At 43.4% G+C, this 52,882-nt stretch overlaps 1 protein-coding gene across 2 annotated transcripts; it reads right to left on the bottom strand.

Annotated features, from left to right (window-relative positions):
* Positions 1-10,781: 10,781 nt before the first annotated feature.
* MCRIP2 (MAPK regulated corepressor interacting protein 2) lies at positions 10,782-29,089 on the bottom strand. Of its 2 annotated transcripts, none has more exons than XM_073636614.1 (5): positions 28,911-29,089; positions 28,344-28,446; positions 19,518-19,642; positions 17,977-18,072; positions 10,782-15,205 (listed from the first exon to the last, which is right to left on the bottom strand). In XM_073636614.1, the coding sequence occupies exons 1-5, from the start codon at positions 28,960-28,962 to the stop codon at positions 15,135-15,137; spliced, it is 447 nt and encodes a 148-aa protein (XP_073492715.1). In that variant the 5' UTR covers positions 28,963-29,089; the 3' UTR covers positions 10,782-15,134. The 2 variants fall into 2 exon arrangements, with proteins under 2 accessions (XP_073492715.1, XP_073492716.1); XM_073636615.1 differs by having other exon boundaries at positions 19,518-19,639.
* Positions 29,090-52,882: the final 23,793 nt, after the last annotated feature.

The raw sequence follows: 52,882 nt of genomic DNA, 5'->3' as shown, positions 1-52,882 counted from the left end.
GATTTTGCTGCGACTTCGCAGCCACAATTTCAGGGAATAACAAATATATATAACGTGTAGCGCTATGTGTATAAACAAAAAAACTTAAGTTGGAGCCATCTTTCAATGGCCAAAAAATGAAGTGAACATGAAAAATACTTCAAGAATGAGATAAAAGTGACTCTATACAAAAAGTGCACTATATAATACAAAATGATATGTAAAACATAATAATATCAACAATACACCAGTAAAATGTGAAGACAGGGCCAAATTATAATTAGATGGGAAATCAACCCAAAGAAAAGTCTGTAAATAATTAAAATTGTGTTCCTGGTGAAAATCAAAAACCACCACCAACAGTCTCTGAGGATTAACTGATGAAAACAACAACGGAATGTCACTGGTGGGTGAGGAGGTAAAACACCAAATGAAATGTGACGTCTTGAATAGGTAACAGGACCATCACCAAATCATCTGCGGAGGCTTACCGGAAGTAGGGGACTTGAAAAGACATACGTCTTACAAGTCTCAAAACGCTTGTTTAGCCGCCAGGGCTGGCAGGATAAAACATCGGGTATCCACAACTTCAATTCAAGGAGGGGGGAAGATCTCAACAGCTCGAACCGTCCAGACGTATCCACAGACCCACCGGATGTTTATTTAAAAACCATGAGAGGAAAAAAACTCACATGGCATAATATCGTTTAAAAAGCATACATTTAATGGAACAAATAAAAAAACACTCACATGGTATATGATCATAAACAGCTCAAATAATGTCAAAATCACCCCAGATGAAGGCTTGGTAGCCGAAACATGTTGGGTGGATTCCCTATGATCACCGCGTTTGACATTATTTGAGCTGTTTATGATCATATACCATGTGAGTGTTTTTTTATTTGTTCCATTAAATGTATGCTTTTTAAACGATATTATGCCATGTGAGTTTTTTTCCTCTCATGGTTTTTAAATAAACATCCGGTGGGTCTGTGGATACGTCTGGACGGTTCGAGCTGTTGAGATCTTCCCCCCTCCTTGAATTGAAGTTGTGGATACCCGATGTTTTATCCTGCCAGCCCTGGCGGCTAAACAAGCGTTTTGAGACTTGTAAGACGTATGTCTTTTCAAGTCCCCTACTTCCGGTAAGCCTCCGCAGATGATTTGGTGATGGTCCTGTTACCTATTCAAGACGTCACATTTCATTTGGTGTTTTACCTCCTCACCCATCAGTGACATTCCGTTGTTGTTTTCATCAATTAATCCTCAGAGACTGTTGGTGGTGGTTTTTGATTTTCACCAGGAACACAATTTTAATTATTTACAGACTTTTCTTTGGGTTGATTTCCCATCTAATTATAATTTGGCCCTGTCTTCACATTTTACTGGTGTATTGTTGATATTATTATGTTTTACATATCATTTTGTATTATATAGTGCACTTTTTGTATAGAGTCACTTTTATCTCATTCTTGAAGTATTTTTCATGTTCACTTCATTTTTTGGCCATTGAAAGATGGCTCCAACTTAAGTTTTTTTGTTTATACACATAGCGCTACACGTTATATATATTTGTTGATCCAATTACTTCTGTCTTTGTCTTAGAGGTGTGTTAGCTGCTTATTGTGTAATTACCTTTATAACATCACTGGAGTAGCGCTGTACCCACCCCCTATTTTGATTACAATTTCAGGGAATGCCTGTGTAATCTTGAGGTCTATGGACCTCAACTTGCATCAAAGTCGGACCAAAGTAGTACAGGAGAAACAAAGGAGAACTAAGGTGGGACTTTATATGAGGTATGTGCGGCAACAGAAAAATGCAAATCCACTTTGCACTACAAGTGCACTTGGAAGTGCAGTCGCTGTAGATCTGAGGGGGACATGCAAGGAAAATAAAAAACAGCATTTTTGCTTACATCTGATTTGATGATAAAATCAGCAGAGCTTCCCCTCATTTCAGATCTACAGCGACTGCACGTCCAAGTGCACTTGTAGTGCAAAGTGGATTTACCTTTCGTAAATAACCCCCATGTTTATTGCTACAAAATAATTGCATAACTAAGAAAATCCATTCATAGGTTTGTGTCCATAATGACAACATGTAACAAACATAGTATGTAGAAAATTGGCAACAACAATAAATGATACAATGATTGTGTAAACGCTTCAGCCCCGGAAGATTTTACCCCCTTCCTGACCAGAGCACTTTTTGCGAGATGGCACTGCGTCGCTTTAACTGACAATTGCGCGGCCGTGCGACGTTACACCAAAACAAATTGACGTCCCTTTTTTCCCACAACTACAGCTTTCTTTTGGTAGTATTTGATCACCTCTGCGGTTTTTATTTTTTGCGCTATAATACAACAAATTTGAAAAAACAATATTTTTTACTTTTTGCTATAATAAATATCCCCCAAAAATATATTAAAAAAATGTTTTCCTCAATTTAGGCCGATATGTATTCTTCTACATACTTTTGGTAAAAAAAAAACACAATAAGCGTATATTAGTTGGTTTGTGCAAAATGTATAGTGTCTACAAAATAGGGGATAGATTTATGGCATTTTTATTAACTTTTTTTTATTAGTAATGGCAGCGATCTGAGATTGTTATTGTGACTGCGACATTATTGCGGAAACATCGGACACTTTTGACACTATTTTGGGACCACTGTCATTTATACAGTGATCAGTGCTATAAAAATGCACTGATTACTGTATAAATGACACTGGCAGGGAAGGGGTTAAACACTAGGGGGCGATCAAGGGGTTAAGTGTGTCCTAGGGAGTGATTCTAACTGGGGGGGGGAATGGGCTACCAATGACATGACAGCAATCACTGCTCCTGGTGACAGGGAGCAGTACATCCCTGTCATGTGTCTAGGGAGAACAGGGAAATGTCCCGTGGCTCCGTGACCCGATCGCGGGACCCACGGGCACAGTCATGCTGTACATGCGTGTGCGCCCACTAGCCCCGCCAATTAAAGGGGACGTACAGGTACGCCATTTGCCCACCGCTGCCATTGTGCCAACGTATATCGGTGTGCAGCGGTTGGCAAGTGGTTAATAAACATATGACCGCTGCATCAAGATAATACATTGTAGGGTAAATATATAACAGCCATCCTAGCTGACACGGACCACCGCAGAGACACTATAAAGATAAAATCTGTAAATATAAAACTGGTCTAAACCATCCAATGAAGATGAGATGCACCCAATAAGGCCTACGCGTTTTTTGGATTTATTCCACCCCTCAGGGGCAAATGCATTAAATATATACAGTATCTCACAAAAGTGAGTACACCCCTCACATTTTTGTAAATATTTTATTATATCTTTTCATGTGACAACACTGAAGAAATGACACTTTGTTACAATGTAAAGTAGTGAGTGTACAGCTTGTATAACAGTGTAAATTTGCTGTCCCCTCAAAATAACTCAACACACAGCCATTAATGTCTAAACCGCTGGCAACAAAAGTGAGTACACCCCTAAGTGAAAATGTCCAAATTGGGCCCAAAGTGTCAATATTTTGTGTGGTCACCATTATTTTCCAGCACTGCCTTAAAGTGGATGTAAACCCAATGTCATCCTTTCTAAACTACTGCCATAGGGGTTATCTATAAGGATATACATGCCTCCTGCATGTATCTTTACCTGTCAAATGTCTCCCCTCTGTCTGTTATGAGACCCAAAAAACTGCAGATTCTGTGGGTGGGTCTATTGTCTGGAGCTCGGTGGGTGGAGTCGTGATGTCAGTAGACTCCCCGCCCACCTCTATACTCCCCTTGTCAATATGCATTTTCTCCTGTGTATTTCTAAGGCCCCTTTCACACTGGGGAGGTGGGGGCGTCGGCGGTACAACAGCGCTATTTTTAGCGCTGCTGTACCGTCGTTCTTGCAGCTGTATTCGGCCGCTAGCGGTGCGGTTTTAACCCCCGCTGGCGGCCGAAAAAGGGTTAAAATCACTCGTGCAGCGCAGCTATAGCCGCGGTATTGCCGCGCTGTCCCATTGATTTCAATGGGCAGGAGCGGTTTAGGAGCGGTGAATACAACGCTCCTTCACCGCTCCAAAGAAGCGGTTTGCAGGACTTTTTTCACCGTCCTGCCAGCGCACCGCTTCAGTGTGAAAGCCCTCGGGCTTTCACACTGAACAAACAGCGGAGGCTGTTTAGGGGCGGTTTGCAGGCGGTATTTTTAGCGCAATACCGCCTGCAAACCGCCCCAGTGTGAAAGGGGTCTAACACTGAACTTCTGCTATGATCTCTAACATCCAGTGAAAAGACAGGAAAGTAACCACATGACTTCAGTATGCCAAATCATGCTGAGGTGTGGAACAGCCAATCCTTGCAGAGCTGCTGAAGAAAGGAGTGGGGGAGGGAATTAAAAAATAATGCATGTCTTAGGCTCGTGCACGAGATGTAAATCACCTGTCACTCACAGCAAGGGGGAGGATTTGACAAAGTTTTTCTCTGTTTGTCAAGATTTATCTCTCTGAACAATAAAAGAGGATTGCTCAGAGCTGGATTAACTCTTTGTGGCAAGACTGGGCTCAAATGATAGGAAATCTTATACTCTACATCAGGGGTATGCAATTAGCGGACCTCCAGCTGTTGCAAAACTACAAGTCCCATCATGCCTCTGCCTCTGGGTGTCATGCTTGTGGCTGTCGGAGTCTTGCTATGCCTCATGGGACTTGTAGTTCTGGAACAGCTGGAGGTCCGCTAATTGCATATCCCTGGTCTACATTATGACATAAAAAAAATTAAAAATTTTGGGTTTACATCCACTTTAACCCTCTTGGGCATGGAGTTCACCAGAGCTTCACAGGTTCCCACTGGAGTCCTCTTCCACTCCTCCATGACGACATCACAGAGCTGGTGGATGTTAGAGACCTTGCGCTCCTCCACCTTCCATTTGAGGATGCCCCACAGATGCTCAATAGAGTTTAGGTCTGGAGACATGCTTGGCCAGTCCATCTCCTTTACCCTCAGCTTCTTTAGCAAGGCAGTGGTCGTCCTGGAGGTGTGTTTTGGGTCGTTATCATGTTGGAATACTGCCCTGCGGCCCAGTCTCTGAAGGGAGGGGATCATGCTCTGCTTCAGTATGTCACAGTACATGTTGGCATTCATGGTTCCCTCAATGAACTGTAGCTCCCCAGTGCCAGCAGCACTCATGCAGCCCCAGACCATCACACTCCCACCGCCATGATTGACTGTAGGCAAGACACACTTGTCTTTGTACTCCTCACCTGGTTGCCGCCACACACGTTTGACACCATCTGAACCAAATAAGTTTATCTTGGTCTCATCAGACTACTGGACATTTGTTCCAGTAATCCATGTCCTTAGTCTGCTTGTCTTCAGCAAACTGTTTGTGGACTTTCTTGTGCATCATCTTTAGAAGAGGCTTCCTTCTGAGACGACAGCCATGCAGACCAATTTGATGCAGTGTGCGGTGTATGGTCTGAGCACTGACAGGCTGACCCCCCACTCCTTCAACCTCTGCAGCAATGCTGGCAGCTAGACATGTGCACACTGAAATATTTCGTTTCGGAATTTCGTTTTCGTCCGAAAAATAAATTTATTTAGTTACTCCCGAAATTCGTTTTTATCTATTACGTTTTTCGTTAAAAACTGCATTCGTCCGAAAATTAATATTAATTAAGGTCGAATCTGTCACTGAAGGCTTATGGTGTCTGTCGAATGTTTCGCTGCTTTGTCGAATCTTCATCGTTCATGTTGAATGTATATGGTTCAAACAGAAAATGGACTGGTGATAGTGATGACTGATCAGACAGGTAACAAGATAGAATCTCAATATATAATATAGAATCTATAATAATAAATCCCCCCCACAACATGGGCAGCCTCTGAAGCTATCACAACACTAGCAACACTAGTATCACTATCAAGTTCACAACACTAACACAATAGCGGCAGATTATTATGAAAAAGTTAAGTTGAACTGTAGCTTGCTTCACTATTGTTCTGCTGCTGTGCTTATGCTTAATTGCTAAATAATTCAGGTTCTCTGACAAACAGACCAGCTAAGATTGACTGTCTTCTGAAATGATTCAGTGTGTGTGTCTCTCTCTGCTAGCAAATCATAAGTGAAAGTAAGTTGGCTGTACGTGTGTACTTAGTTCTAGCTATTTTACTGCCCCTCCTCTTTGGTTACAAATAGCCAATAACATTTATCATCATCATTATTTTTATTTTACTTCCCCCACCCAATTCCAGCAGCGATCTTTTCTCTCTATGTCAAATCTTTTCTCTCTATGTAGAATAATCTTGGACTAATAGAGTTAAGGTTAGGCACATTCAACCACAGGTTCGATAGACACTGATTTTTATTGTCAGCGTCATGTCGAATCTCCTATCTATATTGAACTGTTGTCACAACGAAAACGAAAATAAAGCATTTGTTTATGTCGAATCTTTCGCTTTTTGGATTCTGCACAAACGATAACGAAAATACCTGAAATTCGGACAAAAATGCATTCAGACGAAAACGAATGCACATGTCTACTGGCAGCTTTCATTCGTCTATTTCCCAGACAAGCTCTGGATATGACACTGAGCACGTGCACTCGACTTCTTTGGTCGACCATGGCGAGGCCTGTTCTGAGTGGAACCTGTCCTGTTAAACCCCTGTATGGTCTTGGCCACCGTGCTGCAGCTCAGTTTCAGGGTCTTGGCAATCTTCTAAGGCCTCATTCACACGAAGTGGACTCCGTTTCCACGGAGCCCGCCTCGGTCCGCCGGCTCAGCTGGAGATCTCTCCATTGATCTCCGCTGAGCCGGCGGATGACAGGTCCCTCTCTGCTCACTGAGCGGGGAGGGGCTTGTCAGGCGCCGCTGCTGCCTATGGAGGGATTGGATGAAAACGGACAGCCAGTCCGTTTTCATCAGATCTCACCCGATCCGATAGTGACGGATCTGGACGTAGGGCCATCCGTCTGCTTTCAGCGGATCGGACCGGGTCAGATGTCAGCGGACAGGTCTCCGCTGACATCCGTCACTCCATAGGCTAACATGGAGCGCCCGTTCAGGTCCGCCGTCAAAACTGACAGGCGGACCTGAACGGTCCGATCGTGTGAAAGGGGCCTTATAGTCTAGGCTATCTTTATGTAGAGCAAAAATTCTTTTTTTCCAGATCCTCAGACAGTTCTTTGCCATGAGGTGCCATGTTGAACTTCCATTGACCAGTATGAGAGAGTGAGTGAGTGAGAGCGATAACACCAAATTTAACTCACCTGCTCCCCATTCACACCTGAGACCTTGTAACACTAACGAGTCACATGACACAGGGGAGGGAAAATGGCTAATTGGGCCCCATTTGGACATTTTCACTTAGGGGTGTACTCACTTTTGTTGCCAGTGGTTTAGACATTAATGGCTGTGTGTTGAATTGTTTTTCAGGGGACAGAAAATTTACACTGTTATACAAGCTGTACACTCACTACTTTACATTGTTGCAAAGTGTCATTTCTTCAGTGTTGTCGCATGAAAAGATAGAATTCAAATATTTACAAAAATGTGAGGGGTGTACTCACTTTTGTGAGATACTGTATGAGCTAAATATGAAGTGATGAGATTGCAACAAAAGTGCCGCTCAAGTCGTCTGTCTCGGGAGCTGAGGTACTGGGACCCAAGGAGTGGAGCAGGAGCACAAAAGGAACCTCTACAGGAGGGAAATGTCCAGAGATGATGTGTGTAGGCTCCAATACTGGCACAAGAAGCCATGATACAGATGGGTATGTGCAGTGTGCACGGTGTATGATGCCATCTTCATTGGATGGTTTAGACCAGTTTTATATTTACAGATTTTATCTTTTTTTTTTTTTTTTAACAGAAAAGACAGATTTTATCCTTATACTGTCTCTGCGGTGGTCCGTGTCAGCTAGGATGACTGTTATTTAACCTGCAATGTATTATCTTGATGCAGCGGTCATATGTTCATTACTCAATGGGGGTTATTTACTAAAGGCAAATCCACTTTGCACTACAAGTGCAGTCCCTGTAGATCTGAGGGGGACATGCAAGGAAAATAAAAAACAGCATTTTTGCTTGCACATGATTGGATGATAAAATCAGCAGAGCTTCCCCTCATTTCAGATCTTCCCCTCAGATTTTAAGCGACTGCACTTCCAAGTGCACTTGTAGTGCAAAGTGGGTTTGCCTTTTGTAAATAAACCCCAATTAATCATTTATTGTTGTTGCCAATTTTCGACATACTATGTTTGTTACATGTTGTCATTATGGACACAAACCTATGAATGAACTTTCTTACATGTTATGCAATTATTATGTAGCAATAAACATTGTGTGTTTTTTATATTGACTGCTTTTGCACATACCTCATATAAAGTCCCACCTTAGTTCTCCTTTGTATCTCATGTATTACTTTGGTCCGACTTTGGTGCGAGTTGAGGTCCATAGACCTCAAAGTTTTCAGGCATTCCCTGAAATCGTGGCTGCAAAATCGCGTGACGTTCAAGTCCCGGCAGTGTGAAAGGGGCCCAATAAATGCAAGAACTGTCAGCAGATCAATGGCTTAACGACAAGTTCTGGATATGTTAGGATCAATACACTAAGTATGTGGGCTAAGCTACGTGGACAATACTGAGGGATTTAACCTCTTTCTGGTGATTACCCTCATTAGGCCGGAGCTATACATTTTAAGTAGGTCCATTATGCTAGTGATTAATTACTAGGGGCCCTGAGTAATTCAGAGAGCGGACATCAACCATACATTCTCCCCTGCACACTAATGTGTTTATTTCCTCACTGCACTGGTATTTTACTAATAGTGCTTAGAATGCAGGCCTTGGGTAGGTTAGATAAATGGACTTTCTTCCTAGAACTTTTTTCCCCCATTTATGAAAACGTGTTGAGCTTTGCTTGCTTTCGAGTCTCGAAGCACCAGAGGGCATTTTGTAAAACACAGCAATGCTTTATAATTCACTTTTTTCCCCCCCTAAGGCCCCTTTCACACTTGTGTGACCTGAAAGTCAGGTGACTTTTCCGCGACTTGAAGCAATGCCTGTGTAATCTTGAGGTCTATGGACCTCAAGTTGCATCAAAGTCGGACCAAAGTAGTGCAGGGACTACTTTGAAGTCACACAGATATGAACGGTACACATTGGAAATCATGGGGTACGACTTGTCATGTGACTTTGCAGTCCCAAGTTGCACAAGTGTGAAAGGGGCCTAAAAGTATGGCCACATGGCAACTTTTCAGCGATTTCAAAGATATTTGATTGAGAATCAAACATGTGATCAAAGTAGTTGCCTGGAGCTCCCCTTTAAGGTGGTTAATTGAACTCCTAAGCATTAGCTTAGCTGCTTGACTTCAGGCAAGTATGGCTGCAGTAAGGCAGGCCATAGATGGTGCGATTTTCTTTCCTGCAACTAGAGTTGCCACCTCATCCCTTTAAAACCGAACACATATTAATTACACAGGTTCTGTGGCTGATTGAGGTGATAATTAAACTCACTTGACGCCTTATCTTCATTAAATCAGCCTCAGAACCTGTGTCATTCATATGTGTTCGGGTTTAAAGGGATGAGGTGGCAACCTATAGTTGCAGGGAAGAAAATTGCTAGAATCCCTCCTGCTAAACTATTGTGTTCTTCTGGGGGCGGGGGGCACGGGTTTGCCACCCATTCTGGGAGAACACAGTGATCATTGCTAGTTGCTATAGCCGCTGGCAATAGGCGCATCCTAAAAATCCGGCATGCTGGTTGTACCCAAGTTGATCGATGGATGGTTTAAATCTCAGACGGTCTCTGCTGAACCAACTGAGATTCAAACCATCTTTGGCCAGCTTTAGGCCCTACTGCTACTTTAATAATTGGCCTCCATGAGCAGGAACAGCAAATTCAATCACTTTTGATCAGGCTGGAAACAAGACACCAAGTGATCTAACATGGAAATTAAATATTTTGATCAACTGCAGAAGAAAAGATCAAAACTGCCTCGCTGTCATAGATTTTTCTATTTTTGCTTATTTTTTCTTTCAATACTTTGTTTCAATGAATAGCTCGGATTGATCACTTAAAATAAAGCGGAACTTCACCCAAAAGGGGAAGTTCTGCTTGATTGCATAAACCCCCCACTGCTACATTTGGCACTTTTTGAAGGGGAGCGGGTACCTGGTCTTGACAGGTACCCGCTCCCACTTCCGTTCAGATGCACCACGACGATCTGAACTGGAAGTTGCCCCTTCCCCTGCAGCCTTCTGGGATACTGGAGCTCCTCCTGTAGTTGGCTGATTGAACTCCTAAGCAGTAGACTGCTTCAGGCAACCATTTTGATCACGTTTGATTCTCAATCAATCAAATATGGTTGAAATTGCTGAAAAGTGGCCAGTTTAAGAGTAGCAATTAAATAAATAGCTCCATATGGAATAAGCCACAAAAGTAGCAGTTTTCAGTGATCAGTTGAATGTGAATGGAGCTTTGTGAAATCATGTGAGGTTAAATGCTACTACATGAAAAGATCTTACTCCCTCTGTTGGATTTATATTATGGATGACAGAGAAATATGGAGGGGAGACCATGAGTGCTGTGAGAAGTCTGTGAGCATTTCAGGCCACCAACATCACTTTTTGGTTTATGTGTTCTCAGGTCAGTCCTGTCTATATATTTATCTCCTGGTAGAAGAAGAGATAATCTGGGAATGGTGAGGGCCTCACTACAGGGCGATTTTAATCCCTTGATACTAATCTTCATAGTTTCACTAAACCCACAACAGTAAAATCCATAAATACAAAGAAACCAAAACAAATCGGTTCAGAAATGAAGTTCTGTGTAATAAAATGAAAGGACATGGGGAAAAAGTATTGAATCCACTAACTGAAATGTATTTAATACTTGGTACAAAATCCTTTGTTGGTAATGAAAGCTTCAAGACGCTTCCTGTATGGAGAAACGAGTCGCATGTGTTGCTCAGATCTTCAAATCTTGTCTTCAAACCTTGAAGGTTCTGTGGACCTCTTTTATAAACTCTAATCTTTAGTTCTTTCCATATAGATTCTATTGGATTCAAGTCAGGTGATTGGCTGGGCCATTCTAACAGCTTTATTTTCTTTCTTTGAAACCAATTGAGAGTTTCCTTGGCTTTGTGATTGGGATGATTGTCTTGCTGAAATGTCCACCCTCGTTTCATCTTCATCATTCTGGTAGATGGCAGCAGATTTTTATCAAGAATGTCTTGGTACATTTTTCCATTCATCCTTCCTTCAATGATATGAAGTTTGCCAGTACCGTATGCTGAAAAAAGCCCCGCCAACACCATGATGTTCCCACCTCCAAACGTCACTGTTGGTATGGGGGTGTTTTTAGGGTGAAGTGACCCCCAAACATGGTGGGTATTATGGCATCCAAAGAGTTCCATTTTGGTCTCCTCTGACCAGACTATATTCTCCCAGTGTCTCACAGGCTTGTCTAAATGTTGTGGAGCAAATGTTAACCAAGCTTCAACATGTTTTTTCTTCAGCAATAGAGCGTGCATACAGGCCACGGTGAGGAGTGCATTACTTGTTTTCTTTGAAACAATTGTACCTGCTAATTTCAGGTACAATTTTTCATTTTCATTTTATTTATTTCCATAAAAAGATCCACCGAAATCCTCATCCCCAGGCCCATGATGCTCTTAATCTGGCCCTGCCCAAGCCAGGTAATACTTAAAATCTAGCCTGTTAGTGGGTCCTGAGGACAGGAGTTGAGAACCACTGGACTAGAGCTACACGGGAGAGTTTTAGTAGCTCAGCTGTACTACTAAAAAAATGTGATCACTTATATATAAAATAAAAAAACATTATCAATACCTTTTTTTTTTTAATCTATGCACAAATATTTCGCCTTTCATTTCTATTTTAAACTGAATGGGTTGTTTTACAGGGTGATCATTTACAATCACTTTAACGCTTGCAAGGAGGGGGGGTGGAGGGGGATGGGTTTGGCAGCCCAACTGCAAGGGAGAATTTTTCCCTTTCCTGGAGTTCAGCTTTAAATTGGTTGTATACCCCCATTTGTATTTTTTACCTACAGGTAAGCCTATAATAAGGCTTACCCATAGGTAAAATTAACATCTCCTAAACCTGTACAGTTTAGGAGATATTTACTTTGCATGCAGCCGCTGACATCAGCAGGGCATGTGCACTAAAGGTCTGGCAGACGCTGCTGGACCTTGCCAGGAAGAAGACTCCCGCACGCATGCGCGGGAGTAACATCATCGTGGCGCCGGAGCCACAAACCCAGAAGAGATGCCAAGGGCAAACTGTCAGCTCCTTCGACGTGGACCAAGCTGCAATACGGGGGCTGCGATCTAAGGTAAGTATTTCATAATGAACTAGTATGCAGTGCATACTAGCTCATTATGCCTTTGCCTTACAGGGTTTTTTTTTTTCTTTTTGTGGGTATACAACCGCTTTAAGCAATCTGTAAGCAGCTTGTGTAGTATACTCTGTAGGGAGCCATTTGATCCGTCTGTTTAGTGATCAATTGCTATGCCTAATGATTACTCACTTGCTATTTTATCTGTGTATCTCAGGTGAATTCCAGCAAGTAGGTAAATCTTCTTACCAAAAGATTTAAAATGACCTGTGTAGCTTAACCCCCTGACTGTGGTTATCCAAACGCACAGCCATTAGAGTGGTTGAGCGTTTGAGATTTTTTTTTTTTTTTTTTTTAATAATAATGATGAACATTCCAGACAAACTGACTTTATTTTAGAAAAATAGACATTTCCCACTCTGTACAGATCCCTTGCATACAAAAAAAAAAAAAAAAATCCAGAAGAAAACAGGGAGGACAAGGAGTGGAGACCATTCCTTGACGTGACACATTCACAGCGCATCACACAGACCCGGCCTCATCATAATGATGACACAACCAGCACCATGCAGGTCTATTCAATACTGCAATGCAAAAATAATGCGCAAAGTGCAGCAGCCCAGAGTGACCATACGGTCTAAAGCGAATCTATAACTTTTCTCTCATCCTGTCTGCAAAGCAGGTAGCACAAGCCAAATCCCTTAGATTTTTTCACTCTGTGGCCAGGGAGGCCCAAACCCTGCACCCCCCGTTCAGAGTGCTCAGCTTTTACTCTAACGCAAAACTTCACCATGGCTCCCGAAATTCATCTATCCAATGTGGGTACCTTAGTGAGCCAATACAGGGTTCCCTCAAAGGACTGGCACATGTTAGAGTTCCAAAACTAGGCACTCGTGGTACCCAGTTTGCAGGGATGGAGTACACTATGGTGGGCAAAGTGACAGGCTCACTTTACTCAGACTACCATAAACAGAAGCACCACTTTCTGCACTACATCAATGCATACACCCCAGTAGTGTCCAATGAAGGCTAGAGCAGGCATTTTGTCACACCGATGCATCTTGTGCTTTAGGCACTGAAAATAATCACCTTGTGTATCTGTGATTTGCACATTTTGTAGGCTGTAGTGTATAAAAGTACACCTGTCACAAGAGAAATGTGTGCCACCATTACCGACTTTCTCCTGAACATACAAGTAGCCTGGCATCAGTACATTTGAGCCAAACACCTAAAACAAGGCAACAAACGAATGTCAGAAATCAGAATTTCCGTAGAGATAGTTTTGTTTTAGATCAATGACTTTAACTCAAGACACCAGCCAGCCATTTTGCTTTTTCCCCCCTACGAAAACCTTATCAAAGCAGCAGTTTACATATTTCTTTCATGGCAGTTTTCCTTAAAGCTAAGTTCCACCCAAAAATGGAACTTCCGCTTTAAGGGAAGGTGACCCCTTGACAAGCCACATTTGGCATGTCATTTTTTTTTTTTTTGGGCGGGGGGGCAGAAACTCTTTAGAGGGATCCAGCTCCCACTTCCTCCCGGGTCACCGCAGCATCAGAAGTAAGTTCACCTCTCCCCTCCCAATCATCTGGGACACTTCACAGGTTCCAGATGATTACCCGGCCAGTCGCAGCATGGCTCGCACATGCCCAGCTGTGAAGCCACAGCCGGGCACCCACAGAGACAATGCCGGCGCATTCCTCCACCCCAAACTCACTCATCCATCCAGGTCTTTATGGACCTTGCTTTGTGCACTGGTGCGCAGTCATGTTGGAACAGGAAGGGGCCATCCCCAAACTGTTCCCACAAAGGTGAGAGTATGAAATTGTCTTGGTATGCTGACGCCTTAAGAGTACCCTTCACTGGAACTAAGAGGCCAAGCCCAACCCCTGAAAAACAACCCCACACCATAATCCCCACTCTGCCAAATGATTTGGACCAGTGCACAAAGCAAGGTCCATAAAGACATGGATGAGGGAGTTTGGGATGGAGGAACTTGACTGGCCTGCAAAGTCCTGACCTCAACCCGATAGAACACCAAATGCACTTCTGGAAGAATGGTCAAACCTTCCCATAGACATTCCTAAACCTTGTGGATAGCCTTCCCAGAAGAGTTGAAGCTGTTATAGCTGCAAAGGGTGTGCCAACTCAATATTGAACCCTATTGACTAAGACTGGGATGCTATTAAAGTTCATGTGCGTGTAAAGGCAGGCATCCCAATACTTTTGGTAATATAGTGCATTAAATTACTTTTGTAAAAGGTGGACTTAGTCTTTAAGTAGCAAAAGCACAGGGAAGATGAATGCCCTGGAAGTGGTTAAACAGAAGTCAGCTCCCCTCTCTTCTACAACTTTACTTGCTGTATTCGTGAAGAAAAACACTTAATGCCTTGTCTGTGCAAAATGACTCCCAGCCTGCTTTCTAAGGCCTATAGCACCCCTAGGAAGGTATCCAGTACCTGTAGCCTCATGGATGTTGCCCATAGCAAAATTAGACTCCCTTTATGTTCAGACCTGCACTTGGAAAAGGAGTCTAATTGCTATGGGCAACGATGACATTTTCCTTTTTGACATTGTTCTAAACAAGACCCTCTGTGCTTTTTTTTCAAGCAAGGTTGAGACTTCTATATCCTTGAAAAAGACAACTATAGGGACAGCATCGAGTCTTCACATCGTCCAGCTTGCGGGGCTCCACTATGGAAAGTGGTCCGCAGTCTATCAATGGCTGTGGTGTCACCGATGGAGGCAGACTTGTGCATGTTCTCTCTTTAAATAAAAATAGATCAATCTTGGGAAATCTCTGTCTTTCAGGCACAGTTCTCAATGTTTGCCAGGAACCGTTCTGCCCACCACTCTTCCAGGTCAATAGGGACAAAATCTGCAGGGAGATTAAAAAAGGAGAGACATCAGTTATTTTTCTTATTTTGAGTTTCTAAGTGACTGCACTTGCCGTGCAAAGTGGATTTGCCTTTCTTAAATAACCCCCAAATATGTAAATTTTAGTACACACATACACTAAAATTTGCCAGTTTTTCCCCATAAGAGTGACGTTACCCTTTAAGTAGTAAAAACCTAGTGGGTTTCATGCTTTCTCCACCCCTGTATTACTTTTTTTTTTTTGTCATGGAGCACCAGGGGTGACTGCCCCGGTTAAGAGATCTCTGGTGTTCCAATTCATTAAGACCCACAGTCCACACATCTGCATCCTCCAGGAAAACCACTTGGTGGGTAGTAGAACCTCCGCCCTAAAAAAGCCCTGGATTGGATACCACTACCACTCCACACACTCAAACTTCACAAGGGGCATCAGTATCCTGGTGCATAAGTTCTTCCCCTTTAGGCAGAGGGTGGAGGAGCTCCCGAATTCCCTGAGTGAGGCAGTGGTAGTTGTGATCCCAAAGCCAGGCAAAGACCCATCCCTGTGCTCCTCATACCGTCCCATCTCATTGATAAATGTTGATGCGAAACTCCTAGCCAAAGTGTTAGCCAATAGACTCAATATGGTCATAACTGCGTTAGTGCATCCGGATCAAACAGGGTTCATGCTGGGGAGGGGAACAGACATCAACATTAGAAGGCTTTTTACACACATGGACAGGGCACAACCAGAGTCGGCAGGAGTGGTGGCCTCACTGGACGCCAAAAAAGCCTTTGACTGCATAGAGTGGGAGTTCCTTTGGGGGGGTCCTCTTGAAGTTCGGATTTGGACCGAAATTCATGATATGCTTGCGGATACGCTATATCCCAGCCCAAGAGCAAGGGATCGCACGAATGGCACACTCTGATACCTTTACCCTGGGCAGGGGCACCCATCAGGGTTACCCACTATCGCCGGGACTGTTTGCCCTGGCGGTAGAACCCCTGGCCATTGCTCTGAGGACTGAAACAGGGTTGAAGGGCATAGTGGTCGGTACGATAGAAGAAAAGGTGTCCCTATACGCCGACGACACCCTACTTTATCTTGCAAATGCCTCACAAACGCTGCGGAGGGCACTAGACCTTTTTGAGGACTTTGGATTAAGATTAGCAACACCACACACAAATTTAGAGAGAAGAACGTGCAACCTCTCCTCTCCCTTCTTACAGTCAAATGCACAAGCCTGGCGCACCCTCCCTCTTACTCCAGTGGGTAGAGTCAACCTACTCAAAAATGGTATTCCTCCCTACATTTTTATATATTTTTTTTCAGAACACCCCACCCCACATACCTAGATCCTTCTTTAGGCGCTTGGAGGGAGTACTGACTTCATTCATCTGGGCCGGGAAGCCACCCAGGGTGGCAAAATGGATACTATACCTTCCCCTATCGGGAGGAGGTCTGGCTCTCCCAAACTTCCTGCTGTACTACTGGGCAGCCGTCCTGGTCACCGAACGCTGGTGGTTCTCCCAGCCCAGACAGAATCCGGTGGTGAGACTAGAAGCGGCTATCTTGGGGTCATATGCGGCCTTGAGCAATTTAGTATATAGGGCAATGAAAGCTCCCCACCCCTTGACGGTCCCCATGAAGACAACTATTAGAGCATGGCGGGAGGCCAGAGTTATCTATGCCAAACCAAACTGCATCTCTCTGCACACCCCGCTGTGGGGCAATCCTACACTGCCCCCCCACCTTTGTGATATACCAGTCCCCTCACAGTGGGCCAAACGAGGGATCACCACCCTCAAACATATAATGGTAAACGGGACAATCATGTTCTTCCGGGAAATGAAACACCAGTACTTCCCAATTCCTTTGACTTTAAATATTGGCAACTGAGACATGTGATGAGGGCTCATTCCCAGACACAGTAACTCTGGAACCAGACTCAGTTGAACGACTGCTAACTACGAGTGTGATGGGAAAACCCCTCTCCACTCTGTATCTATACCCAACAGTAGCCCATGATGTTAAACCCACCCGATCAATGGACAAATGGAAGGAGGACATCCCAGCTTTGGGGGAGGACAAAAGGGAAGACTGCATTTCCACCTACATCCCCTTTATGATAGCAGCCAAAGACAGGTTTATTCAGCTCAAATTTATACATAGGGCCTACTTCACCCCACGCAGAGTGGCCAGAATGTCCCGGCATCTGAACTCGACCTGCCCCAGATGCGGGACCGAGGAAGGGACATTCTGGCATATGGTTTGGGCCTGTTCCAGGCTCAGAGCATATTGGGAAGGGGTAGCGGAGAAGCTTAGCGACATGGGGTGAACTAGAGTACCATCGGAAGCCATGGTACTCCTGCTGAGCTACTTAGGTGAGGTGAAGGGGGACAGATACACTAAGCTCTGCATTACGTTCTCGCTGTTTTATGCCAGGAGGGAGATAATGCTCCACTGGAAGTCGGCCAAACCCCCTACCCTCAAATCCTAGCAAAGGGCGGTGGATTCAGTGTTACCACTGTATAAACTCACATACCAGAGTAGGCAGTGCCCGTCTAAATTCGACAAGGTGTGGTCAGCATGGGTGGATGCGCATGGGTGAGGGGCCAGAGGGGAACCAGGTGATGAATTGGTTGGGGGCCATTCAACACCCCCTAGTTCAGTGCCAGTGGTTATACCGCAGTGATGGGTTTAATGTCACACCAGAGAAGCCAACAAGATAGATGTCATTACATACATTGACCCAACCCCCTCCTCTTATATTCATGATCATATGGTCTTACTCTTAGGAGATGAATCTGTAGTCTGATCTTGATATTGTTGAGGTGCACATCCATTTAGTTCTGGTTTCTCCAACTGATGCTGTACCTCTTGCCAAGCTGTTGATGACAAATAAAAAAGGGATGGCTATAGGAGCTTACTAGGAACAGCATGGACTGGTATAGACAGGATAAATCTGAGAAATATTGAGGATGACATCGCCTTCTAAAATGTCAGATCAATGGTTGTCAGAGGTGAAGGTAAATAAAAGGGTTCTTCACTGGCCCTCTGACTTCAGTACTTGTTTGAAGAATGACAGCAAACAAGATGCAGAGAAAGACACCTGACTTTGAAACCCCACCCAGAACAAAAGTATACAGATGAGGAAGAAGTTAGCAAAGTACCAAATCGCATAACTCAGCACAACCAGCACTTTCAGAAAATCGTCAGCAGCATCAGCCCAAGTCTTTTATGACCTTTTAAGGAGGCTGCATTCACACCTGAGCGTAGCGTCTTTGAGCATTTTTCCGCTGTGTTTTGTTCACAATTTTTTTTTTTTTTTTTTTAATACAGCGTTTGAGCTTTGCATTTTTTTTTTTTTGTTCTCCTTCCATCTCAGTTATGTCTGTCTGTATACATAGCTCCATCGCTCTCATTTTTTGCGTTTCCCGAGATAAGGAAAGCTCGCAGCAATGTAAACAAGCCTTGGAGCTACTCTGACACAAGTTCCACAGGCTCTTCCGGAAGTATTGTATAATACACACAGGTGACGTATTCGTACTTATGTAGAGGAACAAGACTGGCAACTCCCATGGTATTGTTATAAAAGGCAATGTATTGTAACCAGAGGCTCAAGCAGGTGGATCGGGTTATAAAACCCAAGTCAAAAATGTAATAACTTGCAGCTCACCAGTCTTTCATTGTGGGGGCTGCATTAGTTCACCCACCCACTATTATTCACATCTGGCGAGCCAGCCAGGAACACACTTTCTGTCCTACTATTACAATTTTTTTCTCACTCTACTGTATTTATGGATAAGCTGTGTTGCTGGCTCCCGATTTGGCCAACAGAACACCTCCCTCTTTACTTAAAGTGCATCTTCCCCCTAAAGCGCATGTTGGGTTTCCCTGCCTCTGGGTTTTCCTATGCCATTGCCTGGCTCTTCTTTAAAAATCCTAACATTCTGTCTGTGTCTGGCCACTAGTCAGGAAAGGTTTATCACTATATTAGTCCCGAGTCATCAATGCAGACTGTTCAAGTCCTTGCTTTAGCATGACAGCCAAGCAATTAGTATTTTCAGAAGAGATCAGCAATGGCAGCTGCTCCCCCCCCCATTAAGAGGTTCTTTTAGAACATATACTCAACAAGGTGTCAAACCAGGGGCAAGGGCTGGAATTCCCCTTTAAGCCAGAGCCAGTCTAAGGATTGGATTTCACGGTGCATTTTCCAGAATGGCTCAGAGCTTTTTTTTCCCCTTCAGCTTAAGGTGCACGATCGTTCACACATGGATTTACAGTAATACCAGCTTAGGTGGAGGGGGGGGGGGGGGGGTCATACACTTACCCTGGTAAACAAAACGAACGTTCTCCTCGTGTGCCGGTGTGTACACCTCCTCCTCTGCAGGGGGGCTGACAGATGGGGTGTGTTTACCGTTCACCCGATTAAACACCAGTTTGGGAGCACAACTGCTGTGGACAAGTAGAAAGTGAACATGTTAAAAGAAGACCTGTACTGTCTTGTGTGAAAATATAACTACATTTTACGTTGTCTGTTATATTTACTCTTTAACAGAAATGCAACCTACATGGTATTGTGCCTTGTTGTACTCCTTATGGCAGCAATAAAAAACATTACATCAGAAGACCTATAGACAAAGTCTTCTCCATGATTTCTAATGGCAGAGCAGCTTAGATCTTTAAATATAACTGATCTACAAATTTGTCCTCGATTTGGAAAGTGGGAGGGCAGCTAAAAATTAAGTCAGCTGATCTAAACCAGACTCAGATTAATTTGTCTTCTATGCTGATCTAGCTTGGTCGCTGTAAGAAATAGGAGATGCCTGCTTAGATTCCAACAAGCCTTGTAGAGTATCCCAGAAACTGTGAAACCTGGGGTGATCCATCATAGAAAATCTGAAGCAGTTTCTGTGGTGCAAAGCTACCCCCACCTCACATCCCCCATGATTGGCCTGTGCAGTCTTCAATTTTACTTCTAGACCCGGGGCCGCCAATCTTTCTAAACAAAGGGCCAGTTTATTGGCCTTTAGGGGGGCTGGCATCAGTGGGTGTAAACGTCACCACATTTGATATTACGGAGAAGAATAGAGCTACATTTTTGGTATCATTGGGAGGAATAGTGCCCCATTGTTGATATCATTAGGAGGAATAGTGTCTTGTATCAGTGGGAGAATAGTGCCCCAAGGGCCAGATAAAAGCCAAGTAAAGGGCCACAAAGTTTGGAGACCACTGTTCTAAACCATTGGCTCCCAATCTTGGTGCTCAAGGATTTCCTTCACCTTGCACATTTGCTTTAAATCAATGGCTTGGCATTTATGACAGCCATTTTATCAAAGGGAAATTCCAAAAACATGGATTATTGGGGGTACTTTAAGAGATTGAGAACCATTGTTCTAGACTGGGGGGGGGGGGGGGTCCTCTAAACTAACAAAACAAAAAAGGGCCAGTTAACTGTCCTTCAAAAAAGGAAAAATTCCCCCACCGTTGGTGTCAGTGAAAGGAAAAGTATACAAATGCAAGGAAAAGTGCCCTAAGGGCTAGATAATATTTCACAATTTTTCCATTCAGTTGCATTTTAGTGCTGCTGATCTCCTGCAGCCTTTTTATAGCCAATTCAAGTACTCTAGAGATGGCTGCAAGGCATTTCCTGGTTCCTGGGGCAGGGGCTAGAACATCGGGGGGGGGGGGGGGGGGGGGGGGGGGGGGTGTTATGCTGATGGGTGAAAACAGCTGACCATGTATACTCTGGACCAGTTTTGCAAAAGATGACAACAGCGGACCATGCCTTTACAATGTGTACCAACACGGCCAATTTTGTCGCCATCAAGGGAGTGTGTGAAATGGTGATGACACAGAGGCAATTTGGAGACAGAGGTCACTTCATAACAGAAGTATCTGAATAAAGCAGTAGGTATTGTCACTTCCTCTTGGTGTGCCTAGGTTTGACTTGCCAAAAGTTATTACAAATTTACTATAAAAGGAATCCTGCAGTCAGTAAGGAGGCTGCCGGTGCTGACCTCTTCCTGAACATACTACTTCCCTGGTTATTGTGATCCTTTGGCTTCAGTACTGCTTTAAGTTACAGATCTGGAGTTTTGACTTCCAACAACCCCCCCACCAATTTGTCTGCTTTTTTTTCAGATCATGGTGTAGTTGAAAATATTTAGGACAGTAACCGGGCAACTAGCATTTTCTGAAGCAGGTCAGCAATAGCAGCCGCCACATTTGTCTCAGTACAAAGGAACTATACCAGATCAGGCACTGTGCCACATAAATTACATGAAGCTTTAGACAAGAAGGCCTTTAATGGCAGATCAAAGCAGACGTCAAGGATACCCTTGATTTAGCATTCAGAAGAAGAACGTCTCATCTGCTGCCCAAATATGATTTCCAGATCAGAGCAGATATTATGCAAACCTACCAGCCTGGTCTTCAGAACCTCTTTTTGATCAACAGGGGTATAAATTTCACCAGTTTTTTGGTCTAGAGTGATACGATATCCTCCTCAAGGAAGATTCATGTTGTACTGTGAGGCCTTGTTCACACGGGCGTACTGAAAGTAGAAGTCCACCCCAACACTTAAATCTGTAAACCTACTAGCATCCACGATCTAATAGTAACCTATCTAACCCTGTAAAGAAGAAAATCGCTATACATAACTTTTTTGAAGCCACTCTGCTCCAGCAGAGGAAGCTCTGCAGAGGACACAGCCGACAACGGTTGGGAAATTAATGAGAAGTGACATCACCCATAGACTTACTACGGTATAGGGCTTCTGTTGTCGGCTTACTCCTCTGCACCCACTTACACAGCAAAGCCGCCGCTGACAACTCAGCGTGGGACCAGAGCGGCTTCAGAAAAGCTATATATTGCAATTTCTTCTTTTCAGGGCTAGATAGGGTGGACTTGTACTTTAAGCCTATGAATGGTGAAATTGCATCTCTCTCTCCTTCATGCAAAAGACATCACAGACAGTGTGGGATTACCGTAAAAGTTTGGGTTTCCTGCTGTGACTAGCACTTACTCATAACCTCATGCTGGAGGTAATGCAAAAGATGCCTGTCAATCGCAATCCTACGTATGTGAACACTGATCTCCATATGCCACTATACTCTATCGCTTACGAATCTGGATCATACCGCTCCAAACTCATAGGACCCCTTTCGTAATTGCACTCAAAACGCAATGCGTGTGGATCGTATCAGTGTGAACCACCTCAATAGGATCATATAATATCTAGCCCGTCATGCAAGATTGTGCGTTTAAAAACGCATCCAGAATTGCATGTGTGTGAACCAGGCCTAAGAGTACACCTGTACAAAAGGGCTGCATTTGCCCGCATGGGATGCGCAGGTGTTCCATGTAGTCCTATTCATGGGGGCAGCACAGTGGCTACGTGGTTAGCACATCCGCTGGGCAGCACTAGGGCCATAGGTTTGAATCCAAGGCACCCTACAGGCACCCCAGTATTATCTGCAGTCCTATAACTCTAAATTTTGAGAGCCTCAACAGTGGAAGCACATTTATTATAATGTCTAGGTAGAGGGCAGGTGAGCCTTTAAGGTGACGCACTCTAAAATGCAGAGTTAGGACTGCAGATAATACTGGGGTGAAGTGGCTGTGCAGCTTATGCATTTATTTGCAAAATGTGTGCAAACGAAACCCCTGTTTTTAACACATACAATTGGACAGGATAATTTGGTTGGTTGCAGAATGGCTGGTAAGTTGAGTTGGGAACTTCTTTTGGTTTTGTTTGACATGAGTCGCCCTTCCATGTGCTCCTTGCTGCAAAGGCCAGTTATTGGTGGGGGCTGTGGCAATTTGTTTGTACAGTTTGACTTCAGTATGCATGTGTCCCCAAACTCACACTGTTTGCGTTTGGGGACACGCTCACACTTACATGGATGTCAAATTGAGAGCAGCCGCTATGTCTGCGCAGTCTTCTTGTCTCAATTGACATGAATGGGACTGCCTGCATTCAGATGCCCAAAATACCTGTCCATCCCATGCATGCAAACACAGCCCTTCACGCAGGTGTACGCCTGTGTAAAAGGAGGCCATATAGTATACAGGGACATGTACACTTCATTCATAAGCCCTACTCCATAAAAGTTTCCCTACACTGCACTGATGACCAACTAGCCTGAATCAGCTGTATACAGTTTGGACTACTGCAAAACAAAGAAGAGAGGGTGCAGCAGCCTTGCGCATTACCCAAGTGGTATTCCTAAAGATACCACTTGGGTAATGTGCAAGGCTGGTGCACCCTCTTGTTTTGCAGTGTCTCTACTGGGTTCTGGGTTCTGGGTCCCCCCCTGCAGCAGAGCCTGTGCTTGTATTGAAAATATCAAGGACTTGTGATCCATCTTCCACCATTGAGCACGGTTAATCAATCTGCTTTTTATACAGTTTGGAATGGATCGCTCTAGAATATAAAAAGTTAGTCATACACTAATAGAGTTTCCTTCAAAAACATTTTTTTGGAACTTTCGTTCTTTGGGATCAAAATGGACAATGTTTTTCGTGTGCAGTGACAAGACGATGTGAAGGAGAAGGGTAGAAAGGTTTTCTCAAAACAAAGACGTTTCTAACCATTCATTCCAAAAAGTGATTGCTAAAGGCAAAAGGCACTTTCAAAGTATTTTTCAATGGCGTTCCCTTTTTACAATCAAGCATGGACTTATTTCAAAACACTGATGAATTCTCTATTAATGCAGACCCAGCATGATGCACTGGCCTGATGTAGTTGGGAGTAGATGCCCATAACATCCAGCATTCTGCTGCTATTTTTATAAAATTAGAAAGTGAAAGGACACATTGGATTAGCTGCTATGGCCAACACCTCCACTGTACCTTCTACATGCTGTAACCATAATCACCAACTAAGAAAGTAAGCAGACATACAGTAGAAGGCCAGAGGTCACTAAAGACAGACTTTAGTCTCTCTACTGGTTTCCTTCCAATCTAATCTAATCTATAGTAGTATAAACTACATACAGTACAACTGGATTACGCAATGGTAGGAAAACATATTTGGAGTCATAGATTATATATTAAATAAAAAATGATGTGTGCCAGGACTACAAATCTATGATAAAGGTGAACAATTGGATTTTATGTGTGTTAAAGGGAGAAGTCCTTGTTGGGTTTTACCATTCACCACCCTAGATTAATGCTGTGTCATGGTCTAGGCGTGTATTAAAAAAAAAAAAAAACCCACACCCAAATGGGATACTTTAAACACTAAAGCTGTGTACACACGAGCGGAACATCCGACAGAAAAAGTCTGATGGAAGCTATTCATCGTCTATTCCGATCGAGTGTATGCCTCAGACTTTTTTTTTCTTGAAAATTCGGTTGGACCTAGAAATGGAACATGTTCTAAATATTTCCAACGGAACCAATTCCTATCGGGAAAACCGCTCATCTGTATGCTGTTCTGACGGACCAAAAACGACACATGCTCTGAAGAAAGTACGAGACGGAAGCTATTGAACTTACTTTTTCTAGTCCTGTCGTACATCACCACGTTCTGGACAGTTGGACTTTGGTTTGACCGTGTGTAGGCAAGACCGCTTAAAGGGAATTCCGTCAGAGTTCCTTCGGAGTTTATTCCGACGGCAAAACCGGTTGCGTGTACGCGGCATAAGGCACTCGTACACACGATGCGAAAATCGTAAGGAAAAATTCATAAGACCAGCTATCTGCGGATTGTTAGTACGGTGCTTCCAACAGCCGATTTGACTTTTTCCATCAGACAAAAGCTGGATGTGCAGACTAACTTTTTTGTCGGCTGATTTTTGGATGCTCAGTGCAGAAATCGTCACACAAAAGTCAAAAGTACAACCACGCATGCTCGGAATCGAGGAACGATCGGGAAGAGTTCAGTCTTGTAAACTAGCGTTCGTAATCTAGAATTAACATTCGTGACGCGGCAATTGATGAAATGTCGAAATGCAGCGCACAGTCTCATCTTCTTTAATACGATAATAATGAAGCTGCTTTGCTGGTGATACTGATGCAGTTATGCCAAACCTATTTTAAAAGGCATTTGTTTTGTGTGATCTGAAAATCGCGAATCAACGCTCACCAAACTTCTACTAACATGAAATTAGCAGAAGGGGCCCAAAGGGTGGTGCTTGAGAAATAAACTTCCTCTTTATACTCTCATAGTACATCACTACATTTGTGTTTGTCAAACGACAATTTGCGGATAGTTAGTATGCTAGACAAAATCCTGCACACGCGCTTTTGACAAAGATCAGACGCTCGGTCGTCCAACAATCGGACCGTGTGTACGAGGCCTAACTTGCACGGCCAGTTTAACACAGGAACTATGTCCTCCTGATCAAAAGGAGGTCAAAGGGTCATTTGGTGGGGGCAAGCTCTACTCAAGGACACATTTGTACTACAAGTGCACTTGGAAGTTCAGTTGCTGTAGATCTAAGGGGGAAGATCTAAAAGGAGGGGAAGCTCTGCTGATTTTATCATCCAATCATGTGCAAGCAAAAATGCTGTTTTTTTATTTTTCTTGCATGCATGTCCCCCTCAGATCTACAGCAACTGTACTTCCAAGTGCACAGTGGATTTGCCTTTAGAAAAAAAAAAAAAAAAAAAAAAAAAAACAACACACAACACACACCACACACATAAGCTGTAGTGTCGTATAAACTGGCCCAAAGCTAGAGTTTGAAATAAACACAAAGTAGCAAGGCTGTAAGATCTACTATACCACCCGTCTTATTTATTAAGGTAGGATTTCCATGTACTGAACTCCCATCTAAGGCTGGATTCACACCTATGCATTTTTAGTGCTTTTTGCATATTTGCACTACAGTCCATTTAACATGGTTTCCTATGGAACACGTTCTGTAGTGCAGATCTGCAAAATGCAAAAAGCACTAAAACTGCATAGGTGTGAATCCAGCCTAAGAGGCAGGTCCACACCACAGCACGCTGCAACACAATGCACGCATTTTCATGAGTTGTGTTAGGCGGACACTTTAAAGTGTATAGGCTGAAATGTAGCCTGTAATTTCCAGTTGCGGTAGGGGTTAATACAGTTAAAGGGCTGTCAGAAGCCCTCATCAAGAAAGCTTAACTATGCCCCATCCTTTCCTGCCAGATCCGCCATTCATAGAAGGTGTACTTCAGCTTCAATGAATGACAGAATCTATGAATGGATGACTGATAGCTCCACCCCCTTCCTTCATTCATTACTGCAACATGCCATTGTGAATAAATTCTAAAAGAAAGTTGTCCTGAGGGAGATACTGGGGCTACTACCAGCCACTTAATACTAATAGCCTGCCTGCCTCTGGCTTCCATACATTCAGAGTCACCGATCTGAAACAAGCATTTTATGCATGTGCGTTATGTTGCTTTTTTTTGCGCGTTGGTACACATTTTCTGATCATCTCTTGTGAAGTGACAGCTGCCTGGAAGGGTCAAACTACAATTTAATTTTTTTTCTATCTTTATTTAGTTACATTGCATGTACATGCATTCCGATGTGTTGTGTTAAATGCAGACAGGTTGTAATTAAATGCAATGCCCATGTAACATTGCGGTGTAAATGAGGCACACTATTCTCTGTGCCCTTGCGGTGACCTGCTTTGAGCCAGTGCAAAAAAAAAAAAAAAAAATGCACGCGGTGTGAACGAGCCCTGACTCATCTGGAAAAAGAGCCAAGCACAAATATTTCAGATTGACCTGGAACGATCCCAGAAGCCCCGTGTACGCTATTCATACAGCGCCAACAAGTTACACAACGCTGTACAGTCACATAAGTCCCTGCCCTCAGGAGCTTACAAACTAAAGTCGCCATCTCATGCACATGCTAGGGCCAATTTGGACAGGGGCCAGTTAACTTACCGGCATGTCTTTGGAGTGTGGGAGGAAACTGAACTGAGGACCCCAGTGCTGCAAGGCAGATGTGCTAGTGCTTTCATTAGATGCCATCCATTAGTTGCATTTACTTATTACACTTCATTGGCTCCCTTACCTTGATTCAGTACACAAAAAGAGTATAATCAGAGGTCCTATGATGCCAACACCAACCAAAATCGGTCTCTTCTGTCCTCCCAAGACCTTCTGCTCTCTAGTTTTCTTGTCACCTCTCATGCTCACCTCCAGGACTTCTCCTGAGCCTTTCCCCATCCTCTGGAACTCCTTACCCCAATCTGTCCGACTTTCTGCACTCCTACTCAATCTCTGGAAACCCTCCTCTTCAGAGAAGCCTATCCTGCCCCCACCTAATTACGGTGGTTTTATCTCCCCCCCCCCTCCCCCCCAAATCAACTCATCCCCCACAGTTATTACCTTTTCTACCACTTGACCATCCCCTCTAGATTGTAAGCTCTAACAAACAGAGCCCTCTGATTCCTCCTGTATTGAACTGTACTGTCTGTCCTCATGTTGTAGAGCACTGCGCAAACTGTTGGCGCTATATAAATCCTGTACAATAATTATTATTATTATTAATACCTCCCAACTTTTTGAGATGGTTATAAAAAAAAAAAAACAAACAAAAACAAAAAAAAAACCCAAGATTAGTTAAACCCACAAGTGCTTTTTTTACCACCACTTTTCCTTTATATTGGCTTTTGGAATTTACAAATGCAGCAATTTAGAAATCAGATGGAAGGTTTAGCACTGGGAAACACTTTGATAGATAAAAAGTGCATTTTATATACACATCTATATAGATCAGTCCAAAATGAGGGACAAATGAGGAGGACAGAGGGACATTGCTCCAAATAAGGGACAGTCCCTTCGAAATCAGAGGACAGTTGGGAGCTATGATATTAATAATAATCCACATGCAGTCATTCATCTGCCCAGTGCATTAAGTTACACAAGGGCGTCATGGAGCAAGTATAAAGGGAACACTCTGAAATTTTGGCTCTGCTGCCAAGCAGACATGTGACATCAGTCAACAAGGGCAGCAAAGGGTTACGAGGATCCGGCCCCTGCCTCTCCGCCTTCGCCTGGCCACACCCCTCCCTTCACATGTGACAGGGACAGTGTGCACATGGTAACCTCTATACAAGGTCAAGCAGCGGCATTGCCTTTCACCCCGGTCAGAGATCCTGCCATGGAGAGTCGGTGCACCCCCACCTTCCCCAACCGATACACCCCCACCAGCACTGACCTTGGAAGGGGGTCCCAGCCGTTGGATGATGAAGAAGTGTTGATCAGCAGCTGCTGCTTGATTTTCAGCTCCTGCAGCTTAGTGTCAATCTGCTGCTTGGGACCTGCAAGGAGAAACACATACAGATCAGGATTAGGAATGCCCGGCACACTATATTATATTATCTTATGTGCACACAACAGTTATAATAAAATTTGTGATGTACATCTGCCTGTTGTCCCTGGAACCCTTCATTCCTTGCACAATAAAAAATTAAAATAAAATAATAAATCCCCTAAAGTCAGTCCTCCCTGAATACCAGGGGGTGTTTATGGTAACATTAACCAATCAGAAGCCAGGACCAGGAACGCCGGGGTGGCAGCCCTCCAGTGTCGCACAGACTTAGCCATGCATCGTCCTTGGAAATTGTTTTGCATCAATAAAGATCACGTAGAGACAGCAGATCACACCAATGGCACTCTTGTATCTGGAGGTCCCCATGTCTGCTGAGTATGCCCACTACACACATAGAGGAGCATGCAGAGGACAGAGCACAGGCAGGCACCCCCCCAATCATCACACACTCACCTGTTCTCCTCTGGGTGGTCAGCTTGCTGGGTCCTCTGGTGATGGTGTACATGTCGGGGAGGGAGGGGGCTGTAGGGTGAGATGCCCCCCTGGTACTTGTATGATCAGCAGGCAGACTCTGACTTTTGACTGCTGCAGCTGCTGCTTTAAGAAGGCATGTGCAGGAGGACACGCCCCCTCCGGGGATCTTAAAGGGACCGCCGCACTACAGTGCTTATCTAACTTTGGTTGTGCAATAACAGAGCGTCTGGCTGCAATACTGTACTGGGAATGCTGTCCGGGCAGGAGAAGGTTATACAACCCTCTCTAGAGGCATCAGCCTGATAGATTAAGGTTATTCAGTAGAGAGGACTACAATTCCCAGCATGCTCTGCTAGGACAGCAACAGGTGCCACTGCTTGTAGAACTACATGTCCCAGCATGCCCTGTGTAAAGATAGACAGATACAAATATTAAACAAAGAAAATGATTGAATTTAATTGGATTGTCCAACACAAACATTGCAAGCAATTGCATGTTCCACCCAATCAGTGCCATCAATATTTGGAAGATACAATTTGATCATCAGATCGATTTATTGGACTCACCAAACTGATATACAAACCGATCAGAGAGGCTTCTTAAAAGCTCGTCATACATTATGCAATCTGATTGCACAATCTCCTTAAAGCTGGGCAATTTCTGTACACTCTTCCATAGGCCTCATTCACACCACATGCATTCAAGTGCGTTTTTTTTCTGCATCAAAGACGCATGGAAAGTAGGTTATATGGTTAGGCCCCATTCGCAACTGGGAGACGCAATGCGCCACTTTTTTAGTGCTTTTTTTTACCGCATTTGTTGCGCAACAGCATAGGAAAGCCCTTTCACTTGAATGGGCTTCCCTATGCGCGCCAAACGCGCCAAGGTAGCTCAAGTACCGTTTTTTTTGCCACAGAGCCAAGCGCGTTTTGCGTTCCGCATTTTTTTTTGCACGCACACATCAAAACTACTACCCACATTTGGGGTGCCATTAATGCCGCGTACACACGGTCGGACTTTTCGTCTACAAAAGTCCAACGGACGCTGACGGACTAAAGCTGGCTGGTAATCCGATCGTGTGTGGGCTTCTCCAGACTTTCAACGGACTTTTTCAGCCTCAAATCCGACGGACTTTAGATTTGAAACATGCTTCAAATCTTTCCGACGGACTCGAGTCCGGTCGAAAAATCCGCTCGTCTGTATGCTAGTCTGACGGACAAAAACCCACGCTAGGGCAGCTATTGGCTACTGGCTATCAACTTCCTTATTTTAGTCCGGTGTACGTCATCACGTAAGAATTCGACGGACTTTTGTGTGATCGTGTGTAGGCAAGTCTGTTCGTTAGAAAGTCCGCCGCAAGTCCGTCGAAAGTCCGTCGAAAGTCTGTCGGACAGGCTGTCGGACTTTTGTAGCTGAAAAGTCCGACCAAGTGTACGCCCCATAAGAAATAATGGCACCCCAATAATGCCTCCGACCTCCCACATATGCACCTACTTTTAATGTGAGTCAGTGGTGTAACTAGAAACCATGAAGGGCCCCCCTGACCCCCAGCTGGGGTCCTTCTCTTCAGGCCCTGGGCCTTTCCCATTGATCTACTCCCACTGCTGGGCCCTTTATTACGGTCCCCTGACGGGACCCTTTCACATGTTCTGCAGCAAGCCCCCTTCCTACCGTCTTAGGGCACCGCCACGGTGGCAGAACGGGTACAAGTGCGACCTTTATGACCCTGGTAGTTCCGCCACTGCTGTGAGCATACCTCATAACTTTTTGAGATGGAAATGAGGGACTCCTATCAGCAAAAGTATGCAGGCATAGGACACACCCCTTGCCACGCCCCCTTAAAGGAGAATTATACAAAAAAGCAAGATTGGTTTAATACACAAGTGCTTGTTTTACTACTACTATTCCTTTATATTGGCTTTTGGATTTTACAAATGCAGCAATTTAGAAATCAGATGAAAAGTTTAGCACTGGGAAACACTTTTTGATAGATGAAAAGTGCATTTTATATACAACTATATGAATCAGATCAAAATGAGGGACAAATGAGGAGGAATGAGGGACAGAGGGACATTGCTCCAAATCAGGGAAGTCCCTCGAAATCAGGGACAGTTGGGAGCTATGCTGTGAGTATAAACTTTATTTGACTGTTGGGCCATGGAAGGTTTGGACGATTTTCAGGCCCTGGTCTCTATAAGGTTGAGGAGCACTGACCTAGCATTTACTGGGTGCTTTTGGATGGAAATCAGGGACTCTTTTGTTGTGTTTATCAGTGTTCAGAATAAGGGACATTTTCAAGGACAAATTCTGCAAGCTCTGAAAAGTCCAGTGAAAGGAGAGTCCAAGGACACTTCACCACCAGGATACAAAACCCAGTCCTGAGTGGACAGCTGAACTTTTGGGTGCCAAAAGTTCCCATGGAATGCTGGGACTTGTAGTTCCATGACTGCCCAGGGTAGGTCACCTCTGCTCTGTATGCTGTAGTTGTTTCTGGTCATTCGACCTCGTATTGATCTAGTAAATAACGACTGCTGTGTCTACAATAGGCCGGATTCCTGCTACGTTATCTGCCATCTCTCTGTGACACAGCTTTGATTTACACCCAAGGATTTGTCAATGAATTCACTGCTTGGGGTGGGTGACAAATATTACAGAGTAAAGTGTCATTGTCCTCACTATGGCCAGTTCTTGGAACATCTAGACTAGAGAAAGTCTCTCACTTTCTCTATGTAACAACCTCCCTTCTGTTCTTCAACTTGTGCGTTCCTATAAGGTCTCATTCACACCAGGAGGTGCGGCCGAGCGTGTGCGCTTTTTTGCGCCTTCCAACACATCCCATTTTAGGGCAGTCCAATAATTTCAATGGGCTACTCTATGTGCGAGAAACAAACAAATGAAAGGTGCAGGCGTGTGGCACCATGTGTTATGGCGAGAACAAACGTGCGTGCCTTTTGCAAGATGCGTCGGATGCCATTAAAAATGAAAACACCTGTCAGGTTTTTATTGCTGGTCACACCATTTTACCTTTATCACTGAGAGTGACCTAAAATCCCACATTTTGGGCTGTCACCAGAAAAGGAATAGAAGGCATACTAGTTCTTGTGAGCCTAGGGATTCCCTTACTTTGGCTATGGGACAGAAAGTGAAGGGAAATCTCCACTATATCACACAGATTAAAAAAAAAAAGACAGGGGTTATAACCCTCTCTTGCTAGAGCACTACAGCCTTCATCAATGAAAAGCACTCTATGAATGGAGGCATTCATCTACCTGTTCTCCATTCATAAAGCGCTGTTCGTTGATGAAGGCTGTAGTGCACTAGTAAGAGAGGGTTAGAACCATATCTCCCAACTGTCCCTCTTTTTAAAGGGTCCCAGCTCCCACTTCCTCCCGCGGTGCCGCAAGGAAGGTCACCTTTAACCCCTCCCTCTCTGCAATCATCTGGGACACGTCACAGGTCCCAGATGATTGCCCATCCAGTCGCAGAGCGCCGCGCGGATCGCGCATGCGCAGTACGTGCCCGGCTGTGAAGCCACAGTGACAATGCCGGCGCCGCAGAGAGGAGGGGGAGACGAGCGGGGCTTCCTTCCCCCGCATCGCTGGACCCTGGGACAGGTAATTGTCCGACTCTTAAAAGTCAGCAGCTGCAGTATTTGTAGCTGCTGACTTAATTTTTTTTTTTTTTTTTTAAGCAGTACTCCGCTTTAAGCCCAGATTCACACTGACAGCGGCATTGAAATCAGCTAAAACTCGCACAATTTCATACCCTCATGTCAGTCCAGACTTCGGGGGCGATTTCAGAGACATCTGTGTGGGTTGCTGCACAGATGTCTATTCAAATCGCACCCCGAAGTCACCAAAAGTAGTACAGAAAAGACTTTTGGGAATCGGTGCAGCGCCGCAAAGTTGGCGCCGCACCGATTCGGGCAGGGGCCATTGCCGGCAAAAGCCTTCGATGTGACCGTAGGCTTAGGTACGCATACACTTTAATTGAAGAAAGCCAGGTCTAGCAGTGCTGTATACATTTCAGGACTGGCTGAAAGGCTAATCCTTTGGCAGGAAAATCAGCTCCTATATAAACATATACAGTATATATAGATTTTGGCGGATGGGTGCAAAGCATTTCCTTGCTGTAGCCAAGAACAATATATTGCACTGATTTCATCATTGGAGGTGCCAAGACTTTACAATAATCTCCAGGAATACTTCCTGTAATGCCAGTATATCAAAGATTATGCCATAAGGCACAGCACAGACAGCACTTGGTATGCCTCTCTGATCTATTACTGTAATTATCTACTAATTGTTTGCAGCATACAATATAGTGCAGGGAGTAACTAGAAATTGCAGGTGCCATAGAAAAATATTGATGGGTCCTTCACCACTGGCAGATGGCCCACAGTGGACCAGCATGACAGCCAGGCAACTAGTATTTTCAAGACAAGTCAGCAAAGACCGTTTCTATGTTCTTTCAGTACAGTCTTCCTTTCACCTACATGCTTGCTTTGGGTCTGTGGGATACAATGAGACGGCAAGGCAACAAGCATTCTCAGCAATGGCCTCCTCCGTGGAGTTTAGGTGATTACACTTGCATTACTGAAAATACTTTAATATTATTATTTTTTAGCCAAGAGTTAAAAACCAACTCCTGATTCAACTTGATCTTTTTCTAGATGTACCAGGCCAGTAACTTGATGCACACTGGGTCTTCTTTCTCTTCGGGTCCTTCAACAATGCACCATCATGTCAACGCTCACGGTGGGGATTATGTATAAAGAGAGTCACATAAGGCGGGGGGGTATGGGGGGTCCACTGCACTTACGGTTGCCACTTTTTCTTCAAACTAAACCCGAACATTTTAGCGGCGCAGAGGAAACTCTTTTTTTTGTTTAGTATACACTATAGGATTGTAACAGACCAGGGACACCTTTGAGCACTCCAAATAGAATAGTGATGTGGTGCACATAGTGCCCCCTTTCCCTCCTCTCAAGCCTTGTTCTGAGCCACATTCCTGCCTGAATAATGTGTCCGGGTTTTAGGTGGACTGAAACACGGACACATGATTCAAAACTCGGACTGTCCGGGTGAATCCCGGACAGGTGGCAACCATAACTTCACTGGAGCTCTCACTGACAGTTTCTGTGCAGGGAAAGCACTGCAGCTGCTATTCCTACTGCTCATCAGAACTCAGAGACGGGCAACAGCGGTTCAGAGCAAGAAGGCTCTCTTTAGCTCTTCCTTGTCCCTGGTCACATGACACAGCCAAGGGAGGACTTCTCTCTTCTCCGAAATGTTTGGTCTGGTGAATGGATTTCATTGAGGAGTGAAATTTGTATTGGAGAAAGCTCTACTGGTGGGTGGGGGAGATCTGTAGTGGTGAACTGTACTTGTGGGGGGTATCTGTACTGGCGGGAGCAGAGATCCGTACTGGAGGGAGCCGGGATCTGTACTGGATGGAGCTGTATTTGTGGGGAGGGGGGAGATCTGTGGTGGGGGATCTGTACTGGTGGGGGAAATCTGTACTCAAGGGAGCAAAGATCTGTACTGGGGGAGCTGTACTGTTGGGTGGAGGGATCTGTACTGGACAGAACTGTATTTGTGGGGAGGGAGGAGACCTGTAGTGGGGAACTATACTTGTGGGGAGTATCTGTACTGGTGGGAGCAGAGATCCACACTCGAGGGAGTGGGGATCTGTACTGGATGGAGCTGTATTTGTGGGGAGGGGGAGATCTGTACTGGGGTATCTGTACTGGACAGAACTGTATTTGTGGGGAGGGGGGAGACCTGTAGTGGGGAACTATACTTGTGGGGGGTATCTGTACTGGTGGGAGCAGAGATTCGCACTGGAGGGAGCGGGGATCTGTACTGGATGGAGCTGTATTTGTGGGGAGGGGGGAGATCTGTAGTAGGGGATCTGTACTGGATGGAGCTGTATTTGTGGGGAGGGGGAGATCTGTACTGGGGTATCTGTACTGACGGGGGAGATCTGTACTGGGGAGAGCTAAACTGTTGGATGGAGGGATCTGTACCTGGACAGAGCTGTATTTGTGAGGAGGAGGGAGAACTGTAGTGGGGAGCTGAACTGGTGGGGGGGATCTGTACTGGAGGGAGCAGAGATTTATACTGGACAGAGCTGAATTTGTAGGGAGGGGGGAGATCTGTACTGGTGGGGAGAGATCTGTACTGGAGGGAGCAGAGATCTCTAATGGGGGAGCTGTAGTGTTGGGTGGAGGGATCTGTACTGGACAGAGCTGTATTTGTAGGGAGGAGGGAGAACTGTAGTGGGGAGTTGAACTGGTGGGGGGGATCTGTACTGGAGGGAGCAGAGAACTGTACTGAACAGAGCTGAATTTGTAGGGAGGGGGAGATTTGTAATGGGGTATCTGTACTAGTGGGGAGGATCTGTACTGGAGGGGAGCAGAGATCTGTACTGGGGGGAGCTGTACTGTTGGGTGAGGGGATCTGTACTGGGGGGACCTGTATTGGTGGGGAGGAGGGAGCTATTATTTTGTTGAGGTTGTTTTTTGTTGTCTACCAACCTGTGCCTTATGCACTCCTGACCCCTGCACTCTGTTTTACATGCACCTGACCCCAGTTAAGCTCTTGCTTGAGGCACAGAATACATTTTGGGGGCAGGACTGTGCAATAAGTCACCATATACACAGTATATATACTGTGTACACATGGGGCTTAAAACTTGAGAAACCTGTACGGGGTGGGGGGGATCTGTACTGGAGTGAGCTGTACTGGTTTACCAGTTTCCTACGTTTTAAGCCCCACTGTTACTGAAATTATGCCACGCCTGCAATTTGTTGTGGCGCACTAAGCATTTCACCTAATTTACATAGATGCCTGAGGATGAACCCTCCCCAGGAAAAAAAAAAACACTTAAACACACTCATGAGCATTAAATCAAGTAAAAGTTAATTCATAAAAGCATTATTGGTATTACTTATTATTAACAAAAGACTTTAGGTGCTATTTTCAATGTGTACAACGCGGGTGACATAGGTTGGGGACCCCTGCTGTATAATAGGTCTATGGGCACTTCTGTTACATAGAGTTGCATATGAGATCCAGCCTATTCCTACCACCCACACTGCGGCTTATCTGTATTATGCTGAGACAAGTATTACCTTGTAGCTGCACAGTATTGCATCAGTGTACTGTCTGTCTGCCACAAGGAGCTACAGCCAGTCAAGCTGCCTATTGTTTGTTTGTTTTTTTTAAAGGGTAAGTTCACCTTAAGACCCCTTTCACACTGGGGCCGCCGGAGCGTTAGCGGTAAAGCGCCGCTCGTTTTAGCAGCACTTTAGAGCCCTTTCACACTGAGGCGCTTTGGCTCTAAAAAAAAGCGCCTGAAAAGCTCACGAAAACTGCTTCCCATTAAAATCAATGAATGCTTTCACACTGATGGCAGGGAGGTGAAAAAACTCCTACAAGCAGCATCTATGGAGCATGTTTGGAGCGCTAAAAAAAGCGCCCCTCTCCATTGAAATGAATGGGAAGCTCCTGAAAAGTGCCTCAAAAGGGTTCTGTTAGCAGTTTTTGAGTCGCGTGACCTTCAAAAAAAGCACACCGCTAATGCCTCAAAAGCACTGCAAAAGCGCCGCAAAGGCGCTTAGCATTTTATGGGCAGTTTGCAAGCGCCTCAGTGTGAAAGGGCTCTTAGTGAGTTTTTCTACTTCCCTGTAACACCCTCCATGAGCTCCCGAGCCTCTCCTTCTCCACTTACTTCCTGTTGTGTAGAACGAGCAGTGCACATTAGCTGCGGTCACGTGCACTGCTCTATGTACTGTACATTAAAAAAGGGGGGGGGGGGGGGTTGGAATGTGTGGACTAGGATTTGGTCTGTCCGACCCAATTTAAGAACAAATGAAGAAAACCTGGTGCTCAAGAGTACGGTTGAAAACCCCTAAGGGTCTAATATAGACAGACCAAAACAAAAAGTATAAAAGGTATACATTTATTTTCATATAACAATAATAAACATATAGAAATCAATACATAAAGTATCTGATACCCAGTTGTACAATTGTATGAGCTGACCACTGTCCTGGTGCGGGACGGACTAGTGATGATCAATACAGATGTAAAACACCTTACATGTTACGGACTAAATGTCCTTCTTCTGAGGTTAATTTGGTTCAGATGGGTACAGATTTTCAATAATAAAGAAAATGTGCAAATAGTACAGCATTAGTATACAATTATTCGTGTAAATATTATAACAATTGCAAGATATACAAAAATTCTCTGATCATGTGTGTTCAGCAATATGTGTTGACTACATACACAGTAAAATAATCCACAAGGGGTAATTCTGAGGAATAGAAGATGGTCATTTCAATCATGGACAGCAAATGAGATCCCCTCCAGAGTACAACAAGCTCAGAAAAACAGAAGGCAACCAATGCTTCACTGCGAGGATTCAAGACTAGGGAGGAGGAGCTCCTGCTTGAACTGGGCCAGTATAACTGTATTAAAAATATAAAGCATAGCAAGGTCACTAATAGAGGTATTAAGTGCATTCAAAAAAGCACAAAACAAAAAAGACCTGGCGGCATCAATAGGGCTGCATAGGATAAGGTCTGTATTTGGTAATAGCAAGGATAGTAAGCATACCTGAGAGATATTGGATGTATCAGGTTGTGCTGCTTATCACCATGAGCTCCTTCAGCATCTAAAATAAATGCCGGGAGTGCTGGTATATAGGAGCATCAGGCCAATCACATTGTTGATTGTAATGGCCGTCAGCTGGCCACAGTGGATGGGCGGGGAAGAGCGGCAAAACTTACCGCCAGGTTCCGCCCATAAGTCTCCTGGCGTGATGACTGCTTTATACTGATACCACCTTGGCACCCTTGATCAATGACTGCCCCTTTATTACATTTAAACGGGCTCCTTCACTCCGGGACAAACTAGTACATAGTGCATTTACAATGAAGAAAACTAAGAACAAATATGTTGGTACATATCCATATGGCCATTGTGGCTATTGCAAATACATGGATACACTTAATGTTACACTTAATTTTATATGTTTTAGTTACTATTATAATGTGAATTATTGCACTTGAAGTTAATTTTCCACCACTCCTGCTAAGTCCACGTCTTTTTGGACCTTGCTTTGTGCACTAGTGCACAGTCATGGTTGAAACAGGAAGTGGCTATCCCCAAACTGTTCCCACAAAGTTGGGAGCATGAAATTGGCCAAAATGTCTTGGTATGCTGGTGCCTTAAGAGTCCCCTTCACTGGAACTAAGGGGCCAGGCCCAACCCCTAAAAAACAACCCCACACCATAATCCCCCCTCCACCAAATGATTTGGACCAGTGCACAAAGCAAGGTCCATAAAGACATTGATGAGCAATTTTGGGGTTGAGGACTGACCTGCACAGAGTCCTGACCTCAACCTAATAGAACACCTTTGGGATGAATTAGAGCGGAGACTACGAGCCAGGCCTTCTCGTCCAATAACAGTGACTGACCTCACAAATGCCGCATGGTCAAACATTCCCATAGACACACGCCTAAACATTGTGGACAGCCTTCCCAGAAGAGTTGAAGCTGTTATAGCTGCAAAGGGTGGGACAGCTCAATATTGAACCCTACAGACTAAGACTGGGATGCCATTAACGTTCATGTGCGTGTAAAGGCAGGCGTCCCAATACTTTTGACAAGATAATGTGTATACACACACACACATATATATATATATATATATATATATATATATATATATATATATATATATATATATATATATATATACACACACATGCATGTGTGTTTGAGCTTTGTGGTGTACACCCTAATGAAGGCCTCTTGAGCCCCCTAGGGAAAGAGAGCCTTGACTGATGGGGGCATGGCTAGGTGTATGACAAGGGGAACGATTGGTTGAGACAGTTGGGATGGGATGGGCCTTAGCTCAGGGAACGTGTGCCCCAGGGAATTCTGGGTCTTTCAGAAGAGTCGTTTGGAAGAGCTGCCCACCCTCCCGCCCCCTTTTTCCTATGTTATGGTATGTCACAGCTTGCTGCGGTTTTCTTGACCTTGCCATCAGTTAAAGTTGCTGTAATGGGCTATGACCTTGATGGAAAATTGGAAGTAGGCTGTCTGTCCAGCACTTATGGTAAGGACAGGCCCCACTTCCCTCTTTTGGTTAAGTGCTCACAGTACGACTGTGACTGGCACTGGTTGAATATGTTCACATGTTATGTGTTGGAATTTAATAAAGCTGTGGTCTTGCCCTTCTCAACCTAATGGTTGTAAGTGTCTTATTTAATGGGGTAAAGGGCAAGGGTGGTGGGGGACTTGATCCCATTGTGTTACATTAATTGGGACCTAAGCCTCGTGCGCCATCAGCAGTCATGCAATAGTCTGCGCGCGCCTATGGCTAGGTCTCTTTTAGCATGCCAGGAGCCTACAGTGTGCATTTGTGGAGTCTATACTGTGCCAATTAAAAGTTTTTGACAAGAAGGAAAGAATATTTATTGGACAGAAGAGACACACAAAAGGGGTTATTTACAAAAGGCAAATTCACTTTGCACTACAAGTGCAAACTACAGGTGCAAAGTGCACTTGAAATTGCACTTGGAAGTGCAGTCGCTGTAAATCTGAGGAGTAGATCTGAAATGAGGGGAAGCTCTGCTGATTTTATTATCCAATCATGTGCAAGCTAAAATGCTGTTTTTTTTTTTCCTTGCATGTCCCCCTCAGATCTACAGTGACTGCACTTCCAAGTCCACTTTCAGTGCAATTTCAAGTGCACTTTGCACTTGTAGTTTGAACTTGTAGTGCAAAGTGGATTTGCCTTTCGTAAATAACCCCCATAGGCTTCTCTCATAAACTACTAGAATTTTTTTTTTTTTAGTTCAGCTTAGTTTGATTTTAAAATATTTATAATGCTGCTCCCAAAGTGAACTGGTTATTTTCGCAACCTTCAACTAAAACACAATCAACATTCTGTACGGTATCGCCAGTATGTTCACTTCCTCGCTACAGTGGTACAAAATATTACTGAATAAGCCTGACCAATTTCTGCTATGGGACAGAGGAGCTTACACTCTATTGCTGAGCATATGATAACTTCTTAAAGCAAAGCTTTTCATCTTTACTGAGATGCCAGCGATGACCTTGATGCTCAACATGCTCAGGGCCAGCTGTCCTAGGAAAACAAATGGTTCAGTTAGTCCTTGATTAACCCCTTTAGGGCTTGTTCACGCCATTCATGTTTTCTAAGCACAACTGATGCAGTTTATGTAATAAAAAAATCTGGATTTCTCTGTTGGCTTTGTTTACACTTGAAATGCTCTGTTAGGGCCCCATTCATACCTCAGCAAAACTATCAGTGTATGGCCAACTTTAGGATTCCGGTTCTTCTGAAGACATAACTTTCTTCACTGAAATATTCCTAGAATTTTGTGCTACTAAACTTTCATTGTCCAGACTCTGGCTGATAAATATAAAATATTTCTCTAATCCAGTTGGAAAATACATACATATATGCATAGTAACATGGTAGTTAACATTGGATAAGGGCACAGGTCCACCCAGTCCAACCACATGTGTGTGTCAGCTTAAAGTGATTGTAAATGATCACCTTATAAAACAACCCATTCAGAATAAAAAAAGGAAAAACATTTTTGTGTAGATATAACAAAAATTATAAATACCTTTTTTCCCTCTGTTCTCAGCTGCATAAGAGCTCGGTGGAGGAGAAGCAGCAGCACACTGAGCTTCCCAGTGATTGGCTGTGCAACGGGGGGAGGGGGGGCGTATCAGCACAAGTCTGATCATTAGAGGAGAGTATGCTGAGTTCCCAGCATAGCTAGAGAACTGACCACAGTGTGCTTTCCTGCTTAGTGTAGTCAGTTTTTAATAGGAAAGCATGGGGACTGGCAGGAACACCAGGGATTCCACATGAAGGAAGCAATACAAAGAAAACAGGAGACTTTCTCATACAAGTACATGTTACACCAGGCACATATCAGAAATGTGAAGTGTTGAGGTAACAAACGCTTTAACGTTTCTAATTTAAGAGTGTATGTATCCCTGTGTGTTGTGCTCATCCAGGTAGACATCTACACGTTTTTACGTTGTCAGTACTTCCACCTGATATCAGAACTTAAAAAAGTAAAGATGGGCTGAGGTTTATCAATCTGCGTCTAAAAATTGTCAAACAATTTCAGAATAATGTTCCTCGATGTAAAATTGCAAAGATGTTAAATGTATCATCATCTACAGTACATAATATCATAGAAAGATTCTGAGAATCTGGAGAAATCTTTGCGTGCAAGGGACAAACACAATAATAATCTCTTTTTCCCAAGGCCGAAACACAAAATGTAGATTGTGTGATCATCGGACCCTAAGACGGCACTCTATTAAAAACAGGCATGATTTTGTGATGGACATCACTGCGTGCTCAGGAATACTTCCAAAAATCATTCTCTGTGAACACAGTTCACTGTGCCATCCAAAAGTGCAAAGTAAGGTCCTATCATGCAAAGTAGAAGCCATATCTGAACATAATCTAAAAACGCTGCCGTCTTCTCTGGGCCAAAGCTCATTTAAAATGGTCTGTTGCAAAGTGGAAAACTGTTCTGTGGTCAGATGAATATTTTTGGCAACCATGGGCACTGTGTCGTCTGGACTAAAGAGGAGAAGGAACTTCCAGCTTGTTATCAGTGCTCAATTCAAAAGCTTGCATCTCTGAAGGTATAGAGATGCATTATGTATATGGAATGGGCCGCTTGCACATCCGAGAAAACACCATCAATATTGAAATATATATCCAGATTTTAGAGCAGCATATGCTCAGTTGATATCGTTTTCAGGGAAGGCCTTGCTAAATCCCATACTGCATCTATGACAACAGCGTGGTTTTGTAGTAGCCCATCCTCTAGTTTTTCCAGGTCTTTCTGTAATGTTGTTACATCCTGCCCCAAAGTTATTTCCCTGAATAATTTTTTGCCATAAGCAAATACAGAAATGAAACTCCTAATTGCAGCCTAAACAAATTAAACAGCATTGTCCCTAGTACAGAAACCCATGGGGCACACTACTTGCAACCTAAGGCCACTCAGAGGCTGAGTTATTAACCACTACCCTTTGTACACGTCTCTGAAGCCAGTCCCCTATAAAGGTACATTACAATTTCTACACTGCAACAGACCTTATTTTATAAATTAAGTGTTTTTAGGGCATAGTATCCAATGCCTTTGCAAAATCTAGATTTTGTCTACTGCCCTTCCTTGATCTAAATCACTGCTCACATGCACATATAATGTTAACAGTTAGGACTAACATGTCTTTCATAAATTCACATTGATTGTTACTTATAATGCCATTTTCCCAACAAATTATTCCATAGAGTCCATTAGCATTCCTTCAAAACATCTTGCCAACTGTTGATGTTAGGCTGACTGGTCTGTAGTTCGCTGTTGTACATCTAGACCAGCCATTCTCAACCAGGGTTCTGTGAAACCCTAAGGTTCCTCCAGAGGTTCCTTAACCACTTGCTTACTGGGCACTTAAACCCCCCTCCTGCCCAGACCAATTTTCAGCTTTCAGCGCTGACGCACTTTGAATGACAATTGCGCAGTCATACAACGCTGTACCCAAATGAAAATTTTTATCATTTTTTTCCCACAAATAGAGCTTTCTTTTGGTGGTATTTAATCACAGCTGGGGTTTTTATTTTTTGCTAAACAAACAAAAAAAGATGGAAATTTTTGAAAAAAAAAAATCATGTTTAATAGTTTGTTATAAAATTTTGCAAACAGGTAATTTTTCTCCTTCATTGATATGCGCTGATGTGGCGGCACTGGTGGGCACTGATAGGCTGCACTGATGGGCACGGATAGGCACAGTTAAGGCGGCACTGATTGGCACAGTTAAGGCGGCACTGATAGGCACAGTTAAGGCAGCACTGATGGGGACAGATAAGGCGGTACTGATGGGCACAGATAAGGCGGCACTGATGGCCTCTAATGGGCGCTGATGGGTGGCACTGATGGGTGGCACGGATGGGTGGCAAGGATAGGTGGCACTGATGGGCACTGATAGGTACCACTGATGGGGGCACTGATGGGCGGCACTGATGGGGGGCACTGATGGGTGGCACTGATGGGCAGTGATAGGCGGCACTGATGGGCACTGGTAGGTGACACTGATGGGCACTGATAGGTGGCACTGATGTGCAGCACTGTTGTTGCACTGATGTGGGCGCTGATGGGTGGCACTGATGGGTGGCACTGATGGGTGGCACTGTGGGCACTGATGGGTGGCACTCTGGGCACTGATGGATGGCACTGATTTATAGCACTGTGGGCACTGATGGGTGACGCTGGTGCGCACTGGTAGGCGGCACTGCTGCCTATTGCTGTGTCACATTAGATCACCGTGATCTGTTTTTTTTTCCTCCTCACGCTGTTAGCGCGAGGAGGAAAAATAGCCGATTACCGGCTCTGTTTACATCACATGATCAGCTGTCATTGGCTGACAGCTGATCATGTGGTAAGGGGTCGGGATCGACCCCTTACTCTGATCTGTGATCAGGCGAGTCTCATAGACTCGCTGATCAGTGAGCGCGTCGCGCGTGCCCTGCAGGGGGCGCGCAGGCCGCTCGTGCACGGGACGACGTCAATAGACGTCGTCCCGGCAATTTAGATCCGCGCTGTTGCCATCATTTGGCAATGGCCCGGATCTGAAGTGGTTAAAGTATTGCTTTTTGACCTCCCATTTGATGATACCTGAGTTGTTCCAGGGCCAACACCACTTGTCAGACCCAGCAGCATGACACCAATTACCTAAAAGTTATTTTAGGGGTTCCTCTGGACTAAAAAGGTTGAGAAAGCCTGATCTAGAACCTTTTATGAATATTGGAACCATATTTGCCTTATGCCAGTCAGCTGGTACTATTCCAGTAATTAAGAAGTCTAAAAATTAGGAAGAGTGGCTTAGCTCTCTCTGAGCCAAGTTCCATGTGGACTTGAGGGTATAAGCCATCAGGCCCCAGTGACTTGTGTTTGTTTAGCTTTTCTAGTCTGTATTAAACACCATTTTATGACAACCACAAGGAATATTACTATTCTTTCTAATACCGTAAATTCTCATTTTTCATGTATCCTACCACAGAAGGGTTATTGTTAGGGGTTAATCAACATCTTATAGAATTTATGCTTTAAAGCCGACTTTAAATTTAAAAAAAAAAGCCAAACCCTTTTACCACTACAAAAATGCAGCTCTGTAATACTGATCTTGCCTCAGATCAGTATTATTAATACTGATCCTGTCCCCCACGGATACTGTCCTCCACCACAGATGGGCAGTGTCATTTAACCTGCTTCCTATAAGCCCAAGTGGTCAAGGACACACCCCAGGTGGGTAAGTCACCATATCAGCCTGGGCTTACAGTACAGTACTGCAGAGTGCTAAGCAATTCCTGATCTATTCTCTCTGGAGTATTGAAGAACACTCACCACTGCACGGAGAACTGATCAGCGGAACCTAGGAAAAAAGTAGTCAAAAGTAGGAAAGTAAGGAATAATGGAAGTTAAGAGACGGCCCCTTAGTATATCTTAAATCACCAAATACAAAGCATAAAAAATGATACATAAGGTGGGGGATACAATCCCACCATAAATCATATAAAACCAAAAATGCCTGAGCAGACACGACATACTCACTAGGTATATTGTGCACTATTTTTGTGTTATCCCCCCCCCCCCTTTTTTCCCTTCCCTTTTTTCAATTGGGATAGGGGTTTTGAGCTTATTCATAAAGATGTATGTATATATGTATGTACGTGCATATGTGCAGGGCTTTTTTTTTTTTTTAATACCAACGATTTTTATTATGAAATAAGAAATGACAAGAAAAACATATACAAACATTTGTACATAGTATATGTCGAGTCTTTACAATCTACATGGATATAGTGCATTTCATTACACAATATGGTCAGTTGTCCCATTCAGGACCTTCTAACTAAATCATTGCAGATTGCAATAGGTACTATTTGCAGTGAACAGACCAGAAAAGATAAAAGTGTAACCCTGCGCTTACCCAACAAAGGAAGCAGCTCACACAACAAATAAGGATTTTGTCAAATTACAAATGCATATACGAGTGTAGCGCTGTGGATTAAAAAGCTTGTAAAATAATAAAAAATAAAGGAAAAACGTCTATGTCAAACAACCGTAGTTGCAAATTATGTTAATCTTCACAGATAAAGAAAATAAACAAAATAAAGTCTCTGATGTTTCTTCAGATATTTTAAAAGTTTGAAGAGGACTGGTGTTAGTCCAAAGGTATGTATGGTTCCTTATTCACCACGTGGATAATACATGCAAACGAGTGATGGACCCTCCACATAAGGAAAAATGAAGGCTTACCAGAAGGATTGAACTCATAAGAACATACGTTCAATGAGTCAATCAAGCTTGTGACCCCAACGGGTAATCAAAGAGAAGAACCTTGCGACTGGATGGTGGTAAAGCTTCAGTATATGTCCACACTTCTGACGGAACTCAAGGTAAATGGCAAACCTTCCCACGGGTCATCTCAGATGGATAATCCATATATGAATAAAGAAGGGGAGCCACATAGCATAATACCGTTTGGGAAAACAGATTTATTAAAATAAGTAAACAACTTACATTTCAGTAGTAAGAAAAGCGCTTCAATTTAAAATTATGGCAGGCAGTGGAGTCTCCCGACGCGTTTCGTCTCAAAAGACTTCTTCTGGGGTGCTCACTCACTGCTGCCATACCCCTTAATATAGATATCTAAGCCCCCTTAATGAGGATATAGCTCGTGTCTAAATTACAAAGGTACTTCCGGGTTTGGCCAAAATGGCGGACCCGCGTGCGTTCCACGCCTCAATTGGGTGTGTGTATATGCGTTCCAGCATTGTACTGAGAAGTTGCTATAAGATGTAATCAAAATATGAGTGTAGGGACAAAGTAGGAATGTAACTGAAATAGGAACCACTTCCTAGTAAGGATATTTACAATATAAAAGCTATTATTACCATTCTTCCATATCATAATGGAGAAAAAGGAACGAGATACCGGACGTGCGTCACCCGTTCTGACGGGATAAACACGCGTCACTTCCCCTCGCATGGACCGCTATGGATGAACAGCGGTTCAAGCCTCGTTTTGATGCCTATCGACCTGTCAGTGGAGATAGGGAGACCGAGATGTCGGATGTGCGTCACCCGTTCGGGAGGGACGCACACACGTCACTTCCCTTCGCCTGGACCGCTGTAGATCAACGGCGGTTCAAGCCTCGTTCTGATGCCTAAGTGGGGCGTGCATCGCCACGTCAAACGGGGCGAGAGCATGTGACTCCCTATCACATGGGCGGCCGAAAATAAACCTTAAGTCAAGCCTCGTTTTGATAACCGACAACATAGTGACATCAGTAAAGAACTCTATATGAATAACAGTGGAAAAGCACAATGTGCAATAGCATAAAAATCTACGCCACAGAGAGTATGATCTTTTAATGGATAAATGGAAAATTTGGACATAGTGACTCTTAGTGTGTTCCGTGAATAGTGATATAGTGATAGATTAATAATGATAAATCATAAAAATAAAAACAAAATTAAAAACTCTATTAAAAAATAATAAATAAAAATAAAAATAAAGTAAATAGTAATAAAAATAAAAATAAATATAAAAAATAATAAATAATAAAATAAAATAAAAATAAAAGTAAAATTAAAAATAAAAATAAAAAATAAAAAATAAAATAAAAAATCAAAAATAAAAAATAAATAAAAAAATAAAAAAATAAAAAAATAAAAATAAAAATAAAAATAAAAAATAAAATATAAAATGAAAAATGAATAAATAAAAAATGATTATAGATGTGCATATAAAGGGTGGTAAGGAGATTTTCATCTCCATATACCATCTCCGACATTATCCTTATCAGTGAAATCTTTGTATATATGTGTACATAAATTTGGCTTCCATAGACTCGAGATATATTCTCAAAAAAATTCACAGTTAAACACCAGTATACAAAAACTTATGATTACTCTAAAGTAAAACTAGGAGTCATTGATAAATGCATTAATGTCAATGTGGATACATGAGCTACAGTCCCTCTCCCCAAGGGGTATGAATATGGAAATTGACATTAATGCATTTATCAATGACTCCTAGTTTTACTTTAGAGTAATCATAAGTTTTTGTATACTGGTGTTTAACTGTGAATTTTTTTGAGAATATATCTCGAGTCTATGGAAGCCAAATTTATGTACACATATATACAAAGATTTCACTGATAAGGATAATGTCACTACTAATGATTTTCTACACTTTACATCTAAAAATTTTTTCTGATTCACATCATAACATTCGGAGATGGTATATGGAGATGAAAATCTCCTTACCACCCTTTATATGCACATCTATATTCATTTTTTATTTATTCATTTTTCATTTTATATTTTATTTTTTATTTTTATTTTTATTTTTATTTTTATTTTATTTTTTTATTTTTTTATTTTTTTATTTATTTTTTATTTTTTATTTTATTTTTTATTTTTTATTTTTATTTTTAATTTTACTTTTATTTTTATTTTATTTTATTATTTATTATTTTTTATATTTATTTTTATTTTTATTACTATTTACTTTATTTTTATTTTTATTTATTATTTTTTAATAGAGTTTTTAATTTTGTTTTTATTTTTATGATTTATCATTATTAATCTATCACTATATCACTATTCACGGAACACACTAAGAGTCACTATGTCCAAATTTTCCATTTATCCATTAAAAGATCATACTCTCTGTGGCGTAGATTTTTATGCTATTGCACATTGTGCTTTTCCACTGTTATTCATATAGAGTTCTTTACTGATGTCACTATGTTGTCGGTTATCAAAACGAGGCTTGACTTAAAGGGGTTGTAAAGGTAAAAATTTTTTCACCTTAATGCATTCTATGCATTAAGGTGAAAAAACTTCTGACAGAACCGCCGCCCCCAGCCCCCCCGTTTTACTTACCTGACGCCTCGAAAGTCAGCTTCGCGTTCCCGACATCTGTTCCTCTGCTCACCCTGGCCGCTGATTGGCTGCAGTGGATGGATTGAAAGCAGCGCAGCCATTGGCTCGCGCTGCTGTCAATCACATCCGATGACGCGGCGCGCCGGGGGGCAGGGCCGAGTGATACAGCGAGCGGCTATAGCCGCCGGCTGTATCACGGGAGCGCGCCCGCAAGCACTCACCACCGTGCGAGGGAGCTCGCATTAAGGTGGTGAATGCTTGCGGGGAGGAGCTGAAACAGCCGCCGAGGGACCCCAGAAGACGAGGTTCGGGGCCACTCTGTGCAGAACGAGCTGCACAGTGAAGGTAAGTATAACATGTTTGTTATTTTAAAAAAAAAAAAAAAACACCTTTACAAACGCTTTAAGGTTTATTTTCGGCCGCCCATGTGATAGGGAGTCACATGCTCTCACCCCGTTTGACGTGGCGATGCACGCCCCACTTAGGCATCAGAACGAGGCTTGAACCGCCGTTGATCTACAGCGGTCCAGGCGAAGGGAAGTGACGTGTGTGCGTCCCTCCCGAACGGGTGACGCACATCCGACATCTCGGTCTCCCTATCTCCACTGATAGGTCGATAGGCATCAAAACGAGGCTTGAACCGCTGTTCATCCATAGCGGTCCATGCGAGGGGAAGTGACGCGTGTTTATCCCGTCAGAACGGGTGACGCACGTCCGGTATCTCGTTCCTTTTTCTCCATTATGATATGGAAGAATGGTAATGTAATGGAAATTTGTACGTTCTGTATATAATTGTATTGTATTTTGTATGTATTGCACACTGCCCTCACTGTGCACGGCACTAATAATGTTTTCAGTAAATGTTTACATTCTTTCGAGTCCTGATTAGAATTAGCCTGCCTATGTAACGCCCCTTGTTACCATAAATGTACAATTGTAATATTAATGTGATACCTACGTAATCATGTGCATAAAAACCTTCAATTGCGTCATAATAAAGCAGAACAGTAATTCGGAAAGATGCTGAGCGTATCTTTTGTGTCTGTTCCCTACTGCAGTAGTTATTATTAATTTGGAACCACTAATCAATATGAGGATAGGAGTTGCCTATCATCAATTTAACCGAGTCAGTAATAATAGCTTTTATATTGTAAATATCCTTACTAGGAAGTGGTTCCTATTTCAGTTACATTCCTACTTTGTCCCTACACTCATATTTTGATTACATCTTATAGCAACTTCTCAGTACAATGCTGGAACGCATATACACACACCCAATTGAGGCGTGGAACGCACGCGGGTCCGCCATTTTGGCCAAACCGGAAGTACCTTTGTAATTTAGACACGAGCTATATCCTCATTAAGGGGGCTTAGATATCTATATTAAGGGGTATGGCAGCAGTGAGTGAGCACCCCAGAAGAAGTCTTTTGAGACGAAACGCGTCGGGAGACTCCACTGCCTGCCATAATTTTAAATTGAAGCGCTTTTCTTACTACTGAAATGTAAGTTGTTTACTTATTTTAATAAATCTGTTTTCCCAAACGGTATTATGCTATGTGGCTCCCCTTCTTTATTCATATATGGATTATCCATCTGAGATGACCCGTGGGAAGGTTTGCCATTTACCTTGAGTTCCGTCAGAAGTGTGGACATATACTGAAGCTTTACCACCATCCAGTCGCAAGGTTCTTCTCTTTGATTACCCGTTGGGGTCACAAGCTTGACTGACTCATTGAACGTATGTTCTTATGAGTTCAATCCTTCTGGTAAGCCTTCATTTTTCCTTATGTGGAGGGTCCATCACTCGTTTGCATGTATTATCCACGTGGTGAATAAGGAACCATACATACCTTTGGACTAACACCAGTCCTCTTCAAACTTTTAAAATATCTGAAGAAACATCAGAGACTTTATTTTGTTTATTTTCTTTATCTGTGAAGATTAACATAATTTGCAACTACGGTTGTTTGACATAGACGTTTTTCCTTTATTTTTTATTATTTTACAAGCTTTTTAATCCACAGCGCTATACTCGTATATGCATTTACTATTTGCAGTGAAGAATTGACCCTATGTATTGTGTTTAAAACCAAATAAAACATAGTAAAGAAAACCTGTTGCCTTGATAACCTTATAACACAGAAACGTATGGGAAGAGATAACATCATTGTGGAGTTGACCTTTGTTCTTACTAAATGAGTTTATACCCCCATCATCCCACATGCTGTCCAGGACTCCCACTTTCCATTGTAAATGTGCATGGTATCCATGATGGTGTGATGAACCTTTTCCATGAGCTGTATATCCACCATACGGTTAAGGATCTGACCCCAGGGGTACGCCATAACAGAGCAATTGCCAATTGAACTGGGCTGAACAGGGTGTGGGTGTCAGGGCTGGGTTCAGCCCTTCCGTCTCTGAGCTGGCCGCTCAGCTGTCGGCTAATTGCCAGCTCCTATCTATCCACAGTTACTCAGCTGTTGCTGATATCCTGCTCGTCAGTCCTGCCTACTTAAGCCGTCCAGTCCAGAGGAGTTCTGCCTTCACCTTAGTCAACATCACAGAGACGCTCTCCTGCATTCCTGTTAAAAGACTTGCTTGGCTGACATCCCTTATGGCTCCAGATCCTGCTTGCTGTTTTACTACGCTCATCTCCGGCTTCCTGACGTTTGGCTTGTCTGACTATCTGTTCCAGTTCCTGAACTCTGGCTATGTTTTGACTACGTTTGTTCTATTTACTTTTATTATTAAACAAGTGCGATTTAACTGTACTTCTGTCTCGGTCTGATTTCATGGTTCCTGACAGTAGGTCAATTTTTGTTCTGGAGGGGAGACTTCGGGTAAGTCTGCAAAGAAAAGACATACAGGTATCTGATATGTCAGTGTGATTTGCATACCTGTGATCGTAGCAATCTTGGAGGATACTTTCTGCCAGATCTGTTTAAGCGCCCCACAGCTCCAAAAGATGTGTAAGTGTGTCCCCCTGTCCGGGTAGCCCCTGAAGCAATGCTCTGGAACCGTGGGGTAGAACCTGTGCAATTTTGAAGGGGTGTAGTACCACGCGGTGTGGAGTTTAACAACCATTTCTTTTACTGCCATAAACTAAAAGGGAAGTTTCCTTGCCAGTCTTCGCTTCCCAGCTCAGCATGGCAGCAGACTTAGCCGGGAGGCCCAAGCTATTCAAGTAGTTATACATAATAGAGATTGTGCCCCTCTCTCTAGAAGAGGGCCCACACAAGTCCTCAAATGTGGAGACTGAGTCAGCTCCCTCCATTGTGTAGTGGGAGGTAAAGTAATGTCTGATCTGTAGGTACCTATAAAATTCAGTTCTGGGGAGCGCATGGCTTAGCTGAAGGGCAGAGAAAGAGTTAATTACTCCATCACACATCCAATTAGAGAAATCCCTTGGGGAGGGGAATGCTGAGGGGACGGCAGGGTCTCCCAGAAAAGAGGCCAACCTCGGCTTGGGTGGGATCAGGAAAAATTGTAAGTTGGAGTAAAAGCAAAAGTGAAGGGAGAAGTAAGTTGTCCAACCAGGTCTTAGAGGAAGAGCAAGGCAGGGATGTGGGAGGGGAGAGGAGTTCTTGGTAGAATTTTGAGAAGATCTTGGGCACCTCCTTGGGGTGGGAAATAGCATTTCCAGTAGCATTTGTAAGTTTGTACGTGTGGGGAGGTTGAATAGACTGGTTTAGCTTTTTGCAAACATGGCAGAAACCGAGTTACTGTGCAATATGAATTTAGCCTTACACCATCACAGGGATTTCTCAGTATGTTCCGAAAGAATACTGTCCAAATCCATCCTTTTTATATTAATTTGTCTTAACAGGTCGGGGGAATGATTTTGGCTATGAAGGTGGCATAATTTATCAAGGTCACTTGTAAGCCTTGTTATATCAGGTGACCACTTATCACCACTTTGTGAGCGGACCAAAGAGTCGTGGGGGAGATATTGTCAATATTGTTAATAATAAAGTAATCATCAATGTGTTTGAAAATTTTGGACACTAGTACAGGATCCATGAGGAGAGATTCATTAAGTCTCCACCCCACAGTAGAGGGCTGGAGGCCTATATGTGAGATGTCAAGGGAAACCATATGATGGTCTGACCATGGGCAGTGGTGTATACCTGCTGTGGCAGGGTTTGCGAGCAGTATTGGGGAACAGAATAAGTAATCCAATCTAGAATAGCTGTCATGGGGGTATGAGTAAAAATTGTATTCTCTAGCTCCCACATTGTGAGCCCTCCATGCGGCTTCTGTCCAGAACGAACTAGCCACCAGATTGAAGTCACCACTAGTCAAAAGATGAGTAGAGGTAAACTTGTCTAGAACTTGAAAGAACGATTTAAAAAAAGATGCTTGTGCGTCATTAGGTGCATATACATTAGCAATAGTAACTGCCTTGCCCTGTAATGTATCCTTTATAATAATAAATCTACTCACTGGGTCTTTATATATATATATATATATATGTTCTACATCAAACATTACTGTATTCCTAAGGAATATTGCCACTCCTCGAGATCTAGACCCATATGTGGTGAAATATCCCTGTCTACAAGACCTGTCAAAATAGGAGGGTGGTTAGACTCTCAGTAATTAGTCTCCTGGAGGAGCAAAATGTCTGCCCCTAGATGTTTATATGTTGGAAAGGCGTTTTTCCTTTTCTAGGGTGAGTTAAAGCCCCTAATATTATGGGAAATAACCCTAATACCCATTATATTTCTGTGTGAGTAACAAAGTGCACTTTGATGGGGTAAAGTCCTGAGGAGTGGTCTGCTTTGGGCCCCCACCATCGTGGGTGGACACCCCCACCATCAACGATGTTTTAGTAATACTCCCAAACAATCTACCTCTATATTTGTATATTGGTAAAGCTATACCTTTAAGGATATCAGCTCTATGGGAAAAAA

Source organism: Aquarana catesbeiana, linkage group LG06 (assembly GCF_042186555.1).
Source record: "Aquarana catesbeiana isolate 2022-GZ linkage group LG06, ASM4218655v1, whole genome shotgun sequence".
Classification (NCBI taxonomy): Eukaryota; Metazoa; Chordata; class Amphibia; order Anura; family Ranidae; genus Aquarana; species Aquarana catesbeiana.
Note: the sequence above shows the minus strand (reverse complement) of the source record. Positions and strands in the feature narration are given on the sequence as shown.

Bases quoted from the DNA above. Each gene is read 5' to 3' on its own strand.
- MCRIP2 (XM_073636614.1), bottom strand. From the start codon at position 28,962: ATGTACACCATCACCAGAGGACCCAGCAAGCTGACCACCCAGAGGAGA. The intron at 19,643-28,343 runs GTCAGTGCTGGT...ACTTGTCCACAG, and splicing joins GGCTGGGACCCCCTTCCAAG to CAGTTGTGCTCCCAAACTGG. The intron at 18,073-19,517 runs GTAAGTGTATGA...TGTCATCAACAG, and splicing joins CGTTCGTTTTGTTTACCAGG to CTTGGCAAGAGGTACAGCAT.